This window comes from Drosophila biarmipes, chromosome 3L (genome assembly GCF_025231255.1).
Source record: "Drosophila biarmipes strain raj3 chromosome 3L, RU_DBia_V1.1, whole genome shotgun sequence".
Classification (NCBI taxonomy): Eukaryota; Metazoa; Arthropoda; class Insecta; order Diptera; family Drosophilidae; genus Drosophila; species Drosophila biarmipes.
This window is the reverse complement of record NC_066613.1, coordinates 16726627-16795824: the sequence shown is the minus strand read 5'-3', so window position 1 is coordinate 16795824 and position 69198 is coordinate 16726627. Positions and strand designations below refer to the sequence as shown.

General features: G+C 40.3%; 8 protein-coding genes and 3 non-coding genes across 11 annotated transcripts; 4 read left to right on the top strand and 7 right to left on the bottom strand.

Annotated features, from left to right (window-relative positions):
- Positions 1–18331: 18331 nt before the first annotated feature.
- Positions 18332–18413, top strand: Trnas-aga (transfer RNA serine (anticodon AGA)). The gene has a single exon. It is a non-coding gene; the product is annotated as a tRNA-Ser (tRNA).
- A 3195-nt stretch (positions 18414–21608) lies between these two features.
- Positions 21609–24432, bottom strand: LOC122817740 (putative phospholipase B-like lamina ancestor). The gene is made up of 3 exons (XM_044094927.2): positions 24173–24432; positions 23626–23742; positions 21609–23564 (listed from the first exon to the last, which is right to left on the bottom strand). The coding sequence occupies exons 1-3, from the start codon at positions 24430–24432 to the stop codon at positions 21947–21949; spliced, it is 1995 nt and encodes a 664-aa protein (XP_043950862.1). The 3' UTR covers positions 21609–21946.
- A 111-nt stretch (positions 24433–24543) lies between these two features.
- LOC108035408 (uncharacterized) lies at positions 24544–34082 on the bottom strand. Its single transcript, XM_017111028.3, has 3 exons — positions 33393–34082; positions 25922–25977; positions 24544–24855 (listed from the first exon to the last, which is right to left on the bottom strand). The coding sequence occupies exon 3, from the start codon at positions 24712–24714 to the stop codon at positions 24544–24546; it is 171 nt and encodes a 56-aa protein (XP_016966517.2). The 5' UTR covers positions 24715–24855; positions 25922–25977; positions 33393–34082.
- A 1334-nt stretch (positions 34083–35416) lies between these two features.
- Trnav-uac (transfer RNA valine (anticodon UAC)) lies at positions 35417–35489 on the top strand. The gene has a single exon. It is a non-coding gene; the product is annotated as a tRNA-Val (tRNA).
- A 377-nt stretch (positions 35490–35866) lies between these two features.
- Trnav-uac (transfer RNA valine (anticodon UAC)) lies at positions 35867–35939 on the bottom strand. The gene has a single exon. It is a non-coding gene; the product is annotated as a tRNA-Val (tRNA).
- A 194-nt stretch (positions 35940–36133) lies between these two features.
- Positions 36134–38706, bottom strand: LOC108035525 (kinesin-like protein KIF3A). Its single transcript, XM_017111194.3, has one exon. The coding sequence runs from the start codon at positions 38527–38529 to the stop codon at positions 36496–36498; it is 2034 nt and encodes a 677-aa protein (XP_016966683.1). The 5' UTR covers positions 38530–38706; the 3' UTR covers positions 36134–36495.
- Positions 38707–39351: 645 nt separating this feature from the next.
- LOC108035381 (cytochrome c1, heme protein, mitochondrial) lies at positions 39352–42033 on the top strand. The gene is made up of 6 exons (XM_017110987.3): positions 39352–39557; positions 39847–39894; positions 40031–40179; positions 40564–40696; positions 40762–41055; positions 41393–42033. Exons 1-6 carry the CDS (start codon positions 39486–39488, stop codon positions 41618–41620), a joined length of 924 nt encoding a protein of 307 aa, XP_016966476.1. The 5' UTR covers positions 39352–39485; the 3' UTR covers positions 41621–42033.
- A 495-nt stretch (positions 42034–42528) lies between these two features.
- Positions 42529–45785, bottom strand: LOC108035382 (ubiquitin-conjugating enzyme E2 variant 1). Its single transcript, XM_017110988.3, has 4 exons — positions 45657–45785; positions 44321–44463; positions 43428–43553; positions 42529–43356 (listed from the first exon to the last, which is right to left on the bottom strand). The coding sequence occupies exons 1-4, from the start codon at positions 45679–45681 to the stop codon at positions 43216–43218; spliced, it is 435 nt and encodes a 144-aa protein (XP_016966477.1). The 5' UTR covers positions 45682–45785; the 3' UTR covers positions 42529–43215.
- Positions 45786–46109: 324 nt separating this feature from the next.
- On the top strand, positions 46110–47017 carry LOC108034519 (probable Golgi SNAP receptor complex member 2). The gene is made up of 2 exons (XM_017109442.3): positions 46110–46375; positions 46441–47017. The coding sequence occupies exons 1-2, from the start codon at positions 46239–46241 to the stop codon at positions 46952–46954; spliced, it is 651 nt and encodes a 216-aa protein (XP_016964931.1). The 5' UTR covers positions 46110–46238; the 3' UTR covers positions 46955–47017.
- On the bottom strand, positions 46980–47787 carry LOC108034520 (probable prefoldin subunit 4). The gene is made up of 2 exons (XM_017109443.3): positions 47623–47787; positions 46980–47400 (listed from the first exon to the last, which is right to left on the bottom strand). Exons 1-2 carry the CDS (start codon positions 47665–47667, stop codon positions 47029–47031), a joined length of 417 nt encoding a protein of 138 aa, XP_016964932.1. The 5' UTR covers positions 47668–47787; the 3' UTR covers positions 46980–47028.
- An 11060-nt stretch (positions 47788–58847) lies between these two features.
- LOC108034400 (uncharacterized) lies at positions 58848–62853 on the bottom strand. Its single transcript, XM_017109282.1, has 8 exons — positions 62335–62853; positions 61710–61987; positions 61041–61197; positions 59782–60774; positions 59487–59724; positions 59271–59433; positions 59037–59139; positions 58848–58976 (listed from the first exon to the last, which is right to left on the bottom strand). Exons 1-8 carry the CDS (start codon positions 62851–62853, stop codon positions 58848–58850), a joined length of 2580 nt encoding a protein of 859 aa, XP_016964771.1.
- Between the last annotated feature and the right edge of the window lie 6345 nt (positions 62854–69198).

Genomic DNA, 69198 nt, shown 5'->3' with positions numbered 1-69198 from the left:
ATATTAATAAATCGTAAATGAAAGTTATGAAAATGTTGATAAATTCCATAATTTTACATGGCAAATTCCTGACATAATTTATGTTAAAAGGGCCAAAAGCGGAGATAGCAAGCGAGAGAGAGATGACAGCACATTAGCCCAGGCAAAAAAGACATCGTTTTGACCAGTTGGAGTTATCTGGCCCCTGCATTTGGCTGCTGTAATTAATCACAATTTGCGGATACACAAATTGTCGCAGTAAAAGTCACATTTCTTCCACCAGACAAAAAATATAAAAAAACCGAGCGGGGCAATGAGACAACAAATAAAGCCCAGCCACCGAAAATGGGGCCAGAATAAAGTCAAGCTAAAAGAAATCAAATAGAAAAGAGAAAATAGAAAATGGAAAGGCATGGAGAGGGGAGGTCTTTCCCAGAAAAAAACGGGCTGCACTTCCGCTGCAGAGTTTCCGGTTTTGGCCCTGGCTGCTGCTTGAAACTTCTTCGTGGTGGCGCAGTCAAATAAATTGCGCTCTCAAATGGAAATGCAACCCAGACTCAACTATTTGTCTCACTAAAAATGGCGAGACCATTTGCCAGCCCCATCCTATAGCACGGATCCAACATCCTCCATCATGGCCTCGTCATGTCCGAAGGGCAGTGAGAAATCTCAAAAGGATGTCGTTGGCATTGTTTGCCTTTGACTGCGCACTTTCTGGTGCCATCCTTCGTCTTAACAAAAGTCAATGGCAATTAAGCAGCCGTCGCGTCTTCCAGCTGACGCAGTGCGATCCGAAAGGGCGGCGGTAGCCAAATCCGAAGCCAAACCCACATTGATGGCCAAAAGTTTGTCGCTAAGATGGCGCTGGCAACAAAGATTGCACAAGAAACCAGGCCAAATTACACTGAGTGGGCCCATCAGACGTATGAGTAATGTTTGCAAATGGCCGAAAATGCCAGGCCAATTTAGTGCCAAAAGTATGCTTTAAAATATTTTAAATCAATGAGTGGGCCCACCAGACGTATGAGTAATATATTTGAGCTTTAAAAAGTATTTCAATTGCGGGCACAACCTTTACGAAAAGAAGCGCAGGTTAGCATAAGAATGACGTGGGCTTGGCAGAAATGTGAGTAAAGTTTGATAATGACTGAAAACGCTAGGTCACTTTGCAGTCAAAAGTGTGCTTTTTAATATTTTTAATATCAATGAGTGGGCTTCCCGGAAGTATGTGTATTTTTTGGAACTCTAGAAATCCCGAAATGTGAATTATTTCTGGTGTGGGCTAACCAGGCGTATGGGTAATATTTAAAACTGGCGGAAAATGCCATCCGAAAAGTATGCTTTAAAATATTTTGCAAGCAAATTTTGTGGGCTAACGTGACGGATGAGTAATTTTTTGGTGTTTTAAAAAGTACTTTACCAACTTTAGGGCCTAACAATTGCTAAGGTATCTGGCGTAGATAAATTAGTTGATTATTTTTTAAGTAAATATTTTAAAGAATTCTTGAAAGCGAAACAACATTGGTTGGTCGTTAATAAAAATATATTATAAAATTAAGAAATTCTTGCTTAAGCTCACAATATTTATTTGTGACTCTCATCTTAATTAATTCATTCATACATTTAAGCTCGTACACCCAATAAACATTTAATTGTTCATAGATACAGAAACTCCTTAGCCTCACATCCCCCATTTAACACTCGCACAATCCCTATTCCCTTTCGAGCAACTTTGGCCAATCCTGTCCAGACTCCCTCGCAACAACCCCATTTCAATTTTAAATGACAAAGTTATGGAATGCCCCGGCCCAAGATCCTAATAAGAGAGTTTTGGAGCAACAGACAGCTAAATGTTTCCCTTGAAACCGGATGTGTGCACAAAGTGTGCTAGTGTGTGTACATTGCGGTTGCATTTTAAACAATGAATATTGCACATGTGTGTGTTGCTGGGCTTCCTTTAACCTTTTTATGACTGACCCAGCCAAAAACCGCTGGGAAAAAAGGGGGCGAAAGTCCGACCATTGCACGAAAAATTAGAATTGCTAATGTTTGCGGTAAAAATGTTGCTTCCCTGTGTGTGTCAGTCTGGTGAGGGTGTGTGCGTGTGTGCGATGGCCAGCGTATGTGTGTGTCGCGATGTTTGTGTTGGTCAGTTTAGTTTTGACTCGGCTTGCAGAAGCATGAAATTAATTTAAATTTTGCGCACTTGGCTAATTTCTTCTGGCATAAAAGGGGAAAAAAGGAAAGTAACCCCACCACTATCCAAAAAAAAAAAACCGGAGCACTCTTTCCATTTGGAACGTATGGCCGGTGAAAAGGAGCTGGCCGGGTAAAAACGGCGACTCTTTCCGAGATAATAGTTTTAATAGTCCCTTGAGCGGCCTTAAAAATGTATGCGCCGCGTTATGAGCAAAGAAACGCTGCGATAACTGAAAACTGGAAGCCCCGAGGGGGGTTCTTTTTTTTTGTTTTCAGAGGGTGGCCGCGTGACCTCTCTCTGGACCTTTGGACGCCCCATCTCCACACCGCTGGAAAATCCCGGCCTTTATGCTTCGTTTGTATGCAAAATCGTTTTACATTTTCGCTTCATTTCATCCCACCTCGCGCTATTTCGTTACGGCCAGTTTCTTTGGGGGATTGGATTGCGGTCCTTGGTGAGTGAGAGTGGCTCCATTGAGTGTAATCTATGATTAGCCGGCAACATAACGAAAGGTAAGCGCAAGTCTCCCAGGGTTCCAAGTTCCTATTGATATTTTATGTTAATTTTAGCTAGAAATGTGGCCCACATTTTTCGGATTTTATAATGCTGATATTATGGTTTGGCCTTTTGTAAAATAACATGCTAGGGAATTCAATGAAACGAAATGGTTTTTGTGAATTCTTTTGGTGAAATGCAAAGTAAAGGAATAACATTGGTGGGACACATTTTTTACCGGAATATAAATAAATTGACATTTTATTATTTGGATTTATTAAGATTGGTATAAAAGTAATTTTTAGCTTTTTCATAAACAATACTTTTCAACAACAGTTGTCTTTTAATAAACAACAATAAAAAGCACAAGCATATGCAAGCAATTATGGTTTCGAAAAACCCTCAGGCCTCCCTCCTATGAAAATCGAACACCGAAGAGAAAACATTTGACAGGGAAATCCCCTGCCTTTCCCCGCACCTTTTGTGCGCTCCCCAAATCGGCCAAGTCAAACAACACTTCCAATTAATCAAAACCCATAACATCGCACAGTGCCTGCAATTCGTATGCAAACATGCATTTCATATGGGGATACATTCTGGGTCCCAAACTAACCCGATTGCATGGGGGCCCTATGGTTGTCGAAGGGTTTTTTGGGGAGGGACGACGGCCTGGCGATGGCAGCGCATTAAGTATGCGTTTTAATTAACTTTTGATGGCTGGACTCCGAGTTTTCGTCCTGGGGAACACACAGCAGGCGGCAGATGGCGCCACAGTGCAACAGGACAGCCCGGAAAAACTTTTTTGATGGCAACAAGAAACAAAAAATCTTTGCTCTGCGTGTGTGTTATTAAATATTAATGCTGTTTTGAGAGGCCAAAAGCCGGCAAAAGAGTTGCACGCTCTTTCTCTCGGTTGCCAAAAAATACTTTGCAGATTTAGCGGCTGGCCAAGTGGATCCTGAAACCAGTACGCAGGTCCCAGAGAAAGGGGATTTTTTGGAGATACGGGTTTCTCTCTGAAAGAGATATTTGGGGAAGGTTCGCCGGCGACTGCGCTGTGGCAAAAGCCGGGGGAGTTCTCCAAAGGCTCAACAACTGACTTGGGTATACACACTCGAGAAGTCGTGGGTGCAGGGCGTCCACAGAAAGGGCAAAGGGAACAGTCTGGGTGGAGTTACTATATTGTGTGTGGGTGGCTCTGCTGCTGCCGCCGCTGCTGCTGCATTCCAAAACAGCTGTTGCCGCCACTTGCTCTCTTTCTCTGTGACGTCAAGTGCCGCTGCCTTAATTAGCCAAGACACCATCATCATCAGCGACATCATCGTATCACTATCAGGTTCTTGAATATCAACCACTGTTGATGACCGCTTGCTGGGCGGTAATTATCGTTATTTAAGCAGCCCATTAATAAGCCAGCCACAATATTTGTCTATTCATTGGCCAAAATCGAGGCATCCAAAAGTCGAATTCTCGGCCAGTCAAACTACATATGTATGAATATATGTTCCCTGTTTAAGATCGTACATAAGTGTAGGCGGCACGCCATTAGTTGGCTTTCAATTAAATGCGCTTGCCCTCGCATAAATCACGCATACGCCACGTGGAGCAGGAGCAGCGATTCGATTGGATCGGATTGAATTGCCTTGGTGGGGACTTGAGTGGTGGCGCCTCTGGGGGGTGGTGGAGTGCAGCGGATGAGTGGAAAGTCGGTGGTGCTCTATTAATTTTAGCACTGTCACTTGCCACGGCTGCTCTTGTATTAATGGACCTCAAAAGCAATTTGAGATGAACTATTACAAATGCCTGGGAAGGAATGGAGGAGCGGGAATAGGATAATGGTGCATGGCTTCTTGGAACTGCCTAAAACTACTTTTAAGTTAAGCTTAAGAACTTAATAATAATATTTTTGGTAGCTAAATATATGATTTAAACCAATTAAAATGGGTTTTTGTTTTCATAAACCTAGATTTTTTTTAAACATTCATCTAAACTTCAGCCAAGAGGCAGCACCCCGTAAACACTGCCAAAATGGAGCCATCTTCCTTCGTTTGACACATTTGAGCAAACAAAATTAAATCAAAACAGCCTCCTCGACACTCAGCCGCCCCGTGGTCCACAAAAGCGATGCAAAAACCCGGAGCAAAACGACATCAAATATGCCAGCTTCAAATGGGCAGAAGAAACTGCAGTCGTATCTCTGAATATATCTGTGTGTAGTATACATCTGGTTTCTATAGCAGATTGCATCTGGAGAGCGGGGCGGATGGATGGATGTCGACTGGGACTGGGACTGGGACAGGCGGACGGATGGATGAATGGATGCGAATGATTTATGCACAAACTCTAATTAAACTGTTGACGCAGGCAAATGAAACATGCGGTGATGTGTTATTAACACCAAAAGCACTTAAAATGTTTAAATAGCAATTTTCCCAGAGAGCAGCTCAGGCATCCGCCCCAGACCGATTTATGCCCCCGTAATTACAATAACCACATGCGAGCGAATGAGATTGGGTTGGATGACATGTCAAATAGACGAGGTCGTGCATTATCTAAGGCGGCAAAGTGCGATTCAGGCCTGGGTCTTAAGCTGTGCTTAATTGAACGATTTTAATTTGCCGATAATGGCGAGGGAAAATTTTAAATAATTTCCAATTCTCGGACGGGCTGGCAGGCGTAAAAGTCGGTTGTAAAGAGGAGTAAACTTTGCGTATTACGTATACGTCGTGCTGTAATGAAACCCTCCCTTTACTCGGCCTTCAGTCTCATTCAGTCCTTCATTTAAGCCACCCATTTCTCTTGCCCATCCCCATCGTCATCATCCTTCCATTTGTCCATCCATCCATCCATCCATCCATCCTCCTTGGCTGCTCTGATTATATTGAATGGAGCGCAAATTGCGAACAGGCTGAAGTCGGCAAAGCCATTGCAGCCGTATAACTTATTCATGAAAAACGAAATGAAATTAATTGCAAATATGAAAACTTTATTAAGCGAATTTATAGCTGCACAGTACAGAGCCGAGAACAGAGAAGATATCAGACTTGACTTTAACCAAACTGAATTGGTTCGCCGGTCCAGGTTTTTGGTAGGGAGTGGCGAGAATTCCCCATAAAAACCCAGCCAAGACATAAAACGGAGCGTAACTTCCGCTTTATGATTAAAACTAATCATTTTGGTAAGCCCGAAACTTCCTGAAAAGGGGTTGGACACTGACTGACATCGTGCAAATACAAAAAATACAATATGTATTAGTAATTTTCATGACTGTGGAGATTATGCTTTCAAGCAAAGAGAAAGAATGTTCTGGTTTGGGGAAAATAAGATGCAAATTAGTATGCTGTCTTTACTTTAAGGTAATCTAAAGGAAAAGAAAAAAATAATGATTTTAAAAATAATAAACTAAGTATGCTTATAGACTTAATAGAAAATTAAAAGCGTTAAACACATCAAATCATTTAAACTTTTTTAAAAGCTGATACACTTTCACTAATGTCCAATAATATTTGCTTCAAAGTCCTTAAAAAACAAGCGTACAAAAAATCGTAACATAAAAAATAATAATAATATTCTTGAAGAATACGTCCTGACGTAACAATATTAAAGGCTATATATACCAATTTAAGGTCCATTCAACTCCCATTTTAATGGATTCCAACAATGTTTAGTTTCCCAAAGTAGTAATTTGCACTTAGTTGACAAATTTTACACAATTTCTTGGCAATTAAGCCAAAAATAATCAGTGGAGGCGCATCAACATCTTATCCCTCGGTAAGTTTGCACTGCAAGAAAATGATGCATAAGATTCTGCGATTCTGTGGTGGCATTTGTCGTTGGCCCAATTCCCAAAAAGCCACCAAGTGAGATGGCCAAGTTGCTAGTTGACTTCTGTTGACCTTAATTACACCCCAGATGCATGCGACATAAAGCAGCAGCAGCAAAAGCACCAAGAGCAGAGCGAGTGTTGTTTTGTAGAAATCGGGGACATCAAGGGACATCGGGGTCAGTCAGACAGACAGACGGACGGACGGACAGTCCGTTCGCGCTATGACATGCGAAAAATGCAGTTAATTAGCTACGAAGGACCCTGTCACCCCAATTGCTGCCAAATAGAGCGAAAGGGGAGAAATGGATCCAGCAAGCAATCCGCAATAGCATTCGAGCAACATCAGTACAAAACGGAAAATTTATGTGCTCTCAATTCAATTGCAGTTTTCGTCATCGATGGAGGCGATGCGCCACCTCCCTGCTGGCTCGTTTGAAATATGCCAAAAACACTCGCACACACAATGGCGGCCATAAAAATTCACTCAATGGCAATTAAGCCAGCCTATCGCCAAACAAAACCGTACCAAATCAACCGGAGTCCGAGCCAAGCCAGCGGCCAGGAAAAGCCCCCAAAAAACCCCGAAAGACCCCGAAAGACCCCGAAAAACCCCAAAAACTCAAAACTGAAAACCGTTGATGACAACGTCGACATCGCGGCATTATGACTTTTGGCCTTAAGCCAGGGATATCGAACGACGGTAACCGAAACCGAGGCTAACCAGCAAAAATCAGCCAAGCAGTCAGTTTAGTTTGGTTGAGTTCTTTCTATTTTTTACAGGGCAGGCGGTGCAGCAAATGTGGCATAATGAAGCAAACCAGTTGCAATAAGAGGGCCAAAAAACATAACCGAAAATGGCCAAGGCAAGGGTATGGCATTCCGCAAATGATATTCCAAAATATAAAATCAATCAATAGGTCTTTGGGTAACAACATTTCCTTATGGATAAGCTAATTTATAACACTAGGTATTTAAAATCACTTTAAAATATGTTTGAAAGTATGCAATAAAAATATAACTTTATATAGTAAATTGAATTGAAATTTTATAGCAGACTTTTAAGCTTAATACTTTTTGGTTCATGGTTACTTTTCAAATTAATTTTGTAAAATTTATGGGTGATTTAGAAAACAAGCACAACACAAAACTAAAGGTTTCTAAAGGTATTCTGTAAAAAGAAGTAGGAATTTTGTTTCTAAAATATTCTGTTGCATACTTTTAGATGCGTTAGTAAATGTTTTGAAAGCGCCAAAGATTTAAGATTTTACAATTACCTTCAACCTAACTCCATCGGTTTCCAATTCGAAATACCTTTTAGGAACATCCTTCGAACTGAACCCCACCAAATATTGCAGCTTGCCGTTGCTGTAAGCCAAAAGACATTCAAGGTAAGCTGAGGGCAGGCTGACTAGCTGGCCGGCTTTCAGCTTTCGGGATCGCAGGATGTCAGGATGTTGGGCTGGCAGGCAGCTGCTTTGCACTGGCCAATTGGCCGTGGTCACGCCAAATGGCCAACTGGCCAACTGGAGGTGCTGCCCACACAAACGCAGACCAGACCCAGAGGAGAACGCTTTTTGAGGCTACATAGCCACATGGTCAGCGTTTGGCTCGAAACGATAAAATATCGCAAATCTATGAAGTGGCCTGCCCTCCTAAGCGCTCATCTTTTGGGGTACTTGTGAAAATGAAATTGAAAAAAATTGCATTGACGCCATAAATCAAATGGTTATGTGTCAAAGCATCATCATAGTGTGTGGCTGCTTAGTTCGTTTAAAGGGAGTGGGTTTCCAAAGTCGTAGCTGTGGGAGTGTCTGGCAGTCTGTGAGAGGGGGTTTTTAAATTGCTGATTTATCGAAGAGATGGCCAAGAGGCAAAAGGTATTCAACTCTAATTTGAAAAGTCAAAGGATTCGTCCTGAATGGCAGTTGCCTGAGTTGTAAAGGGCATACGATTTAATTCAACTGCAGTTTATAAAGCACAAAAGCGCCTTAGCCATACATTGAATTTATTGGTTTTGTATTTTGCTATTTAATTTTCGTATTCGTAATATTCTATCGCTTCAAAAGCTCTTTAAATTTGTCAAAGAAAATCTTCTAAGTGATATTGTATAGTAACATTTTTAAAGTGTGTACGTAAAATTGTTTGGGAGAAAGATAATACAGCTCTAAAACTACAATGAAATACTTAAAATAGTCCAGCAGCAGTCAACAATTTCCACTCCACTTAAAATCAGGCATTCAGAACAGTGAGATTCCAGATCTAGAGTCGGATTTCTGCCACTGAATTTATCAATTTACTACTCTGATTTGCGTATAAATTTTGCATAAATAGTATTTGCACATTTTCATAATTGATAATGGCCAGCGATTTACATTTGCTGCAAGTGAATTAAGCCAAACGAGCTGGACACACATGGAAAGTGTTTAAATATGCAAAGAGCAAAAAGTTTTTCCCCAGAGCAGCCAACTTGTTGCACTTGTGGAACAGGGAAAGAGCGAGTGAAAAATTTGTTATGTGCATATATGAAAATTGTTCCATCAACAGTAAACTGTTTGAAAAGAAAGGAGAGGTAAAAAAGGCAAATTCACTGCTGGCTGGAATAAATGCAAATGAAATGGCCAATAATAAAAAATGCACATTATCGCCATGTCAGCAAAGAAATTGAATTGAACTTTTCGCCCTCTCCCTCTGCTCTGAAGGACCATTAAAATTGTTAAGGAAGGAAAAACATTTATTAGCTGCATTAAGAGACACAAGGCAACTACTTATGGGCACTCAGGACAAGTTTTAACTAAAACTCGAACAATGCGCCCGTTAAGTGACCTCTTTATGCCCCGTAACTGTAAACGTAATCTCAGCCAATTGTGATAACAACAATCAGCTACAGCCAGCAAGCCAAGTGGACCATAAAAAAGTAACCAGCAGCGCGGCTGAGAGGCTCTTAAAAGGCAGTCGGCAGTGGGGAAAACAGCGAGACGGGCGGAAAAGAATGGAAAATTTCAAATGAAGCGCATTGCATTTATCCAGTTCTCTCGACGAGATGCTTAAAGGATTACAATTGCACCGGACGGGACACAGAACGAGAGCTGAAGATGAGCTGACTTACGCACAAAGGCGGAGAGCAAGGAAAACTTTGCCCCGGGCCCTGGGAAAACTCTTCTCCGAACACGTCGAGTCCAGGCACTGGGGAAAATGTCGGATCAAACATTTGAAAACCATCGAAATATGTTTTAAAAACTGTCAATTCAATTTATCAATCTTCATCATATTTTTCTTATAAAAAAGAGTTTGAAATACTAATTTCAATCTATATAAAATAATATACATATGTATCATTAAAATTTATAATTTTAATACCATTTTCAAGTTAGAAAATAAAAATGTTAGGTCACCTACTCTTTGTTGCAATAATGTCATTTATTTTTTTGTAATGTATAACTATTTTAAAATTTTATACACATTTTATTAGAGAAATACAAAAAATGATTGATACGAACTTGATTTTTGACTGTGCACACTAAAAGCAAAAGGCCAAGAAACAGCTTAAACTGCTTGCAATGGAGCTCAGTGAAAGCCAAAATAGAAATTAAATTAGGGAAAGAAATGCATTTGCAGCTTCAATTAGGTATGGCCGGCCATGTCCTCTCATATTTCCCAGCGAGCATCGCAACTAATCAAAAAGTGACAGGACGACAACACACAGCCAAAGTCCGACCATGGAAACCATGGACCGACGACAAGTGACAACCACATGGCGTGGAGCGTGGACCAGGGCCAGAAACCCCCAGCTGCCACACCCCCCGCCAGTTGGCCTAAACCGCCGTCACTAATTTGCTAACATTTAACAGCAACGGCAGCTACATCGGCCCAGCAACAGCGACGGGAACGTGGAACAACAATTGCCGGAGCCGGGCGAAAGGCATCTAAATTGCAGTCGGCTCAAATTGTAATGCAGCTGATGAATTACCAGCTTCCGGGCCCCGAAAACCGGCCGGATCGGGGCGCAGGGGGCGTGGCAAATTGGCTATGGAATGAGCAGCAAATATGCAACAATTATGGATGCGATATGAGCTGGCGAAATGTTGTAATTAGCCAAAGGTTGCAATGCACATCCCAGAGTTATAACGTATACGCACTGTTCGCCTGCTAGCTGGTTTTAATAAACGTGCAACAATGATTGACAAACGGACACAGTAGTTAGAGGTTGTTAACTAATTATACACTGATAAAAATTAAGAATAGTAAAGTATAAATCTAAACTGTAAAATTTCGCATAGAGTGCTTAATTAACAACTATTTTAAGCAAGAATGAAAACATTAAATAACATCTTAGCCATATTCCTATTAAACATTAGAACAACCACAACCAAATTCTTATTTAAAACTCAGTTTATTTTATCAAAATCTCAATGATCATAGTTTAATTCTGCATATTTTTAATGCATTTTTGCTTTAAGACAAATAGTGAAATCCACCCAATCCAATGGGAAATTACGAAATATTCCATCCATTACTCTGACAATACCCATAGATGCCAACTCTAATTAACCACAATCCCATCCAGTCCAGCTGTAACCCCAGCTTACACGGCCAACATTTCACATCAACTACTCATTTTGCGCACTTTCAAATTGCATCTCGTCTCCGCAACGAATGAATCGGATGCTGTCCATCGCACCGAGCAAATGCTTTATAAATTTGCATAATTTTATTTTACATGCATTGAATTCAATGCAGGTGGGGGCGACAGCGGCAGCATCAACAAAAATCAGCATCTGGAACAAAGATAAAATTTCGAATTCGGGGCGACCTTCGGTTTTTGGCCATGTCAGGGACTTTTGGCCCACAACGTGCTACGTTTTGTTAAGCAGCCTTTTCACCAAGCATGGAAATTGTATTTCTAAAATAAATGCAAATTGATCAACATTCCGGCCAAGTTCAACGGTTCAATTAAAGCGGAAAATCGCATTTGACGGAGAGGTAAACGCAAAAACCTGTCACAATGGGTTAATGGCAAGGGCGAACATTTAGGATAATAGATTTATGGAAGTGTGCAAGTGAATTATGAGGCTCAATTCAACGCGACAGCAACAATTCGGCCAGGGAACCTTAAAGAAAACACTTGCACACAAAAGTCAACAGCATAAACAAGGCTCGAAAATGTGGGGAATACTGGCACAAGGGGGTTAAATCTCAAGCGCACTTAGCACTCTCGAAGGAAGAGTCGGAAAACGGAGCAGGGAAGTAGCTAAGGGATCTCGAGAGGGGGTTATGGCACCCTAAAGGATCGCAATTACAAATTAAGCACACAAAACAAAGAAAAAGAAAAACCAACTTTAATAAGTTTTTTATTTCTATTTATTTATTTTGCAGGCAATAATTAATATATTTCTAATTTTTATAATTTTATTGAAGCTACTTCCATTTAAAAATAGGATAATAATATATTTAAAAAAATTAAAATTCCAGATTTCTGAATTGATTTAAGGACCAGCTATCTCCTTGAAACATTTTTGACTACGCCCATGGGCCTCAGAAAGTTCAGGGGGAGGAGCTGCGTTAAATGCACTTACTTCAAAGCGCCAAAAGCAACAAAAGAGCCAACGAGTTGGGCCAAAAAGTGTGGCCAAGTCACACACACTTAGTTAGGCGCACACACACTAGCACACACAGTTACACACAGTCACACTAACTTACACACACTTAGGGGCAACAAGGGAAACCACTTAAAAGTAAAGGCAAAAGCCATCCATGTAAATTTCTTTAACTTTTCTCCTTTTTCCATTTCAGTGTTTGTTTTTTTACTTTTTGCATTTCATTCTGCCATCATATTTATTTAACATATTTCGCACTGACTGAGTGTGTGTGTGTGTGGCACGCCCCTAAATTAAATGCCGCCCCGTGTCCTTGTGTACATTTCATGCAATTGGATTACATGGCACTGCTTTCCATTTCTCCTTATGCCCTCCTTGTAGACTTCTGGCCCTTTGTACCATTGCATTATTTCATTTTGTGAGAAAAGGAAATGTTTTCCACTGGGTTTTCTCCTCGTTAGAGTGCGAAATTCGTAGTAACTTTGCCTGCACGAGGATTTTGACATTATGGGAGGTTTTTCGGCTGGTTTTAAGTAGATTGGATAGAGCTAATTATAACTTAAAAAGCAAATATGTAACATATATCAAATATGATTTGATATCAAAGTATCATAAAATAGCATAATTTATTGAGTTTAATTTATTTCTATTTAATTTCTAACAAATAATTCAATTTTTTATGACTAATTAATTACGTTTATTATACAAAACGTAAGAGCCATTTATTGCATTTGCTGAGCCAACCGTAGCGCATTATTTATTTAGTTTAATTATAAATTACTGTTGAGTGCAGAAAATGTGGAAACGTCAACTCGGCAAAATGTATGCTTGAGTGAACCTGAACCCATCGACTTTTCCAGGTGAGGGGAAAAATGCCCACTAATAATCGAACAGAACGACCAAACATTGAAGTGGGCTCTTTGTTCTTCGTTTTTTGTTTCGTCTCTGGCAAATTTTGCTCCTTGTTCGCATTCTTCATTCAAAAATGTAATTAAAAGCGAGCAGAATGAAACTTCTCCCTCTATCTCGTTAAATAAAAACTTTATTAGATAATTTATGACATTTTGCGCCGCGGGCCAGAGGAGGAGGTGCTGTTGGGTGGACCTAGTCAAGATGCTGGGACATCCTTCGCATCCTTATCTGCTCTCAAAAAAAAAGAAAAAAATTCAATTAAATGCTCAAGTGCCAGGCACACGCACACAGGCGCACTGATGTCACCGCAAACACATTCATTGTGCCTGTGTGGGTGCGCTTCCTTTTTGGCACCAAGGACATGGCCCATCCGCCTGAAAAACCATCCACCACCCATAATGCTGCTTAAGGTTAAGGAATTTAATTACCTTGCGGTTCGCTCGCATAACTTGCGCAAGGAAGAGACCGAGCTGAAAAGTAGCAGAAAATTCTGGCCTATTTTCATTGCATTATCCGCACAGACACATTGACACCTGGCCCTCACTTTTCCCCCTCACCCCGCCCCTCCTCCACTCATCCTTTCTTGTAAAAATTTACATTTTCTGTGGGCCAGAAATATTTATTTCTTTGCTAGACGAATGAAACGAACCAACTTTGGACGTCAAATAAATCTTGGCACATTTTTGTGTTGCATTCTTTTGGATATTCATTTTACAGACTATTGACGAGCAGTCTGGGAAATCTCTACTGCAAATATTATTTTATTCATATAAACTATTCACCAATATGTTCTGCTCAAATAGTGATATAGTGTAAAAAATAATGCATGTTGAAAATATAAAATTTGCTTAAACTTACGATTTTTTCTTAATAGAAAAGTATATAATATGCCTTAGATATAAAATTAGTATCGAATATGAAACATTTTTAATAGTTCACAATATTTTTAATCAACATTTATTAAAAACATTTTATTAAATATTTTATGGTGTTTAATTTAAATATGAAGTTATGAATTCAATAAAGAGAAAACTATTTTTATGGTATTATAATTTTTTTATAAAGTTACTATGATCTCCCAACATATTTGAATCCCTAAAAACTATATTCTATTTTGCCTGCGATCCAGCAATTTAATTTTATTATAGCTATCTGCTCAAATCGACGCCCATTGACAGCAAATAAGCCCAGAGAATAAGACATTGGAACGCATTAGCCCATAGCTTTTGAGTTGGAAAATCTTTCGCTTTTCCCTTTTTGGCAGTCGCTCAAAAGGATGTTTGCAAATGTAACCAAGAAAAGGCGACCGCCAAGCCATTTTCACTGTAAGTTTTCCTGTGGCCTCTTCCCCGACATTTTCCGCCCCCCCTTTACTGGCAAATTGGTTGATAACAATTGGGAGCAGAAGCTTCGGGAGAAAACGGGAAAAGCCACCGAGTCAAGTCAGCCAAATAAACCATTCAAAATCAAACTAAGCTAGTTTTAAGTGGGGGAAGGGCACGTGCCAAAAGTGCCAAAGTCGTTTGCCTGAAGATGCTGCTCGAAAAGCACAGCACACAGTTAGCGCTAAAAGAATTTCCCACCAACTATTGCATGTCAAACATTTGCATCCTGCAGGATGACGATCCCCAGAACGTATGAGAGAATGTTCAAACTTTGTTTCGTTAGTTTCGATGTGGTATAAATCCTTGAGCTTTGAACTTTTTCTGCACTGTGCAAAATTACACCCACACACACACAAAAAAAGTTGTTAATAACAATTCGGAAAAAGCTAAAGTTTAGAGCTGCAAAAAAATTATGAGAAAGGTGGCGTGGGGTTTTTGGGAAAACAAAATTTGAGTTTGTTGTGAAAAATGGGCTACAAGCTGAGCTCATTTATCACAATGATGAAGTTGCCAAAAAAGTGCGGGAGTTGGCCGCAAGGAGGAGGTCATGTCAAGGCGAACAGCATTCGATATTCATGCTCTTGCTTTAATCATAAACCGAGACACAGGCACTTCAAAAATGTTAAATAAGTCGCCCAGTCAATGTTTTGTTCACCCCCGGGTCGACCCCCGCCCCCCTTTGAACTCTGAACCCTTCATCCCGTTCAATTTGATTGCAGTTCTCAACTTCAGCTTCGTTGATGACTTTGTTTTTGTCAACGTCATGACTGTCATGCAGAACGTGTTCCAGTTCATGCTCCTCCACTCCACTACACTCCACTCATATTGTGTAACAGATTTCCCCTCTTTGAGGCGATATTTATTGTTTTCCAGCTCGTAATACTTCGAGTGGAGCGGAAGTGCTCGGTTAAGATTGCCCCCAGCTGCTTATTGGCATTAAAGCCGCTCTGTTTGAGTTATGGCTTTGATGTGTGACTAAAGGTGCTTGGCTGCACACTAAGTAAAAGCCTATAATGGCCTTCTTGCACAGCGAAAATATAACTTATAATATAAGCAAGCACATTAAAAATAATCGAAGTCTTAATATTATATTGTACTACATAAATAGATATGAAGTGTAAAATAAAAAAGTAATCTTTTGAAATAACAAGATGTAATAACCTTTTAAAATAATTAAATTTTTGAGCAATGGATTAAAATTTAATATTTTATCTTACTATATAATAAGGTTTAAAATAAAAAGATTTTTGTTTATTGAGGAAAGTGGAATTATTTATCTGTGCAGGATATCCAACATTCAGCATAATCTAAGCGTACAAATTGACATGCTGATATGCCACAGATAAAGCCTTTTTTGATATGACAGAATACAAAAATGATAAACAATTTCGGTGATATATTTCTCTGCTTCGAACGCCACACAAGTTATGGCCTCAAAGTGATACACAAATATGCGTATATAAAATAATCTCTGACCTCATTTTATGAAACCAAGGAATCAAAACCCAATTTATCAGGCATCGTCTATTTTTGCATTGGCGGATATGCAAATAAGTGAAAAACAATCCATTAATCGGGGGCAATTAGAGTCTGCGGCAAATGTCACTTTGATGTCCCCTGACCCCGGAGCCCGGTGGTGATATTAATCCGCATCCGGATTGCGGCAGTCGACAAGAAACACAGAGGACACACAAAAAACCGCTCCACATTTCAATTTGATGACCCGATGACCTCGCTCAGGCAGTGGGCGTGGCTGTATGTGGTCATTGTTTGCCACATCGAAGGGTTAAAGGCCTTAAAGGCAACTGTCAAGGCCTTATCACTGGGAAGGGGAGGGAAAGACCACAGCGTTTTAAAGGACACAGCATCCCTTTGTGGCTTCTAAGCCTTACAAATTTAATATTAAGATGTTTAACCCAAAAAAGCGCCACAGATGTGTGGTAGCAGTGCACAAAAAATCCACAAAAAATGGTCACAAATAAATTAGCAAATAAATAACAAGTTGCTGGGGACAGCCTTTTGTGGCGCTGGTCTGAGGACTTCTGGAGATTTTTGGAAGGCACTGGTGAACTCTGACCCTCCAGGTATGTTTTGTTGTCTGGTGCGTGATAAGCACTCGAGAATGTCCCTGCCGGGCAAGCAATTTTAGCAATGGAAGGACTCTCCTCACACAGATACACACTCACACCCGGACAATTTGTCAGTGTCCTGCGGAACACACATATCGCCGAAAACTAATTTCATCAAATGCGACTTGCTGGCCTCAATAAATTGAATGCTGATGGGAAGCAAATCTGGCCAAAATGTGAGTCAAATGGCTTACCTGAACATTGAATAAGAGGGTTTTGTTTGTTTGGAAATTCCATTTGGGATTAATTGAATATATTTTTATCAAAACAATATGATACTGTATGTGTTGTTTAAAAAATATAATCCATAAATTATATTTCACATAAATGATTATGCCTTTCCCATTCGACAGATATGATATTAAGTGATATGATTTAAATGGTTAAATTTATTTTGTATCTGCAGCTCCTAGGTTCCTGGTTAAATTTATTTTGTATCTGCAGCTCCTAGGTGCCTTCATCTTTGATGATTGATTTTATGGGAACTGATTTTAAACCTTTTAATTTTATGAATTATATGCTTTTACCAACTCTGGTCAATCTTTTTTTCTGTTGACCATCTGTGACCAATCCACGCTGCTCGAAAGTAGGATACATCCACAAATGTTTCCACTTCCACGCATACATAATTAAATCAAATATACACACGCCCACGCAGGTAGAAATACTGGCGGCACATATGTTACGCATACGCAGCGTTGAGCACTTAAAAATGCTGGTCACTGTGTGCTACGCAATTGCGTGGCTAAACCATAAATCACACTGCCTGCACAACGCCAACACCTGCCAACCCGAACGGGGGTGGTTTAAAGCGATTGGAATCGGTAGAAATGGCATATAGAATTTAGCCATCGGCACCGGGGGCCCTTGAGCAAATGCACTAATTTCCACCTTTGCCATGCATATTGATATATCAACTGAAAACTATCTGCGGGGAGGACAGTGTTTGTTGTTGTTTGCCCATAGCAGCGTCATTAGCATCAAAGTAAATTTACGTTTATAAATTAGCCCAAGGGCGAAACGAACTGAATGGCGGCCATAATTCAGCCAAATCATGTGAGCAGAGGCAGAGATGCTGAGACGATAGGTGAGATGGAGGTGGAGAGTGCAGGCGGGGAGTACAGGAAAAACCCAATGTATGCAAAATACTTCACCGTAATTCCTTTACCCACGATGCACTAAAAAAATGATGTTCAGACGCAAGTTATAGTTTCTTGTTGTAACCAAAAGTTTTAAGGCACACACTCAATCGTGATAGTTTATTACTTTTTATGTGTTATATACACAAAATATGTTTTATAAATCAATCAAAAAATTTCATGCTCAACTGAAAAAGATTTAAAAAATCTGTAGATATATGTATACAAACAGGGTGAGATTGAACTGTTTCTTAAAATGTTGTTTGCAATCTTTATAAAGATTATAAGAACTTAAATTCATTTTTTACAAAGAAAAATATAAATTAAATTCATTGAAATGGAAAAAAAATAAATGGATTATGCTATATTTAGTAGACAATCTTTTATTAGATCAACAGAACTCAAAGAAATCATTGGAAAACAAACTATCCAATGAAGTTACTAATACTTATAACCAATCCCACTGCTTAGCCTTCTTTTATTTTTGGAACTGGAGTGGAAAAGATAAGAAATGTGTATAAATAGTCAACGTAACTAATCAACAATAGTGAAAAGATACGTATGTATCTCTTCTGTATAAATTAAATCTATAAGATTGTATTCGCTCTATTTTTATAAGCATGGTGGCAGGCCAAAACTTTTCAGCACCCATTCGCAGCGCCCACCCATCGAGCAGTCGTGGCCGAGCGGTTAAGGCGTCTGACTAGAAATCAGATTCCCTCTGGGAGCGTAGGTTCGAATCCTACCGGCTGCGATGAGTATGAAATTTTTTTTTTGTGGTAACAATAATTTATGCCCAAGTTTTATTATATAAAATAAGCATCTATAAGTGTGCTGAGAACTCTGAGAAAGCAATAGATTTAATTATGCTCAAAATGTAATTAAATTAGTAAAATGTGAACTCTATTTCTATTTTGAAAATTTAATTGAAACTTTAATATTGACTTCCGGTTTCTTATTATAAAATTGTTGCTGAGTGTAGCTGGCTAGCTTATTCGCTGGCACAACTTATGCAAATTGCGACTCTTTGGCTTGGTCTTTGTCAAGCTAAGAAGTTGCATACCAGCGACTTGCTAGAGCTCATTGTTTCCCCCTTAGATGGACTACATAATATATATGTATATAGGGAAATTGCATGTTTCACTGCAATGAAAACAAATCGCAAAATTACCATAATCAAAGCATAAAAGAGATTTCAGCTTTACTATTTTACTCACCCGCACAGCTTCCTCTTCCCAGCCTGTTGCCGGCTCTGAGTTTCCGACCAAAACAAAAGAAACGAACCTCTTTCCCTCTTTGGTACTTTCGTTTTGTTTTTTTGAAAGTTGCCGACCAAGTTTGCTCAACGAAATATTTTAAAGTAATTGGCCTCGTTTGTTGGCTGCCCGGGATGCGAGCTGCGAGAGCAAATTGAATTTCGAAACAGATCTATTTGAGTTTGGTAATTGGTGCGGGGCTCTCCTTCGAATTGTTTTTGACAAGTTTTAGCTTGTACTTTATTTTGGTCCTTCGTACTCGCACTCCGATCAATAGAAGAGCAGATGGGATGTGGCGCCGAAAAGAAGTGTCACAAATAAACGCTAAAAATATATAGCATTTGTTCTACGAGTCACTAAGTTAGAATGGGAATATATTGGGTGATATAATTCCGATTTCCAAGTGTAATACCTCTATGAGTCTGTGTTTGAATTCTCTAACAGTCTGCATTTAAATATTTATTTTATGGGAGGGTCAACATTTTGACCCATTTTCATGTTGGATTTTTTTTTGCATTTCCAATGGGGTTAGTATGGGGACTCAAAATTGCACTTCTTGAACTCATAACTCGGGTAATATAATTCCGATTTCCAAGTGTGATGCCTCTATGAGTTTGTGCTTGAATTCTCTAACAGTCTGCATTTAAATATTTATTTTATGGGAGGGTCAACATTTTGACCCATTTTCATGTTGGATTTTTTTTGCATTTCCAATGGGGTTAGTATGGGGACTCAAAATTGCACTTCTTGAATTCATAACTCGGGTAATATAATTCCGATTTCCAAGTGTGATACCTCTATGAGTTTGTGCTTGAATTCTCTAACAGTCTGCATTTAAATATTTATTTTATAGAAGGGTCATAATTTTGACCCATTTTCATGTTGGATTTTTTTTGCATTTCCTATGGGTTTTAGTATGGGGACTCAAAATTGCACTTCTAGATCTCATTACTTGTGTAATATAATTCCGATTTCCAAGTGTGATACCTCTATGAGTTTGTACTTGAATTCTCTAACAGTCTGCATTTAAATATTTATTTTATGGGAGGGTCAAAATTTTGACCCATTTTCATGTTGGATTTTTTTTGCATTTCCTATGGGTTTTAGTATGGGGACTCAAAATTGCACTTCTAGATCTCATTACTTGTGTAATATAATTCCGATTTCCAAGTGTGATACCTCTATGAGTTTGTACTTGAATTCTCTAACAGTCTGCATTTAAATATTTATTTTATGGGAGGGTCAAAATTTTGACCCATTTTCATGTTCGATTTTTTTTGTATTTTTAATGGGTTTTAGTATGGGGACTCAAAATTGCACTTCTTGAACTCATAACTCGGGTAATATAATTCCGATTTCCAAGTGTGATACCTCTATGAGTTTGTGCTTGAATTCTCTAATATTGTGCATTTAAATATTTGTTTTATGGGAGGGTCAAAATTTTAACCCATTTTCATATTGGATTTTTTTTGCATTTCCAATGGGTTTCAGTATGGGGACCCAAAACTGCACTTCTAGATCTCATAACTTGTGTAATATAATTCCGATTTCCAAGTGTGATGCCTCTATGAGTTTGTGCTTGAATTCTCTAGTAGTCTGCATTTAAATATTTATTTCATGGGAGTGTCAAAATTTTGACCCATTTTCATGTTCGATTTTTTTTGTATTTTTAATGGGTTTTAGTATGGGGACTCAAAATTGCACTTCTTGAACTCATAACTCGGGTAATATAATTCCGATTTCCAAGTGTGGTGCCTCTATGAGTTTGTGCTTGAATTCTCTAGTAGTCTGCATTTAAATATTTATTTCATGGGAGTGTCAAAATTTTGACCCATTTTCATGTTGGATTTTTTTTGTATTTCCTATGGGTTTTAGTATGGGGACTCAAAATTGCACTTCTAGATCTCATTACTTGTGTAATATAATTCCGATTTCCAAGTGTGATACCTCTATGAGTTTGTACTTGAATTCTCTAACAGTCTGCATTTAAATATTTATTTTATGGGAGGGTCAAAATTTTGACCCATTTTCATGTTCGATTTTTTTTGTATTTTTAATGGGTTTTAGTATGGGGACTCAAAATTGCACTTCTTGAACTCATAACTCGGGTAATATAATTCCGATTTCCAAGTGTGATGCCTCTATGAGTTTGTGCTTGAATTCTCTAACAGTCTGCATTTAAATATTTATTTTATGGGAGGGTCAAAATTTTGACCCATTTTCATGTTCGATTTTTTTTGTATTTTTAATGGGTTTTAGTATGGGGACCCAAAACTGCACTTCTAGATCTCATTACTTGTGTAATATAATTCCGATTTCCAAGTGTGATACCTCTATGAGTTTGTTTTTTTTTAGAGTGGGAACCCTAAGCTGCACTTCTAAATTCTATAACTTCTTTTATCGGAATCCTATTACCTGGGATACCTCAACGAATTTATCTTTGTGTTCTGTAATAGTTTCAATTACAATGCTTCGTTTATGTAGAGTTCAAAATTTTAGTCTATTTTCATGTTTTGTCAGATATTTTGTATCTCATTATTATTTTATTAAAATTTCAAATAAATAATAGAATACTATTCCAAAAAGCTCCCTAAAAGTTTTTACTTTACATTTTTCTTAAAAGGTTTTTGACTTTGCTAAACACAAGCTTTTATAAAATCGTGAACAAATTGAAAGTGTATTTTGAAACACCATTGTGTAGTTTTGTTTGTTTTCTTTATTTCTCTTTTATAAAGTTACTAAAGTACAAAAATTTGCTGCTAAAAAATAGGTTTACAATTTGGTTGCTAATTTACAAGAGGCCTACGGAAAATAAAATGTTGAACTGGAAGACAACAATTGATTGGACACATAAGTACAATACATACTAAAAGACTATGGACGTAAGATATGGAACCAACTAGGAACACACAAATGTTACGAGACAAGACGAGACACTATCTACTGAATCTAGGACAATTATTGCTCTCCAGTTTTCAAATCAAGGGAGGTGGGTTCACAAATTCGATTGGGTTCCCCCCGCTCCGTCGATCTACCACGCCCACTTGGGGGAGACCTTGTCAAAGTTCCACTCATCCGGATGTCCCTCGTGGCCGCCGCCCTCCTCCACGGGACTCATTTTGGACCACTTGAAGGGTCCACTGCCAATCTTTCGCATGGCAATGGCCCTCATATCGTTCCGCACCGGTCGCCGTTCCGTAATGAGTTCCATTTCCGCTAGGCGACTATCTGCGTCCTCGATGCTCACGCTGAGTCGTTCATCTCCCATGGAGGAGGCGTGTGGAGCACCACCAGTGCCATCACCATTCTGCCCCGTCTCATCCTCCAGAGCCCTGGGCTGGACGTGTTGGAATCGCAGGAAGACTGGACCCGCAAAGGCATGGAAATCGGTAATTCCCAGACGGGCATTGTAGGAGAACAATTTCAGATCTATGTTGCCATAGGCAATCGACTCCTGGCTGCCCAGCAGATCCCCGCGGAAGCCATGGGCACGCAGATACTTGTCCACCGCCGCCAAACTAGTCAGCTCCTCCTCATCGGCCACCGACAGCTGTTGATCCTCGCTGTAGTTCACGCCGCTCAGCTCCAGGACCTTCTTGAAGTACGGCACTCCGTTGGCCAGCCACGATGAGTTGCCGGCCACCAGGAACTCCTGGGTCACATCCTTCTGGGTCATCAGTCCAGGCAGCTGCTCCGAGATCCACACCATGTCCTTCAGCTGATCGTGACGCTGTTGGATGGCCGTTCTATCCTTCTCGTTCACCGTCACCGCAGCATCGTCATGCTTGTCATCGCCCTCGAGGACATTGTACAGATTGTCCTGCACCTTCATCTTGTTCAGATCCACGGTGATCCACTGCTTGGCTCCGGTGAATGGGTGCCTGGTCATGGCACTGGCCCAGGTCTGTCGACTCTGGGATATCCGATTGGCAGCCATGACACGAGCCACCAGGGGCACCATCTTCTTGGGATCCACAGCCTTCCACAGTTGTAGGTTCTCGTTCTTGATGCCAACACCTCCCACAATGGCATGTAGATGACGACCCTTGATGGTGTAGAAATCATCGGTGGATCCCAGGATGCCAGGATAGCCCGTGAAGGTAATATCCACTCCGGGCACCGTGTTGCTCCTTAGCTTGGGCGAGAAGTGGTAGTGGAACTTGTAGCGCTTCTGGATCCTCAACATCGACGAGTAGCTTCCTGCCGTACTGTGACCGAAGAGCAGTTGAAGCGCCTGTGGCGACTCCTCCTGCTGGACAATCTTCGTCAGCATGGAGGCACTCGGCAGGAAGAAGTTCTTGGGCTGATCCGTAACCGACTCCTCCGAGTGTTCCGTATTATTGGGCAGCACATAGTTCTCGTAGTAGATCTTCAGATCCTGGATATCGGCGGCGGCGTTCATAAGCAGGAAATCGGAAAATGGTATCTCCTCCTCCAAATCGGAACGAGCCCGTGATGCTCCGCGCTTGTAGCCCGTCTCCAGTCCCTCCAACTGAGTGATGAACAAATGCAATTGATGCCAGTAGTGATCGTTTTCAGCCTTATCAGTCTGCCTCTTCAAGCGATGGTAGTTGTCGGTCAAGAGGTTCCGCAGCCAACCGCAGAACTTCTGGGTGCTCTCATCCCGCTCGCAGGAAGAGGAAATTGTGCTATAAGTTGGGAAAATCTCATTAAAATCGTGTGGGTTGTATACACCATATACAAGCGTACTTGGACCACTGATTGTAGATGTTCCTCCAGGTCAGCGAACCTTCGAGCATTCCAGCTGCATAGGCCTGCACCCAATCCGGGTAGGTTCGTTGCGTCTCCACCTCAATTTGGGCCCATCTGGAAAATGTTATCAATTAGAAACTGTATTTATTTTAAGTGTAAATTGATGTAACGCTCAGATATGAGTGCAGAATTTTAGAAATCCAAGTAAAGTGGAATTTTCTTTAAGCTTTTAAAAACATTTCTTTCATAAATAGCCGATTTCTCAATATCACGTTAAGGTTTTATTTTGTTATTTGTCAGATAAAGCTAGCATAATCTTCGATTGTTTGGGAAAACCAAGTTGTTTTTGCAATATAAATTACTTAATCAATACAAATTAAGAAAAGCTTTCTTTATTTTAACCGACAAAAATAGCTGGAACATAACCAAGTGGAGGGTTTCAAATCAGAACTTGAAAACATTATGAAATTCAGAAATCAGTTTACTTAACGAATATTTTGTAGAAAGCAGAAACAAGTTTTTAAAGTAAAAATAGACCCCTTACCCATTCTCATAAACCGAGTCCTTGTAGCAAATCCTGCCCACACCCGTGGGAATGTTGACCAGGTCGTTCTGCTGCTTCCAGTTTTCAATCTGGAAGCCGACCTGCTTGGTCCACAGAGCGGTGGCACAGTAGGTGCCATCGTACTCCGGCCGCTCCATGTACCCGATGAAGAAGGCTCCGATGACCAAGAGACCAGCACCGATGAGGATGTAGGTCCCTATCCGCGTTTTTTGCCACGATGCACCAACGACTTTCAACATTGTGCCGGCCGTCCTGAAGCTGCTACGATCCAAGCAAATAAGATGCTTTCCAAAAACGATCCAAGAATCACTAGTATTCCAATGTTCAGACTCTACTCGATTTAAGAGGGATTAACCCAAATAATTGTGGTCGGCACGAGCGGCGTAGGAGTGTCCAAGGCGGTGGGCAATCAGGTGGCCAGTGTGCAGGTGGTTCTCTGGCTGGGTGGTGAAGGTGCTGGAGGAGCAGGAGGTGCTGATCTCGGTGGCCACGCTGTCGAGCGCCTTGGCCGAGTGGTTCATGGGTGGTGCGCTGCTTTCAAGCAGAGATTCCAACGGTTTCCAGGTGGCTATATATCCGTAACTATTGACTTTAAGTGGTTTCGGTGGTTGGCGGTGGGTTTGTGGATTTCGGCTATGTCTTTTGAGGTTCAAGTTGTATCCCTAAAAAATATAGATACCCAATAGATGTATTAGAAACAGGCAAAACATGATCGTAAATCAATGCATATGACGTCTTGATGGAATGTTTATTTAGGCCATATAACAGCCATCCATCAGTGTAAATATTTACCCAATAACTAACGAAAATAAACATTTTCATAGATTTCTGTTTTCATTGCCTTTATTACTGCATGCTCATTAAATATTATAACCTATACCGGCATCCTCCAATCATTCGCCCTTGAACCATTTCCCATATTTACACACTTTCCCCCAAGATCCCAAAGTCCAAATGTTTACTTCACACTTTCGCTACATTCGGCAAAGGAAATTTCTTTTTTGCAAATCCCGAGAGTGGTAAACACATTTAAGCATTTGTAAAACTTATAAATTTCTTTTATGGCCCAAGTAGTACCCGGGTAGCCCAATTGCTTTATGGCTAGAACAGCAGCTGCGGAATTGGTTAGAGTGTGCTAAAAAAGATAAGCAGGTGCTCACCTGTTCTACAGGTCTGCTACAATAAAAATCTACATACTTAAATAATCCTCAAGATCGTAATGGAATGTGGAGGGTAGAACCAGCGGAAAACTTTCAATCAGTTTATTTAGCTTGTCCTGAGGCTTGTCCTTAGTTAATTAATAAACAACATTATGATTACAGAAACCAAATTGCCTTAGCATCTATAAATAATACGATTTCAAAGCCAATGCCAGCACATTGAAGATCTTTCACAATCCCTAATGTAAATTGGAAATTCTATTCGGAAATTCCAAGTTAAACCTGTACTAGTCGGGGGTAAACAATACTATTGTGTACATTTGGCACGTGGGAAAAAAATTCGAAATCGTATCAAAAGTATCCAAAATTGTGTTTTCTTTGCAAAATTTTTGAACAAATCTGCTTGGTATTAACATCAATCAGTCAGCAGGCTCATACAATTAAACATTCATATCGAATGCGTAGTTCTAGATTGTTTTCGCTGATTGTGATTAAAGGCATCTTATAATTCTATGGGTTTTTCGATTTAAACAAGATATATTCACGCGATTGAATTTATAATCATTACCTTTTGTTTCCCGGGTCCAGGAAGCTGCAATATCACAAGTCAACCCATTTGAAGAACTGCAAGAAATGGAATTAAATGTTTTGTTTAGTTCAGTGTTCGATTATATAAAATTAAAAGGCGCCTTTAACCTAAACATTTTCGCAGACAGTCGGTCAACGTTTTATTAATTCGTTTCTTTGTTTATTTATTCAATTGGTCGCACGTCTCATGATTTGTCTGATTTCTGCCGACTTATGGTAAGAAGTCTGGAGTGTCTTTGTTTGCTCTGGATTCGATGGGACAACGCTGAGCAGGCGCACGCGCTTATTATTGCTGGCTTATTTGTCATAAAATGTTGATGATTGCAATTACTGGATATACGATGTGATATATGATCGCTAAGTGACTGGTGGTCTCTTTTAAAGTAGCACAAGATCGTAATTGAGTTCTTAGAAATCCTAAGGGGGTTCACAATGACCTATCTATCAATAGCTTTTTCTTACTATAGGTGCCTATTGTCACAACCCTTAATCGCCTCAATTGCGATTAATAATCCTAAGACATACTGAGCACTTAATTGATATGTCATACGTTGGAGAGCTCTAATGAAGTCTGGGAGTTATGGCAAACAGTCATTAATATTAATGCTTGAAAATAGTGTCTTTTCCAAGTATTGAAATCGTAAAATTTCCACAGTCATTTAACTGAAATGCCAGTTTAACAACTAAGCTGCTTTGTAAAAACCATTTTATTAACCTGGTAACTGAAAGCAAATTAAAAAAAACATTTTTTAACTGAAGCAGTTCAACGCTCAATTAACTCTTAGTCACCTGTTTAGAAAGCTTTTAGTGAGGTAACAATTTCGGTTCTGTGACTAATCGATGGGCGTGAAGCTACAATCAATGATCTCAAGGCCCAGTGTAAACAATTGAATTGCAAATTATAAAAAAAAGTCAAACGTAGCATCGGAAATCTGTTCTTTTCACTCGACGCCATTTCATTTTGCTGTGAAAATAAACAGCCATCAAGATAAAGTGAAAAGAGTCAGCCTCAAGACATCAATCGTAGAATTAACTGAAATAAGTTTATACCCATCAACATATTAAAGGTAATCCATAACAAAAATTAATTGACTTGCCCTCATTGAAGGCTGCAGCCCTCAACGGGCATGTCAATATCTGTATATGTTATAAAGACAGATACAAAACTGACAAGTTCGGGGTAAACTTGAACTGACGCAAGGAATTAGCAGGAAAGCTAAAAACAAACTGGGGATCTAAAATAGCGCGGGTAGCATTAAAACGGGGAACGGTTGTCAGATCCCACTGACGTCTTTGCAGCTCATTTAGCCAACTTAACTCGATTAACGCCATTATCATTATCGCCGTGCAAACACAGTTGTTTTGTTTTTTAGATACATACTATATATGCGTATCCATACAAATCCCCCGTATGCGCTACTGAGCTAGATATAGTGACAATGTTTTCATAGCCCTGGCAAAATTATCATATGCATTTACAACCGTTTGTCAGTTGATCAATCACACTTTAGTCAGGGGTAAATAATTTACACAGGCCGGACCCAAATCGGGCTTAGCTTTTGCTGTCGCCAAGTGGAAAAATATTGATAAGATTGTCAGCATATTTATTAGTTCAATATTTAGATATGCATGTCTAGCTTTTGGCAGATTAAGAACGTAAGTTCAATCAGCTGAATTCTATATAGTTCAGTCAGATAAGATATCACACAAGTCTAGCCACAGCGAAATTTTTCCGTACTATAAAGGAAATTTACTAAGAAAAACATATATTTAAGAGCTGATGAAGATATTCTTCAATAATGAGAGTGCTAATTTCATTGGACCATAAAAAATATTACACTTTGCCAATAATAAAAACCCACATAGTTTTGAGAATTTATGAACTGGATAAACACATGAAATCGACCCACATAATCTTAATTTATTATTTGGTAAAAACCCGAATTTTTCCATAACTCATTAAAATAAGTCTTCCATATATCTTGAAGGGTACACAGTATAGCCAATTATTTTCTTGATGAATAATGATTTTCCATTGAAAACGGAAAGTTTCGATGGCTGGCCATAATTTCTATTGTTCATTCATTCAAAATATACAGACTAAGTAAACACTTGAAGGCAGTTTTGTTCTGTCTGCAAAACCTAAGTTATTCCACAAGAAATTCATAATCTTTCGTAGAATTGCGAACGCCACATGTGGCATTAGGTAGAATGAGGGGATCTCAAAACGTGCCACGTGATTTGTCCAGGAAATAATTTCAATATAGAGCGTATTGCTTACAAAGTTTATTCACTCCCCGCGGATGGTGGGAATCACTCAATGAATGCCCGCGAATCGTCAACTCTGCATAATTATTTCGGACGGGTGTACGCTTTTCATGGCATTCGGTTGAGGTGACGCGAAAACTGCTAACTTGGCCGATGCCACGCGTCGCCATCCAGTTGACAACGCCGCCGATTTTTATAAGCCCCATGTCCGAGTCGAAGGTCTGGAGTGAGGAGCGTGTAAACTGACGCCCGGGCAACTAAGTTGGCAGTCAGCAAGGAAAATGCGCCTGTTTTGTAATGCCAGACAGCGCCGCACTGCGGAAGGCATACACTGCACGCAGAATTATGCGAGATTAGTTTAGAAAAAGATACCAAAACTTATTTGAAATAGTTTTAAAATGGTCATCATGAAAATGGCTTGTAAATCAGGAATAGTTCACCAATGTCATTTTATTTTCTTTATCAAATAGTCATCTTAAGCTGGGATTTTGAAGAGTTCACAATTTACCATGGATTTTAAAATAATATAGGATCTTAATTTTTTTTTTACGCCTAACTTACATCCCTATCAATGTGTTTACAAAAAATATATTAATTTTTCTGCTTAAAAAAATCTATTAAATCTAACGTTTTCCGCTTTTCTAAACCCTTTCCCTGTAGTGCAGATACTTTATCTTTTGTGGGGACTGCACATTTTCGGATTGGAGCCCTTGTCGAGTGTTTAGACTACTGACAGACAGACAAAACTCGAAGCGCCGCGTCGCGACGTCTGCGACTGGGGGATCTGGAGATCCGGACAGAATTTCTATTATCCACACGTGGACGGGACAAGTTATTTAATATGAGTACGAGGGAATTTATTGGGAGCGTCTGGGCGAGTGTTAAGACCCAAAAGGCGTAGTACCCCCATTAGACGCCGCCGAGTTCACTCATCCCAGCTGATCCGATCCAAAACGTTCCAATCGAATGATAATCGAGATGCTAACCACTCACACAGCTAATCGCAAGTGAGTTGTGAATGATACGATCGGTCTGCTGATTTATTCAGATTAAATAAGGCAACAAGTGTGCATATATATTTGTTTAGGGGCTGGTGCGGGAAATTCTTATTTAGTATATGCTAATAAGTGGGAAATGAGTTCGGCATAGAATAGAATGTTCATAATTTGCAAACGATTTGAATGCATGAATAAGAGCCCTATCAGAGTCCCCGTGATTTTCTTTGCACTGCGAGTTCCCAGGCAAATAAGCAAATGATATAACTTCCTGTAGGTATTACGCCCTTTTGTAAGGTTTGACTTTACGTAAGATCCTCATTATTTGGCTGTTCAATTTTGTATACTTGTTACGGGAGTTTTGTTGGATTTGTTTTGTTGTTCAAATTATAAAATATTTTCTTTTGTTGAATTTTCCTCTTTCTGTGTTATTGTTCAAATGTCAATGGCACAACAAGCCAAGAATTAAATTTAATTTTGAGAGCTTTTGGGAACTAAACAGTTCAGTTACTCTGATGCAACAGAAACCGGTTATTTCAAAGAATCCCGCCGATGATAAGTTCGTTTACCCCTTTCGATAAGTCACTTACCAAAATCTATTTTGCCTTTAAATTAACTGCAATTATCTGGAAATACGAGGGGACTGCGACTTAATATGTGTTAAAATTGTTTATATGCCGCGTAAACCGGAAAAATCTGCACCGAATAAGTATCTTGAAGATACAGCGGAATCTCCTTTGCGTCAATCTGTTGGCCCGATCGCCCTGTTTCTGTTGGGATCGTGCGAATGCCTTGACGTTGCCACCGAAACTGGCGCTGCTTTTTCGACACTCGGCTTTTTGTCTTTCGGCTCTCGGGTTTTTCTAGCCCCTCGGCGAAGGCGGGAAAACCGTGCGAAATTTTCATACCCGCTAGCCGAAAAGTTCACGGGTATGTGGTATATTTTGCGATGGTGTGCATTTTGTATCCTATTTGATAAGTTGGAAAATTTACCGCCATCATCTTAAGTAAATAGTTTAGTAAGATATCATTGTGATACAAAATGTGGATATATGACAATATTTTTTCACATATTGGTCTTAATATTGAATGGAAAATACAGTAAATACACATAAAGAAATATATGTTTTTTTTTCTCAGCGTCTTCAGCTGTTTTATTTTAATATTGAACATATATTTGATGATGACAAGAATTCCGCAATATGGATGCAGAGTAAAACCCATAAAAAAAATTAGGAAATTCTGCGAACTGGGTATTTGTTAGTTGGGAAAATACGTTTTCGAGCGGTGTTCGTCTTTCAGCATTCAAAAGTTCTATTGAACTTGGCCGCCATTTTAGAGGAAGGGGTTCGTTTTGGCTATTCTTCGGACTGACAGGTGTTATATGCGCTTTACAAACAGCCATTCGGTTATCTCAGCCGAAGAAGTGCAGCAATCGGGGGTCGCAGAACGTGAGGTCTTGGGGTTAACTCGGCCAGGTCTCTGTTGGTCAGATTTGTTTATGGCCTTTATGGCTGATTTATTTGCGCATCGTGCACTTGTCCATGCAAACTGCTAACTGACAGGCAATCGTGTTTCCGCTTGGCTACAGTTTTACAATTGAAATTGGCATTTAATTGAGCCGCCTTTCAGTGCGCAGTTGAAAATGGCTTTCCCATGAAAATTGTGGGGCACTCTGCCTTCTCTCTTTCACTGGCTGCCTGTGTCCCTCTCTGAACTTTCTAGTGCATTTCACTTTCTTCGCTCAGCAAATTGATAAGAGTCAGCTTTTTGGGGTCAATCAAAAACTCTTGGGGGCCTGCTCTCAATTGAAATGAATTGAAATGGCGACAAGTTTGCTCAACATGAAACAAAAAACACACAGGCATTTACATAACTAGAGGGTAAATCGAATGGCGGGGATAACCTTGATTAATCTCTATCTCTTCGTATTTGTCTACACAATTTCACTGACAATTGTCGGTCAATATCAAAGCTCTTGGCGATCGGTTTATAAGAAATAAAGGAAGACTTAGAAGAGTCTAAAGAGCCTGCTTATTCTTCCCCCTATTCAGACTGATTCATCTCCCTGCTTTCCTGTTCTTCTTCTTTTACTGTCTGCATTCCATGGGGAACTCATATATGTACAGTGCAACTTCTATAAATCTTTTTAGGAATCTAATGAAATATTTTACTAAGATCACCAAGATTACGAAGAACACAAAATAAAACTCAAGATCAAAATGTTGTAACAATAAATCCCAAACAAAAAATAAATTCCTAACTATTTTTAATAATATTTTAAAAAATTTAAATATATTTCAAAAATAATGTTTTCTAAAAAAAGATATTTATTAAAGAAAATAACTCTTAGAGTAAAACGCCCATAAAAAACTTATCTGAAGATAATTTTTCTGCCCCCAGATCTTCTTATTTGCCTTCCCAGTTAGAGTTAGGGAATCCCTACTGTACTCCAAGCCTGTAAGGACAAGAACCTCAAGGATTTTGACCTCATTTGTCTGGGGCTGTGGGAATATGAGAACGTGAGCGGGGCAACTTCTCGGAACGACCTGCCCCTCTTGTTGCCTTAATAGTTTTTATTGCCTTTATTTGTTTGCTCAAGAAGAACAGACTTCGAGGAACATTCATTGAAAAGAGCCGCGCATGCTCAGTGGAACAGAGGCAAAACTTGTTGCTAGGCAGCAAAAATTGCCCCTGCCGTTGCGGGGATCGTTTTTTCTTCTTTTGAGGTAATTTGAGAAGTTTTATCTTGGTCTCTTTTTTGTGGAGTTTGTATTCTAGGCCATTGGCTTTTGAGGTTGAACTCTTACTTTTGTTTAAGCGAGCACAAGCGTACTTGCTCGCAAGGTTTTCATTTTGCGGAGGTTTACTTTGCAATGAACTTTTCAATAAACTCTGCCTGGCGGCCAAACTGAACTGCTCAGGGGTGAAGCTTGAACTAAACTGCCACAGATTTTGATATGTTTGGAGTCCTCGCATCTGATCTCGTGCAAAAATTGTTATCTGCGGGAGATAATGTGGATGTTTCGGCGGAAAAGGCACTAAAACGGTCGGACAATCTAGGTAAATACGTCAAGTACAAGATATTTTTGGATGCCCTATGTCTTACTTTTTATATGACATGTTTATTTGGCAAACTTCCACTAGAAGTTCAGCAAATACATCGTGTGGAGTACTGTTTACCGGGTCTTCACCCATGTCAACGATCTGCTCGACACTCATGTGATCTGCTACGACTCCGTTACGATTCAGATACTGAATGTATATATATATCTCAGAGTTGTTATTTAACGGATGACTCAACTTCAGAGTGAAGTCTGGCCGATAGCCGATAGCGAAGTCATTCACGGAACGTAATCAGTGGACTCGGAGAGACGACATGTGCTAAATATGGGCGAACCCATTGGTATTTCCCCCGTGAACTTAGATAAGAGTATTGGGCACAGGCGCATTAAAATCATTTCATAGGTTGATAAAAAAAAAACAGCCTTGGATTACTAAAGTTCCCCTAGAAATCTTGTTTCGCCAAATTCAAGGAGTACTTTCATGTAGTGAAACATTTAAATCAATGGCTAAAAAATAGTTAAAATTGTACTAAAAATGACACAAATTCTTTGAAATCGGCTGTTTAATGACGCCGTTTAATTTAATTTTAGAATTCTTAGAGGAAAATGTTGGAAATCATAAAAATGTGAAAGCATTTAACATTCCCCACAGAGCTTTGAAATATATTTATGATGTCTCAAACTATCTATTTATAACATAAATAGAGTAAAAAAAAGATATTTTAATTTTGAACTAATTTGGACCCTACAAGCCTATACAGATATTCCTTTTGAAGGATTCCATTCCCATGAAATGACACATTTGCGACAAAGACAACCCTGGTGGTTGAACAGAAGTCACTCAAAGGACAGCCACCCCTATTGCGCCTCATCTTTCGTTCCCCGGTCCCCAGATAGTCCCTGCCCATTGATTGGAAAAAACACCCAGTCAATCGCAATGTGTTGACCCTATTCTTGTCGGTAAACAGATATTGCGACGCGTTCCTGATTTTCGCCAGGGCATCTCGAGGTCAATAGCGATACAATGGCACTGTTTTGCCTAACAGTTAACACTTAACGCCCGAGTTCAGCAGTCTTCTGCCGATTCGGTTTCGGAATGGGATCGAGAGCGAGGACAACTCACCGGAAAATTGAAATGGCTCGTGACTCAGGCGAATTCCGCGCTGACAAGTGAGAGAAATTCGCTGGGGTTTCGAGATGATTGGGGGGCACTATTCGTTGGATCGCCGCTAAATTCAGCCACTGCGAAATATTGCTTTAACACGATTTTGCTATATAGTCACACAACGCTCTCGTGTTAATTATCCATGAAGGGCTACATTGGAAACGCACGGGGTAAGGTGTGTGTAACTTTTTCCGGATTTCACTCTCCGTTCGATGGGCTTATTGGCGGCTCTTGAGAACTACACACGCACGTTGGCTTCGATTAGGAAAGTCGCCTCACTTCAGATCATTGAAATGCCCGGGTCTATTGTTGCTATGCGGCTTGTTTGAAATATCAGCGGCAAGTAACTAATTATACAGCGTGGTCGACTATATGTAATGGGGCTGCTTTGAGTGGTTTATGGGAGAGTCTCTAGGAACGCGAGAACGTGGCGTTCTGAAAACTTTTCACTTTATTTAAACGGAGCGTCGGCCGATACTCTTTATTTCTCGAATGCGGTGCGTATTTTTAGCGTCGGCAATTGCACATCCAAGTGAGACTGAACAGATAGCAACGAAGTAAAAACTCGAGTTCAACACGAAACACAGATCGCAGGGAATAAAAGCAATTTTCCTTCCGTTTCGACGATGCGCAGCGGAGAGACTGATATTGTGGGCCTGAGGCCGCTGAGTTTTACGATCGCTCCGAATGGCTGGGGGTTTTCACTCGACTCGAAGAGGGCGGCTATCGGTTCGGTCTGTCCGCAGAAAGTACGAGTGCAACCACTCAACTAAACTAGGCTACAAAAATGGTTACTGTTCAATAAAAAAGAAGGATAGTTTTAATTAATAAATAAAAATCTGTAATAAATTTCGTGAGATAAAGTTTACTTTTATATTTATTTTCAGTTTTTTATTATAAAAAGTGCTGTTTTGATTATTACATGTGCGGGTTTTTTAGACAGCGAAAGGTAAGATTTGTAAATTTCTAAAGTCTAAAGTATTTCGGAGTTATTAAAGAAAGATCAAACTTATTGTTTTCATTACAAACCCTGCGAAATTTAAAAAACGAAAACAGCATTTTCAAATTTTATAGGACAAGTAAAGTTATGATAATAAGAACAGAAAGATCTTTATTATATTTAAAAAATTATCCATTAATATATTACTTGTTAAGTTAGAAATCAATTTTATAAAAATTTAAAGCACTAAATAAAATTTTAATTTTTTTCTTTTATTTACTTATTTTTTTCTAAAGTATTTGCAACAAATAATTTTTTCTATTTTCCCTGTAGCCCAGTGTTTGAGTGTTTTTCCCACTCATTTGGCAGCCGGTGTGTGAATAATCTCACCTTGCTCTCCCTGAATTTTACTCGGATCTCTGGGACCTGGCAACGGAATTCTCTTTTTTAACTTGGCAAATTGATTTCATGTGCATATGTAAATTGAACAGTTATTCGTGACGTCCACCGGCGATACCGCTGTGGGTTTTCGAGTGGAACTCCGCCCCCCAAAAGGCAGATCGCAACAAAGTGGGCAAACAAAACGTGCGGCGATAAGACCCTAGTGATACGACGGAAATGCCTCAGCCTGATTAATTTGGTACCCTAAAATGCGACAGGCGCGGAAATTGGCACAAAGTCGTGGAGAACTAGTAGGGAAGAGTACAGTTTGGGCTCGTTATCGCAGGTTTACCTGAACAAACAGTCGCATCCCCTGCAGGTGGAGTGAGTAATCCAGATCGAAATAACACCTGAACGGAAGGCAGTTCAACGAAACAATTGGCTGACAGTGGCAGCCAAGTAAAATAAAGAAGAAAGGATTTTAAATTTAAGAAAATATTATTTATCGGCCGATTGCGAAGCTTATATGCTTATAAAGTATTCCCTGTTTTCTCGTTCTTGGGTTTATTTTCAATCTTGATTACATTTTCGATTTCGGTTAGACTTAGGAACCTTTCTGAGGGTTGTTTTGAATCGAGACTTTGCCGCTCGATTTTCAGCTGGTTCCATAGTGTAGCGGTTATCACGTCTGCTTTACACGCAGAAGGTCTCCGGTTCGATCCCGGATGGAACCAGGAGGAAAGTAAATTTTTTGAAATAATTTTTTTAATATTAAAAAATTTTTTGTTAGCTTTACTTTTTGTTTTAAAACTCCTAAAATGGTTTACAGACGATCCAAGTGCTTGTTTAAGGTAATTTAAGAAAACGTAAAGGAACAACAATTATATTAAATTAAACATGTTTCACAATTTCTTTTTTGAAAATTTTTTAAAATATAAAACTAAGTTTTTTAAAATAGTATTAAATATTTATTTTAGGTGCAGTAAAAGTGAATAATAGTAGTTTTTGGTGTTTTGCTTACCATAAAAAAAATGTAGTTGTGTCTTAAAACCTTTTTAGAAATTAAAAAAAAGATTTTTTGGAAAAAAAAGACAAAAAATTGATTTCCTCCTGGTTCCATCCGGGATCGAACCGGAGACCTTCTGCGTGTAAAGCAGACGTGATAACCGCTACACTATGGAACCAGCTGTCTGAAGGCCGTCCAATTTTCAGTTTTGTTCAGAGAGGCGATGAATAACTATAGCAAGCTTTTCAGCTGCTCCATAAACTCCTTACTAAATCAATTGCTGTTTGTAAGTTTCAGCAAGCAATAAAATAAATCTAGCACCCCTTAATTAAATCTTTAAGGTTTTTCCATTTCAATAAAAACACTGCCATACTATCTGTGAGTATCATATATTTATTTAAAAGCCAAGAGCACATCAATAATACCTCATGTTTGTGCCTATTCGAGTAAAATCTTGTTTCTACTTAGTGATAAGCATTATAAAATAAATACAATTTAAAAATTAAAATTACAAACACAGTTGTAAATGTATTGCACCGTTGTTCAACCTAAAAAGTATGTCCTAAACAATAAATCAACAAAAACTAAGGTCTAACAAAAAGAAAATTCGCTGAGCAAATAAACTTGAGGCTGTAGAAAATCAGGATTAGCAGGAGAAGAAACCAAAACTGGACGCGCAGACCGCTGAGAAAATGCATTTGGTCTAGCAGTCGATTGCCCTTCCAAAACTCGCTTCAATATCGCCTGGCGGTTGTTGGTCTGGGAACGCCCGAGGTCCTTGGCCTGGCGGATTTGGAGCGCAGGGGATTGGACACTCCGTCGGTGTTGTAACTGAGATAGACATGAGAGAGATCCAGGAATTCGGGCTCCTTGCCACTGGTCTTATGGGCCGAGATGTGCTTCCTCATGTTGTTTCCCGTGTAGGCCACACATTTCAATTGCCACTCGCCGATGTCCTCGTTCCAGTGGGTATACTGATTTATCATCGATTGGTACTCCTTGGGCACATAGGAATTCAAGACCAACTCGCACAGGGCAAGTTCCCTGGACAGGCTCCTGATGTTCTCGTAGATGCCCTCCTTTTCGCGCTGGTGCTCCTGCTGCTGGTCAGCCAGCTCCGACTTTACACCCATCAGCATCTGCATTACACGATGGATCTTTTTGGTAATGCCAGTGCTGGCATCTTGGAGCGTGGAATACCTCTCCTCAATGTCAATCCTCTCTGTGGCCTTTTGCTGCAGGGTTTGCTTGAGTGCCTCCTCTGATTTCTCATGCTTCTCCAGCTCGGCGATGGATTGCTCCAGCAGCATCTCTTGAGTTTGGGCCTTCTCGAGGAGATTCTCGCCGCCCACAAGGATTTTTCCCTCTAGGGATACAAGTTTGTTACGAAGCGTTTCCTGCTCCGTCTTGGCATGCTCGATTTCCTTCTGATGCTCGTTCTTACGCTGAGCCAGTTCCTCCTTCTCCGCATCGGTTTTCTCCCGCTTCTTCTTTGGCTTCTTCTCCACGGCTTGGACGGTAGAAGACTCCATTTCGATCTCCAGGGGTGCCTCCAGTTCATCGTCAGCTGTATCCTCCTCTTCCTCAGAGCTAGGCGGCTCCTCCTCCAAGCTGCTGCCCTCCTCCAATTGCTTGCGCAGACGAGCAATCTCCTCCTGGAAGTGACGCAGCAAGGCATCCTTGGGTTCCTCATTGATGTGCATGCGATTCTGGATATTCTTAGCACGACTAGCATAGCGCAGAGTGGATATAGTTTCCATGTAGTTGCTATCCGCTGGACTGATGGTGGCGCACATCACGGTCTTGGAGTTACCTCCCAGCGAATCCTGCAACAGTCGCGTTAGTTTGGAGTTCCTGTATGGTATATGGGTGCTTTTCCCATCCACCAGAGCACTGATCACGTTTCCCAGCACCGAAAGCGAAAGATTGATCTTGGTGGCTTCTTTGAGGCGCTGTCCACTGGCTTGGGTCTTGGACTGCCTCTCGGAACCGGCAAGATCCACCAGCTGCAGCTTACCCATCCTCACATGCTGGACACCGCCTTCGCCCAGTTCACTCCGCTCCACAGTTATAGAGAAGATGGCATGGGATCTGGAGCTCTCCTCGTTCATTTTGGTGGCTCCCACAGCACGATTTTTATTACCCAATCGCATGATGTTCTCCAGATCATCGGCGTTGTGCACCACATAGCCGCTGAGGTCCTTGACAAAGACCCCTATATCGGGTCTCTCCTTGACCTCCAGACTCTTGCCCACATCCTTGCCCAGCAGATCCCGCACCTCCTCGTTATATATCTCCATGTAGCTGACACGCACCAGGAACTTCTGATTCTCCTTGGCCTTTGCGATGTGCCCAAAGATATGCGCAAACGCATTGGGAATTATGCCCTTTGTTTGTGGCGACTCCGGATTGCCGGACATGGTGTACGTTTTCCCGGTGCCCGTTTGTCCATAGGCCAGAATGGTGCCATTATAGCCCTCCAGTACCTTGTCCACAATCGGACGAGCGGTGTCCACATAGAGGTCCATTTGATTGGAGCCCCCGTCGAAGACATTATCGAAATAGTAGGTTTTCGGTGGTTCATTGGCCGTGGCATTGGGCTTTATCACCGTAATGGCCCGGTTGATCTTATCCACGGAAATCGCACTTAGCGCTCCGGCGGACAACTCACTTTTGTCCATGGGTCGGGTTCGCACCACCACACGCACATTCTCGATTTCGTCATCGAGCTGCGCCGTTGTCCCATTGTTTCCCTCGTCCTGCGGCATTATGATGTTGATCCTGGATTCGCCGGGTTATTTCCTTGTCCCGTGACTTCTGTTAACCACTTTTTGCGACGAACGCACTTAGTGGAAATCGATATAGGGGGTTTTTCCTCGCATTTGTTTATGCGTTGCTAGGTTTTTTTTTGCGAATGATTAAACGACGGGTAGTCAGCTGTTATCGATAAGTGGGGGAGTGCGAAAAACTGACGAGAGGGTTGCCAGATCAGCGAAAAAGGTGTTTATTGTCCTTAAATACTAAAAGGAAAATACCAAAGAACTGGGTTCAGAAATAATTTACCTGAGTTATAAAACAGTGCTTTAAAAATAAAAAATGTATAATATATGCATACATTTTATAATACTTTTTTCAAGAAACACAGAAATTGAATTTTTAAAGGCTCCAAAAGCGCAAATCTAATCTAATCTATTGCCCCCTAAAGTGCTACTACATTTTCTGAAGTTTTGCACAGCTGTTTTAAAATTTATTCTTATATCATCAAGTGGTTGGCAGAAATGCAGTAAATAACTGAAATCCAACAGGTGGTTCCAGTTGAATTTTTGATAAAGGTTTTAGATCGGTATAAAAAACAATTTCTTGGATAAATAAATAAATAAAATATAAATATGTTATAGATAACATAGAAATAATCAAATTAATAAAAAGAAAGTAATCAAATAAAATTACAATTTAAGAGCAATTAAAAATATGAATACATTTTAAAAAACAAAATATAAAATATTTTGTAAATAAATATGATGGTAAAAATACCAACTATCGCCGGATGAGCGAGTTCCCCCAAAGAGCGGGCGAGTAAACATCTGCCCACCACCTCCGCGAGAGAGTTCCGAGGAAGAGGAAGACGTTGTGCCAGTGGAACTAAAAGATTCGATTGGCGATTGGCTGCCCGCAGAGTTTCCTTACACGACCAGACGACGCAGAAATTACAACTCCGGCCACCATGGCAGCGACATTGCGAAGACTCCATGGCTTGAGAATGCTGAAATCCGCGCCAGCACTCAACCTGCAGCAGGTAAAAATCGGGAGCTACGAAGCCAAATTTTCCACAGTGCCGTCACTCAGCCCCTCGAAGAGGTCGTGTCGAATGGAGAAAAACATCAAATAATACGAATCCCTGGGATAAATTGCCAGGCCAAGTGGTCCGAGGCAAGCGGTACAGTGTATAACATCAGGGATCCCCAATCTTGTGGGTTCCGCACTGCAGAGATACGAACCGAACACCCCAATTATGTAACTCCGTGCAAAAATTCGTACTCTCCTTGGCCGACCGAGAGACTAAATCGCATCTTCTCTCCTTGCAGGCGAAGAACCTGTCCTCCGCCGGCAGCTGGGCCAGTGGCAACAAGAAGGTAAGTTTGCGAGTCAGGAATCCCAGATATTCCCCACTTGGCATTTCATAATACCCGAGCGGACCTAACCTCAAAACGCGTTTGCTTCTCGGTGACTGTGTGCGGGTGTGCGTGTGTGTTCGTGTGCGGCGAACAGCTGATCGGAGCCGTGGGAGCGATTACCGGCGGAGTGGGAGCCCTCATCTACGCCTTGGAGCAATCCGTGCAGGCCTCCGGCGGAGAGGTGCACGCCCACGCACAGGGCTGGAACCACAAGGGCCTCTTCGACGCCCTGGACCACCAGAGGTAAAGTATAGTGGGTGGACATCCTTGTTTATACTACCCTAAAGTCTGGAACTATGGATTTTTAGCTTCCGGGTTCCCTATAAATCCCTTTCCTAACCAAATTTTGATAGATTTCCTTTTGGAACATTTCTTTCAAAACAATAATAGTCTATTAAAAAACCCTGTTTTTCGATCTTAACATACCTATACTTAACATTCTTCCTAAATCGTTTTCAACTTTTACTGATAATAATTGATATAATAGTTGACAAAATCATAATGTATGCGTTCCTAAAAATATTTCTAGAATAAAGAATAATTCTTTAACTTGCTATAGCTACCCACTCCTACCCTTTATATCAGCTTTCTAATCAACTGATTAACTTAAATCGATTCTTCTTCTAGCGTGCGCCGTGGCTACGAGGTGTACAAGCAGGTGTGCTCCGCCTGCCACTCGATGCAATACATTGCCTACCGCAATCTGGTTGGTGTCAGCCACACCGAAGCCGAGGCCAAGGCTGAAGCCGAGCAGATCACGGTGAGTCTCTCATGGAATTCCGTAGTCTATAAATTAATCAATGGATTTTGTTATCCCCGCCGCAGGTCAGGGACGGTCCCGATGACACCGGTAACTACTACGATCGCCCCGGCAAGCTGTCGGACTACTTCCCGTCGCCCTATCCCAACGAGGAGGCGGCCCGTGCTGCCAACAACGGTGCCTATCCTCCGGATCTGAGCTACATCGTGTCGGCCCGCAAGGGCGGAGAGGATTACATCTTCTCCCTGCTGACTGGCTACCACGATGCTCCTGCCGGAGTGGTGCTGCGCGAGGGCCAGTACTTCAACCCGTACTTCCCGGGTGGTGCCATTTCCATGGCCCAGGTGTTGTACAACGAGGTGGGTAGTCTATCTTAAGAATAAACCTCTTTTTTTGCAATACTCGAAGAGATTTTTTGATTTTAAAAAATTTGCAAAGTAATCTGAATAGTAATCTAAAGTAATCTTTAATATCTTCTTATAATATTGAAAATTACTTTTTATTCTTAAAATTCAAAGTTTTTAAGGATTTTTTTTTAATCTTTCAAGATTCTTAAATTTATTTTTAAAAACTTGAATATTTTGTCATTTCTTTACTATTGTATCATAGAAAAAAAGCTTTAAAATGTAAAATCGAGGAAATATCTTTGAAGAGGAAAAAACAGAGTATAATATTAATGGTTGCCCCTCTTTTCAGGTCATTGAGTACGAGGACGGCACACCGCCAACGCAGAGCCAGCTGGCCAAGGACGTGGCCACTTTCCTGAAGTGGACCTCCGAGCCGGAGCACGATGACCGCAAGCAGCTGCTGATCAAGGTGATCGGCATCCTCGGCTTCCTGACCGTCATCTCGTATTACATTAAGCGACACAAGTGGTCGTCGCTCAAGTCGCGAAAGATCGTGTTCGTGCCCAAGGAGAAGTAGAATGTTTGAATTTGATTTTGATGGTGTGAAGAATTGCAGTGTTACCGCGGCTTTACCGACTAATAAAGATAAATCAATTTTAAGCAAACCCAAACACACACAAAAGATCAGCAACCACCAAGTCAATGTTCTCTCTCCACGAAGAAATAAACATAAAACCTATGCAATTTGCCAGAGCCAACCAATAGCGATCCAAATAAAACTAGCTAAATCCTGGTAATGCCCATACCAAACGAAGATCAGATCGGAAAACTCTATAAGAGGGGGACTAAAGCTAAAGAAACTACCAGAGCCTAGCAAAGTAAACGATGGAAAATACATATAACATTGATTGTGTATAGCAAGGATAATTCAATTATGTATTTAAAAAATAAACAATTGACAAATAAACGGAAGAGATTGTTGGAAAATCATTCCCAGAATAGGGGTATTCATAGGGCTTGGGAAAAATATATTAAAAACAATTTCTGAGTTTCGATTTATCACCATTTTTGAGATGAGGGTTTCTTTACCTACTGCTAATAATCCATCCAAAGATCTTCAATTAGCTCATATCCCATCGAGAAATAAATGTGGAAGACCTTTCGTCATTTAAGCGAACTTTTCAATAGTTATACACCATAAATAACGAAAAATACTTTCCACTTCACCCATTTTGTTGGATTAATTGTTTTATTTAGAAGCTTAAATTAAAGTATTATTTTAATCATCGTTCATCATTCTGTCCGCTCGATTTCCTCATCGGCTTAGTGTGTGTGTTTCTATATATATCTATAATTTCCACTTTTCAATGATTATAAATCGCGTCCCTCGTCCCAAGCGATTCGGGAGGAAGATATTGAAAATAATATAGAACAACTAAAGATCGCTTCAATAAAAAACTTTCGTACTGGCGCCGTCTACAAAAATTCTGTTCGACATGTTGTTTTATTTAAATTAATATATATTTTGCTTTATGTATATAATTAATAAATTTTTAGTTTAGGCAAAAAACAATAATTACGCTTCTCCTTTCAAAGAACTCGGCTCTCATGCTGTGATCTTATTTAATCTTTATCATTTTCATGCTTTGCTTTTCTGTTCGATTAGTTTACGGATTTTGTTTGCTGAGTTTTAAATTATAATCTGATTTTTCGCGTCTCTCTTATAGGCATTTACTCGTTTCACGCGCTGCTGTTTTATTTCTTATTTAAGAAGTTTTCGTTTTGTTGTTGGGACTGAAGTAGAAGTAAGGTGACCAAACACGATGACATAGTTCATGACGGAAGGGACGACGACGACCTGTTCATAGTGACGCTTCTATCGCATTCTTCGCTGCTGTTCCCTTTACTTATAGTATAGCTTGCATTTGGTTGTTGTTGTTGCCACAATAACCGCACTCGATCTTTATTACGTTCATTATAATCATTCGCTGCCGCCGAAAGCAACCCGAAGGAGCAGCCGCCACACAATCTTTGCCACACATGTGGCGACCTTGGTCTTGGACTTGGACTGATGGGGTTTTCCTGCTACTACTGGGTGTGGATGCTGCTCCCGCTGGAGTTGCAATCGTTGCTGCTGCAGCTGCTGCTGGTGTTGCTAACGGATGTTGTCGACTAAAAACAGCTTCCTTCTGGCGGCTGTGCCAGCTTCAGGTTCTCTTTCATGGTCATGATCCTACGGATTTCCTGCAGCATCGTTTTTATAGTGTACTCGCGACTCCACCTGGCCAGCATCTGCACTGATCTATGATCAACCTGTGCGAATTTCCAAAAAATCATTAGCATTCGCTGATTATCCATCACGCCATCGAAATGTTTCTACTCACCACGCCATTGTTCTGATTAATGCAGTTAATGTTTACTTTAGTTAAAAACCTGAGCGTTGGTGGCTCATCCGGATAGCGTTCGCCGCACTCGATCTTTAGTGAATACATTCGATTCTCGAATGGCGTCTGAAAAGCACAAGAATTTGCAATTAACATTTAATAAGTCTCGAATGGTTCACGCTAAATACTGTGTGCCGTTTACATCCAGAGTGTCGATGAGTCAGGGCGCCCATGCCCCAGAGCTTTCTATTTTTCTACTGCCACTGCAACTAAATCCGTGTTGGGGTTCTGCTCGAAGAACCTACCACCCAAACTCCTCAATGATTCATGCGGCGGCGCGCGCAACACTCCTAGACTATACAAAATTAAATGCAAATCTAGTGTTTCCTTTGGTTTTCTTGGAAGTAATTCAAATGGGGGAAATTCGTAGTGAGCCACCAGAAAGAAATGGTTTTCTTTCTAACATTTCTTTTAATAATACACAAATCTTGGCTAACTTCTTTACGTTTATAACATTAATGTAACATAAAATAACTAGCTGACTTTTAATAAATCTTATAACCTCCTCTTTTCCGATGATTTTTATGATGTTGTTGATTAATACAATTGGCTTTTGTATCTCCTCCAACCACAAAAGGCCACTCATTAGCAGAGGCAATAACTTCTCCGGCTCACTCACAATGATTTGCATTAGCCAGTTGCTAATCAAATGCAAATACTAACAACTTTCCATCTCTCTAGAGAAATAAGAACTCTCTAAAGATACCATTCATCGCTTTACGCAATGCGAGCGACAGTGTCAATAATCCCAGCAAAATAACTCTTATCTAGTGACGTAGCGGGGAAAGTGCTGTAATAGACCGTATAAAAGTGGGACCCCAATGGAAACTTACTCTAGGCGGACCGATGATCATGCCGATCCAGTAGGTGAGCGTCATGTCGTCGTCGTTCTCCAATCCCCACGATATGGTGCCATCGCCCACGCCCTTCTGGCCCTGATCCAGCTCCTCCAGGAGGCGGAAATTTCGTGGCACCACTGCAATGTGAAAAGGCAAAAAGGTGAGAACTCGATGACATAATGGATTTTCACTGGAAAATTTAAAGGTTTAAATACGGTCATTAGTTTACGGATGCACAGTTAAAAAAACCTTATCGAATTATTTCTTACTATCAAAATATTCGTGAATGTAGCACTGAATTGATGTGAAAAATTACATTTTTCACAAGTAAAAATATTTTTGAATTATTTTTTGAAGGCGTAATTTAACTATTCAAAGGTTTAAAAAGAGGATTTATTTTCATATAGAAGCTATCCCATTTCTGATCACTTTTATTTCCATTATTATATTGATACTTTTCAGAGACCTTAAATATTTTGATTTAAGTGATTTTGATTGTTGCTGCGGTGAGTAACTTAAGTTAATCACAAAATTCTGATATTAATATTGGGTTGTTTTTGATTAGACTGTGTGGAATATTTTCTCAGTGTGGGGTCATATGGGTGCGTGTTGTTGTTGTTTGCGTACTGCGTCTTGTGTTGTTTTTGTTTTTTCGCCCGTGTGACTTTGCACGCATTTTCGTGCAGAGAACACAAAAAAAAAGTGCGAAGAGAGGAGCAGATATTAAAAGCGAGGGGCGCGGGGGGAGGGTGTGTCGGCGGGGGCGGAGGGAAAGCATAATTTCTGCATTTGCAAAAACAATTCGAGAAAATGTAATTTGCAGCTAATTTAATTAGAAAAGCAAGACAGCTTGCAAAACGCACGCAAAACGCAAGTGTGCAAAAAAATAAAGTAAGGAAAAAACTCAAAGCAAGGGGCAAGAAGAAGAGCGTGCCAGAGCGAGCGAGACGGCAGGAGCGGGAGAGAGGGGTGGAGCAGGGAGGCGATATTTCGGAAAATGTCAAGTCACGAATCGAAATTGCAACGGAGTTTTCCCCCAGCGGGAAAAGCGGCCAAGGAAAAGCGCCGGAGCGGCGTGGCCCGCCTGCGAAAATATATCCATTCGCCCGTTTCGCTTTTATCGGCTTTCGTCTTTCGCCCTTGCTTTCGTCTTCTTTTTCCCCGTTTTTCACACACACACACATTGCGGCGAGCTTTGCGGGTCCGTTGCGGCGGAAAAATCGCCGCCGGGCAGTGGGAAAGGCGGAAAACGGATGGCCCACGGATCCAGGCACGCTCGGATCCCCTTTTTTTTCTGCCCAATCCCCAATTTATCAATTTTATTTCTTACCAACGCCGGTACTTGTATTCGCCATTGTGGTTGATGCTAAATGTAAAATACCGAAAAAAGTGTGCTAACGCCTGGTGCGCAGTGTGACCGGCGCTCTGTCCTTTTCTGCGTTTCGGTCGCTTTCCAGCACTAAACTAACAGTACTCTGTTAGTTGAGAGCGTTGGTCAACACAAAATCTGTTAAATTTAAGATACCAATAATATTAAATTTAACTTTCAATGCAGATAATTGCTTTATTATTCTGCTGGAAATGTTACAATTTAATACAACATTTTTAGGGAGAGTTTAGGACGTTTATTATTAAATTGTAATGTCACAAAGTATTTTAGACAGTAAATAACTTAAGTAAGGATAAATTACAACTGACCTATTTTACTTTTAATAACTTGTTAAATACCAAATGCAGTATGGTCCCACAAAAAATACCAGACAGCTGTTCTGCTATCAGCACTGTTAACTAACATGACACTCTGTCCAATGTTAACGCGTCAGCTTTTTAAACAAACCTATTTCGCCTGATTAAACATTAATTGGCGAATACACCGGCTGACAATTAACGCGGAATCGGTAGGGGATCCAATATGGAGAGCCTATACCACCAGACCAACAATGCGGTAAAGGATATCGAGCGGGACTTCCAGCGGCTGAGTCAGCTGAGTGCCCAGGAATCCCTTGACGTGGAAAATGGGATACAAGTGAAGATTACCCAGGCGAATTCGTGGGTTAAACAAGATATTATAACCGAATATGTAGTATTATTATTTGTTAACCTCTTTCATACAGCAACTGCGATCGGTTGGACGTGCTGCTGTTCAAGGTGCCACCTTCCCAGAGGCAGAGTTCCAAGCTCCGCGTTGACCAATTGAAATACGACTTGAGACACCTGCAGACATCCCTGCAAACCGCCCGGGAACGAAGACAGCGCCGGATGCAAGAGATCTCGGAGAGGGAACAGCTCCTGAATCACAGATTCACGGCCAACAGTTCGCAACCGGAGGAAACACGCCTGCAACTGGACTACGAACTGCAACATCATTCCCAGCTGGGCAACGCCCATCGGGGAGTGGACGACATGATAGCCTCCGGGAGCGGCATTCTCGAGAGCCTTATCTCCCAGAGGATGACCCTGGGTGGCGCCCACAAGAGGATCCAGGCCATAGGCAGCACACTGGGTCTGTCCAATCACACCATGAAACTCATTGAACGCCGGCTGGTCGAAGACCGTCGAATATTCATTGGAGGAGTAGTGGTCACCCTGCTTGTCATCGCCCTGATCATCTACTTCCTAGTGCTCTAAGATCAAGACAGTTTGTTTAGGCGAGTTTAAATTAAATGTAACTCTATTTTGTAAAGTGTTAAATGCACAATGAATTAGTCGTCGCTTTCCAGAGAGATGTTGCTACCGAAACGCTGGTACAGATGGGCCTTCAGCTCGTCCATTTCCGCCTTGATCACCTTGGCCTTGGCCTCCACGCCAGCGATCTCCTTGAGCACCTGATCCTTGGTCTCCTTCAACAGCTCTTGGGTTTTCTCCAGCTTGTGCGAGAGGAAGACCTCGCCCACGAGGAATGGTATGTCCTCGTCCTCGTCGAACAGCTCGATCTCCTCCAGGGCCTCCTCCACGCACTTCAGCTCGTTGCGCTTCATCTCCAGCTCGGCTTTGAAGTCGTCCATGCGAGCATTGTGCTTGGCGAAGCGGTTTATCCGCTGCTGGTCCTCGAAGGATATGTGCACATCGTCGTGCTGAAAGAGGGCGGATTAAATTAGAATCAAGTAAGATCGAAATATGTTTAAACGATTTCGGGCAGCAGAAGACCTAAGCTTTGCAGGTTGACAAACATTTAATCCACTTGAATAGCTTTCTGCCGGAGAGTATTATTTTTAAGGGGCCACCGGGACCATCGCAAAGTGAGGTTACTTTTCATCCCATCATCAGCTGTCCATTGATGATTCACGAATACTCACGTTCTGGAACACCTTGTTCGTGCCGCTGGCTACTTTTGCTGCCATTTTAGATTGATTTTCAATAAATTTAATAAATAATTAAGGCTGTTTTACAAACAGTTGCTCGTTTCGGTGCTTGGCAAAAATGTATGATTTATAAACATTTCAGTGCTGACAAACGGCAGCAGAGGCGTTAGGGTATTTTAGCCAGTGGTGCTGTTATAGCCATTTCATTAGGAGTTTAGCTACTTTGAAAGAACTATATTTAAATATTATATAATTCTGTTTTTGGTTGGTTTTAATAGAGTTTTGAACAATTAGTTTATATAAAAAATGGTAGTCAAATGAGTTTATGAAAATTTTGTGTTGATAAATGTGGTGTGTGTGATAAATGTCACTACTTTTAGCAGTATGTTAGCTCAGGGCTGTAAGTTAACAGTGTAAAACTAGTGTAAAATACTTATAAGGTGTAAAACACTTAAATTCAAATTTTAACCGTTTGTTAAATGACTTAAAAGTTTTATTTATTTTGTACATTTTAAAGTACTAAGTTAGTAATAATAAAACTAAAGTAGAAAACAAGTATAATCCAATACTTTTTAGCTTGTGTAAAAATATATATGCATTTTTAATCTGTAAAATCCGAAAAATGTTAAATAAGATAAACACAGGTTCGAAGCAATTTGCATGTCTCAAATGAAAAGCTAACGAAAAATAAATTGTTTATGTGATTTCGCACACATCATGCCCCCATTTATTTGCCAGGAATTAAGCGCACCACACAGCTAATTAGTCAAAGTTATTATTGCTTCCTCTTGGCCATTCGATTTAATCACTAATTGTTTGCACATGTCACAAATTAAGCAAAAACTAATAAATTATTTCAGTTAATCACCGTAATTAAATGGGATTTCTTCACCCGATGCAATTAAATTTCCGCTGTCAGCTTAGGAATTTCCCATTTTCCTCCTTCCCCAGTGAATTTCACGATTTTATACGCATTAAGCGGAGTATTTCAGTTGGCGAATGCACTTTCATTTCCCCTTCGGAATATTATCAAAATATGCAAATGCAATTAGACGGAACTTAACACTATCCATTAAGGGAGTGAGAAAGTGCAGGATGTTTGCCAAGGAGGAGAGTGTTAATATCCTGGAGATGACTTGGCTTTTCCTTTCGCTTTTCCGCTGACAATCCCTGTGGGCATTGTCATCTTACAAATTGGAATCACTTCGGTTTTCGGCAAATATTTGCAGTACGAAAAGTGGTAGGTTCTGAATACTATATATATAAAGTGGCTCTCGGGCGCAGTCTGTGCAAATGCCTAATTTATTGAATTTGCATCGCATCAATGGCAGCCGAGCTTGGGAAAAACTTTATTTGCTGCAACAAGTCGTTCGCTGGCTTTCATTTAGGTATCAATATTGTATATTGAAAATTTCATCAGTTTATTAGTTTAGCTGGGCAAACGGATTAGGCTTCGAAACGGTTGCCTTTAAATCATAAATTTATTGATTTTGCACGAAGTCTGTTGCGGGATGCAATTTGTGTAAATTTAAATTTGTTTATTTGTGAAAAAGGCAACTGGAAATTTTTTATTGTGGAAATTAAAAGCAGAGGAAATAAATAGAAAATGCGTTCTTGGTGCTGTTAGTTTCTTAGAATAATCTGTTTTTATAAATGTAAAATGTAAGTTTTTTAATAATTCCAAATATTTTATAATTAAAATAACAATTTTTTGCTAATGAAATATTATTTTGGCATATTTTATTCATTTTCTAAAAAGTGGAATTTTTATTTTATATTGCAATTTAATTTTCTTTCAAGCTACTCAATTTGTATTCACTGGGATAAATTAAACCAATAATTGACTTGAAAACTGTAGGTGTGCATCATTTTTCCCGCCTCCCCTGGAATTACTTCCCATTGACCCACTTTCGGGTCATCAAATGATGCCCACATCGAGTGTCGCTCATATGGGCTAGGTCCTTGCTAAAAGGACTCTCCTCTGCCCTCCTCCCCTGCTTGGGCCATTCTTGTCCAGTGCGTGAGTCCTGAATCACGAGGGAAATCCAAAGACATGGTGTCAATCAGTTTTCCACTAAACCAGGCAGAAATCGGTCGCCTCCTGCGGGCTCTCTCCTCGGCCTTTCCCATTTTGAAGTCCTCTGGATTTTCCCCACTTTCCCGATCATCAATGGGCGACCCGCAGTTGAGGAGTCCCGACCCCTCCAAAAAGGCAGTTAAACTTTGCTTAGCTCGAGTATCGATGTATTCGGGTGCTCGTTCTTCAGCTGGTATGTACGTTTGCCCAACTATTTCATTGTTTGTCCATTTTGCAGGATGTATGTCCTTTGATTTCGATTTCATTGCACACAGGTGCGCACAGGTTCGGTAAATGCTGTTTGATCAAGGCAACTATTTGTAGTTCCCTGAAGTCTTTACATACGGCAAAAAGTTTTAACAAAAATGGAGAATATGTAAAAATGTTGTGTATAGGTGGTTTTTAATATTTTTGACTACTAATATTTTAAACTAAGGATACAAATTTTTAAATGTTTTTATCTGATTTAAATGATGATTTAAAACCAAATATATATAAAAATCTTTTTTAATGATACCCAATATTCATTTATAGGGAATAAAGACAAGTCTACCCAAAGATTTTTTAACGTTACGCTGAAAGTTTTCCAAATTTATTGTTTCCAGTACATACACTTCTCTGTGAGTTTTGTATTTCATCTTTCTGTTGAAATATGCCAACTCTTGTTATTTTCACTTGCTATTTGTGGTTTTTCCAACTTTGGCTCGCCTTTATCTCTCCGGAGTTTTGTTTAATGGAAAATTCGGCTTTAATAAGCATGCTTTAAGTTGTTTCGATCGAATGAGCCACCCTCAGAAAATTAAGTTAACATCCCTGCGTTCTCATTTCGCATTCCGTTTTCGTTTCCCTTTATTTTTCAGGATTCGATTGCAATTTTGTTATTAAAAGCCGCCTCTGTGTGGAGGCTCAGCTCCGGCTTTAATGCGTTAATTTATCAAGTCGGGAGTCGGTTGCTACAGACCCGCTCTATAAGGATACTTATAGCTCAGCGCGAGAGTCACGTTCCCTTATGAGAGGCTTCAAAAGGATTTATGGCCTCACTTGAGTTTACCCCCACAATTTCAGTTTTGTTTTCGGATCCACGACAGGTGCCATAAGTAGGACGAAAATGAATAATAATGGCAGCTACTCATATATGATTAACCCGGTGACTGATAGGTCAAGTGGAGTCGCCGACTTTTGTAGCTCATTCGGCTAATAGGCTTTTAATGAGCGAGTGGTGGCAATATGAGTCCATTTTGGGCCCAGTAAAATCATTAAAAGAGGCCTAAAACGGACACCTTTTATAACTCTAATAGTAGTGGTGGGAAATCTACAAAATAGGAAATTAATTAATATATCTTTAATTAAACTTATTATTAGGAAAATTATTGTTTTCTATCTTTGTTAATTATTCTTTTTTGCTGTACACAAAAAAAGGGTTAGGATTTTATACGGTTGTATAAAAAAATAAAATTAATGTTAAGTTATACATTGATTCAAGAGTACAAAATATAAGAGGTTTCTTTTACTGACCCTTGTCTGTATTAAGAAGTTTAGAATTATAATTTCTTGTACTACTTTTTATCCAATTAGTTTTAATACTTTGAAATATATTAATTTAATGCACATCTTATCTACGACAAATCGCTTTTGCTTTTCACCGACTATTTTTAAACGTTCTATAATGTTTTTGACTTTATATAATAAGATGTAAAATACTTTTTAATATTCCTAAACTGTATTTATTTATTATTTAAAATTTCTGGTCTTCTTCCCTACTGAATTTTAACTTAATTACCAACGGTTATGTTTTTAATGCCCCAACATTAGGTGCTCAACCGACCAAAAACCGAATGTTCCTGCTAGTCCACGCAAAAGGAGCTTCCTTTAAAGCAGAAAAGGGGCAAACCTGCTGAGGTCTCATAAATAAAACATGGAGCTTCTCACTCTCTCCAGCATTTTGGGTTGTTCAATTCATAAATAATGAGTGAGCTCTAGGTGAACTCTTCGCCCTGCCTTTGAAATGCAAATAAAAGGTATTTTCCTGGCTGAACTTCGGCAACCACATGGCGTATGCGCAATCCTTGTTTTCCATCTACAATTTTGGATGTTTTATTTGGGTTTTATTTTTTGCGAATATATCTGAAATTCAATTGAATTCTTACAGGAATTGTCCAGAAATATGCTATTGTTTGGACCGAATGCATGTACATTTTTCTTGCCCCAGGGCAAATGGGAATTGTCAAAATTGTAACGAGCTCTTCGCTGTTTACCCGATTTTCAACCCGTTTCGCTGACATCCACTGCATTGAAATGTCATAAAAATTGAAACACGTTCCTCGCTGTGTTCGCCGCTGCTCCATGGCCAGGGAATCACCATCCTCCTGCCAGCTTTCGGCTGACTTTGAATGGCATTTCTGATGGCGACACTGGCCTGCAGTGTTTCTGCCTTTGGCCTTCTGCTTTGCATACAAATAACGCTAATCTTTGGCTGGCCAAGCCCATTTCCCCGCCCATTTCGGAACCCATAGGTACATGGCCCCACCTATATCCCCAGCCCATCTAACAAACCCATCTCGCAGTTTGTGTGTCTGCCTCTGACGACGTCCCGACTTGGTCCATTTCGCTGATGGTGCAATTTTGCACTTTACACGTGGCCTGCATCCCATTCCTTACGTGGGCGGTGGCACACGTCTGGCTGCGCTGGATATTATGAAAATTTATTGTTTTACGTGCGAGTAATTTTGGGCAATTTTGAAAGACTGCACCAAAGCTGGGTGGGTCTAAATCAATGCGCAAAAATGTAGCCATTGAGGGGTGAATGGGTAGAAAGTAAGTAATCCTCTAACAGCTTCACAAAAACTATGAACGGAATATTGAACATATTCTTTTAAGGGTCTTTTGTTTAATGAAATACAATTTAACAAAATAAAAAAAGAAGTAAATTGGAGTATTTCATATACAATTTTTTTTTTTTAATTATTTGTTAAATGTTTTCCTATTATAGTATTTTATTTTGTTTAAATATGAAAGTATTTCATTTATAATATTCAAAGTTAATACGACTCATTTTTATTAGACTTATATTAATATTTAATTATATATTTAAGGAAAACTACTACATTTTGATATGAAAAGAGTGAAGTATGTTTTTTATACAATTTACAAAGCTGTCAATCCTTAGATATAAATATGCACAAGTAAAAAGTTCATTTACATTACTTACTTCCTAGTGTTTATTCCCTGCAGCCATCCTTAGTTTCCAGATCAAATCAATTCGCATCTCTGCCCATTTATTTCGGGAAATCTATCCCAACAAGCATTTAATCTGCCATCGAATTTGCATTCAGTTTTTGGTTTATTGTTGACTTAACATGGACCATTTGTCCGGCATGTGACAATGGATGTGCGAGTATTCCCTGTCTGTGGCTGTATTTATTAGTTAAACCCACAGGCCGAAGTACAGAACGCTTTTGTTCCACAAATGACAATGCAAATAACAAGGGAAGACGAGTGGCAGCATGGGCAGAGATTCAGATTCTTGTTTTTTATGCAGCAATTACCATGGGGGCGTATACGTGTTAAGCGTAGGCAAAAGATAAATATTGGCCAAGGGACAATATTTGCTCCACAGCCTTGTTTTTCATCCCCCTTCCTCGAACTATTTATATCTCCAATGAGAGCAGACAAAAACTTGGCCATAAGCACAACATAATCGTGGAATTATCATTACGGATTTGCAGCTTTTGTTTCTCCATTTCGAATTTCGTATTCCCATTGGTGGTCAAGTGGTCGTCAGCTTAAGTTGCGTCTTGTATCTTGTTGCCTCGGACTGTTTGTCCCACGAGTCGCATTGCGAGTTGGCCAAAGTTTCTGGCCGGATTTGAATATTCTATAACTTAATGTAGGCATGAGCCTTTTTATTGCACATTTATGAAATGGCATTTCCGTGCCTTTCTTTCGGGCACTTGGACAGTCGAGATTTGTTTGAACACTAGTCAATGTTGCTCAAAAGTTTGTTTTTACCTAACAAATATTTATATAACCACTTTATGACAAGTCTTTCTCTAGTTCAAGAAATAAATTCAAAGAAAATGGCATTCTCTATGGGGTTTAATTTTAGTTTTATATGTTTAAGATGTACTATAAAATATCTAGGAACATGGGTAATTTATCGACTTAATCCCTTGTCAGTCAATTCTTTACTAGTTTCCGGTTCAATTTGTGGCAATTTCTGTCTCCTCTGTGATTTACAAGATTCCAAGCCATTCAACAAACCAGGAAATCCCCGATAATTGCACTCAGTGCACAAATTTCTTCCTTTTTTTCGAAGTTCCCAATGAAATTCAAGAGGATTACAATAATTCGCTTGTCGTTGGAGGGGCAGGAAATGGGGAACCCGACCGGAAGTTGAGTGGGGAGTGCCCCCACAATGCCCCACTGAATTAGTGCGCTTTGTGTCATTAGGTCTCGATTCAGTTTGGGTGGGGATTGGTATTTACGGGGTACGAAATGGAGTTGGAACTGGAAGTTGGTGGGCATCAAGCGCAAAATAACCACTTCAGTTGGCCCTTTCTACGCGCTTTTAAATCCCGAACATTTCGGCATCCGCTATTTCTATTTCCCATTTTTTGTAGCTGGCCCTTGCTCCCTTTTGACCCCTCTTAACCCTATTCTGCCTTTGTGGGGCTTATCAAAAGTGCGAGGTCGTCACAGTGACAGCTTCCTTTCCGCCTGATACTTTATTCGCAAAGGCCGGAAAATATACTGCTTCCGGGTTTTTTAAAGCCTTAAAATGTTGTGCCACAGGCTGTTCAAAAAATATAAGCTCCGGAAGAATTGTGTTGGAAAATTACAGCTGAATTAGTGAGGTAGAAAGGAAAGCACTTTGTGATTTTTGCCTTATAATCAAATATGCAAGTAATTTAAATAACAAAAGATTTTAAGTGCAACAAAATTGTTCTATTAAACCCTATTTATTTAACCCAACATAAACAAACAGCACATATATTTAAGTTTTTTTTAAACAATTTAAATTTATAAACTTTCCAATTGATGTATTACCAAAGTCATTTTGAACCCCTTGAATTTTCGTACACATTTTCCTAGCAATTGAATACGTTTTAGTTTACAACTCAATGAATAAGTGTTCTATTTCCTGACAATATAATTTATTTAAATTTTTCGCCCCTCGCAAAATAAAAGGGGAAGTCGACTTGCCTTTCACAAGATTGATGACTTGCAGCGACGCCGCAGGTGTAGGAGGGCTCTATTTGTGCTCGGCATATTTATGATGAATTACCTGAGTCAGCTGGTCTCTACGCTCTCCATTAGACCACTTTCCATCATGTCACGCTCACTTTCCCCAGCTGTCAATAAGCAAATGGCAGCGATAAATCCTCCCCAGTCAATATAATGTTCCATAGATTGCGTACTACAGGTTGTGAAAGAGATCTTGTCGCTACCTCGCAAATTGCTGACATTTTAATTGAAGTTTATGGGGCCTAAGACAGGCCATTGTGGGCCCGTTTAAATGAAATTCAATGGCCATTCAACAGCTGAACACCTGACAAACGCACGCATAGCGAGCGGATATTGTAAATAAATTAAATAATACACCAATCCGGCGGAAAGTTATTCGTTTTCCTTCCTCGGCCATGACAAATCCGCTTCCAAGTCAACGGACACGCCAAGGAAAACTCGGGAAATGCAACGGCACTGAATTGAAGGCAGCTCTAAAACTTGTCCGATTATAAATCAAAACTTTCGATTTTCCCGGGCTTCTTTTCTTTCCGGTTAGCTGCTGCAGCCCCTGCTCCTTGCCAACTTCCGGTGCCATCGACTAGACTGACTTTTGTGGAACAAAAAATATACAAAAAATACAATAAACGGGAAAAGAAAATTTTCTGCAGACTTGCAAACTTTCACTGATGAAAAGAAAGCAACTTGGAAGCGAATAAACGACAATTGATCGATTTTGAACTTTTGAGAAATGTAAATAATGCGTATTAATGCTGTTCCCCACTGTCTATTCACCATTTTTTGGGTCTGAGTTCTGTGCAAAAGTTGTTTTACTAACATTTAAATAGTATTTAAAAGCTTTTACTATGATATATTTACCATCACTTGAACTATATTTTATGCCTCTAATGCATTTGTACATTAGTTTACAATACCCAGACTAACTTTTCACCTTTTGCATTTACCGCCAGAGCTGATAAAAAATAGTTTGGCAACTGGCCAAACCGCCAGCACAGCGAAAAAAGGTTCATAAATTACAGTTCTCTACTGTTATGAGGGTAAAACAACCAAACTAATCGAAAACGACTAAAAATAGAGTGGGACAACAAAATGCCATTAAAGTTTACAACTTGTTTGGGGAATTAGTTGCAACAGAAGTGAATCCCACAAAAAACAATAGCAGAAACATTTAATTACACAAGCACCATGAATGGACTTCAACTATAACCTTTCATGTCCCAGAATAATTTATTATCCATGAACCTTAATGTTAATTAGGCTCGCTTAGTGGTGTAGGATAAATTTGATGGATAAACAATGTTTTAAAAGTGATATTCGACCGTTACTTTCTTTATATATTTCAAGTTTAAATATAAACCTTTTTAAGCAGTATTCTTTCCGCATTTCAAATTCATAGGTCAGGCAAAAAATCCATCCTGTGACACTCGAAATTGGCCACGCGTCTGGCGTTTTCCCACACAACTCTGATTTTTCCTCAAATGTGTGTCACACACATTCTGTCGTTTATGCTCGGAATGATAATGAGAATCCGGAAATACCTCGAATTTCGTACAAATTTGTTTAGTTCATTTGGCACACGAAGAAAGTTAATTAGCAAAGGCAAATATTGAATATGAAATACAAGAGGAGGTAGTTGAAATTCAAGCTAGAAAGAAAATTGTGTGAAAATAACTATTAAATTAAATGATAGATTGCACACTGTATAATCCTCTTAAATTGTGATCGCGCCCTAGAGAACTACAAAGCCTTTCTAAAAAAGTTAAATAAATTCCAAGTGACCCAAATTCGTTGGAAAAGTCTTTCCACCTCATTCGCATTTTTTTGCCTCCAGCGAGCCGTAAAAATTATCCCACAGACTGGAGATAAAAAAGGCAAAGTGAGCTCACTTGATAATCAGGCACTCAATTATCCCCAAGTTTTCACTAATTGCTTGGCTTAAAGTCAAGTAGCGGGCAGACCGTCTTTTAGTTCGCAACCCCTCAGCCCTCGATGCAGCTGTCACTTTTGAAAAGTTGCCTTCGCGGAGGAGTTGAGGGATTCCTGCGGTAGCCGTTGCAATATTTTGGCGCATAATTCCTTCCCTGCGCTGTGTATAAAATTTAATTAAGACGCATAAAGTTTTTCACACTTTGACACAAGCCCCAGAGCATGTGCTCCTCCTTGGCTCCTCCTGTCCAATCTCGCCCGGCGCCGTCTTAAGGGAAACTACTTTAGTTTGGCTTTGAGAGGAAACTTTTGGGTTCTGGCCAAACCCTGAGTTGAAGGAGAGAGGGAGCATAAGTTCCCTGGCGCACGGTGGAAAATAATTAAACAGGAAGGCTTCCAGATTTTTACTTTAAATCGGAAGAGCAAACCATCAAAATATTCGGCTAAAGTATCACAGAAATCACTACATTTTAGAAAAATTTCTTTAAAAAAAAGGTGCCTAAAAGTAGGCAGAAATACATTTACAATTGGGATTAATCAAACATTTTTACTGCATACTTTTAGGCACCATTAAAAGTGATATGAAAACCGCAGTGATTTTAGGAGATTACAATTTTTAAATAAAATAAAATAAATTAAATTTTTATTACTCCTTAAAAATTATCATAACATGTTTCCCAGTGCAGCAGCACGCTGGCAAAGAGGCAAAATTACGCGCCCTGCTGAACGCTTTTGTTAATTATGCCACGGCTTCTGCAGGTCCTCTCAACCCCACTTGGCTGCCACTTTCTTTCTGGCTGTTTATTTTTCTTGGCAACCGCCAAAGTTTTGTTGCACAATTTGCTGCTCAAACAAAGCCAAAACAATTTAATTGTCACAGTCGACGAAGTGAGGCAACCAAATTGCATTTTACGGCGTTGCGTAGATAAATAGCCAAGGAGTATGGATTAAACTGAAACCGAAGGCAAACCCATATGTCTGGGGAAACTTTCTCAATCACTCGTGTTGCTCCGGAAAACCCAAGTAAGCCAAAAACTCACTCAGGTTTTGCCAGCATCATTTCCCCCGCCCATCGAACATTTGGTCTTGTTTTTGCCTCGGTTTGGGTCAAACTACTAATGAGCAAGGACATTAAATGAAAAATGTTGACAACTTTTCGGGCAACATGTTTTCGGCGGCGCTTTGCAGATTCTCACGACTTGTAATTGATTTGCCTCGACTTGATGATGCCACTGTTGTTGTGGCTTTTCAGCCTAGAAAAGTGGGAAACTGAAAACTGTTGGAGGAACAAGTCCTTTTACATTCAGCAAACAAAAACGCAAGGCGATTGGGGGAAAAGCGGAAAAGAAATGCCTAAGAGCGGCACTTTGGCAAAGAGCCAAGATAACACAGACCAGGACGGGAACTTTTGTGTTTTTGTGTGAGCGCTGACAAGAAGCCTCCCGGAAAAAAGCAAAGATACAAAATAAAAATGAAGAAAAATTGGGAAAAAATATGAGAGGTATAGAAGGAAGAAAAACTGTGTTACAACTACTGAAAAACTTGTTATCTTAATGGATATTTTGTAGTTCGTTTGTGGCCGAAATTGACTCACTCGTTCTCCGCCCGCTGCAAGGCATTTTTAAACGGGGTGTATAAAGCAAAAGAAACAATTTCAGCATCTTGAGGAACTCAGGATTAAGCTACTTCCAGATGCTGGAGAAAAAGTGTTTAAGCAGCTACACAATTTGATTACGCAATCACATTACCCTTTCTTCCCCTGACTTGCTGCGCAGCCAAGTTAATTTAATTAAACTTTTACCTTTTGACACATTCGCTTGCGCGAAAATCGAATTCTCCCTTTGTGGCGAGCTAATGAATTGGAAAGCGCGCATTCAAAATCAACTGAAAACTTCCCCGACGTCAATTAATTCCAGTTGAGCTCAAGTGTCAGGGCTTAAACTTTCTGCCCCCTCATTTTATTCAATCACATTCAATTGAGTCTGATTATGAGGCGGTACTGCCATTTCGAGTATAGAATCTCGGTGCCCAGAATCATTAGGGTGATGCCGTAGCTGAAAAGGAGTATTAGAAGGGCCGAGCTCACGGTATCCATGTCAACCTGGAATTAGGGATGTCTGAGATGTTGAAAAGGTTTCGGGGAAAGGTTCCCAGGACTCACATGCAAGTCTGAGGTCTCGATTTTCTTCACGCAAGGCGGTTTTCTCGAGTGCCAGACATTAAAGTGATATGTCAGGATTCCCGTTTCGGTGACGCGCCTTAATCTAAATTAAAGGTGTTTCTTAATTAATTATTTAATAATGAAATTAAATGGGTTTTACAAAGATGTATAAATTTAATTTTAAACTAAATTTGAATTTCTTAAAAATATGATAGTAATAGATAGCCTTCTCACCCATAAGAGATAACCTTCCTCATTGGCGAATTCTTTTGCATAATGCTGACAGTTTTTTGTGGCGGAAACATACTAACTTCAGTGAGATCGCAAATATCCTGTTCGCTGAAGGTTTCAGCAATGATCTTGTAAGCAGCAGCCACATCCACGTGAAAGGCAAAACCTTAAACAAAATAAAAACCTAAATAATGAGGGTTTATAATAGGGGTTACCTACGTTCATGCTTAACCCTAAGTAAACCCGTTTCCGGATCCAACCAATTGCTGGCTGCATTATCCTTGGCATGAGCACCCGTCTCATGGCTGTGGACAATATCGCGATAGGATTTAGCAGGATCTGTAGAAGAAGGATTCGGATCCACTGGCTCATCTTCATCGGCTTCGTTTTCTTTAGTGGTGGGCACACTTGTTATCTTCTTAGCATACAGCTCCATGGATACAGGATCTTTGGTGTGCTAGGGATAATATGTTACAAAGGGTGGGAAATTTGATCTACCTATCTGAATACTAACCAAAAAGTAATCCCTGTTGTAGAGAATATCCTCCATGCCCACACTCAGCGAACTGTGCACCAGGTCACTCAAAGTCTTTATGGTCTTCGGTTTCTCCATCAAAAGAGTGCCCACAATACTGGCCGAATAGAACTGATAGATGCAAAATGAGAAGAGCAAACTGGTGATTACAATACAGCGACCCGAAACGAAGCTGGTGGAGAATCCCAGACCCTGTTGGCAGATAATGCCCACGAAAAAGAGCACGGATTCCAGAAAGAGACCCACTCGCTCCGGGGATTTCTTCTGCTTGGCCTTGCGCTCTTTGATGTACTTATTTAGCTTCTGGTAACAGCGTTGCCAAAGTGTGCCTGCATCAATGGGTGTGGAATCTTCATTGTCCTCCACTTTCTCCGGAACCTTTTCCTCATTAACCACCACTGAAACTGCAGTAATTGGACGCACTGGGGCTTCCACTTGCTCCTGCTGTTGTGGCTGCTGGTAATGATGTCTAGGCGGAGCACCTCCCTTCGGCTTAATCAAAGCCGAACCATCGTGCGGCACTAGTTTCCATTCGATGGTGGTCAGGAACCAGAGAATAAATACTGTCAAAACGCCACAGCCCACAATTAAAACCCACACATCGTTGGTGAAGGGTTGCAGGAATACGATACGATCCTTTTGGGTGCTCCGCGGATGGCGGAAGATGAAACAGGGACGACTCGACCAACTCCGACCGGCCACATCGATCCACTTGTGCCGTTCCAGCCAGTAGAATATCGGAGCACCGCCAATATCCGTCTCGTTGCGAATGAGGGCTCCAATCATCCCGTCGAACCGCCCGTTCTTCACATATCCCCACGAGGTGGTCCTGGAAAGGACGAACGTCCAGTTGAACATGTCGCGCACTGCCATCAGCAGATTGAAGTTGAAGCGGTTCATAGTGTCGATGTGACCCGAAACCGTGTGCGTGAGGTAGTACATCAGGGTGCCCGTCATGTTCTTGTTGGTCACCTGCCATGTGGTTGTATATCAAATCGTTATTGCACTGGAAGAAACTTTAGGTGCAGAATATTAGGCAAATATTATTGTTATTTATTCTATTTTTTTTTTCAAGTGTCCAAAAGTATGCAATGAAAAAATGTTTTGCACTTCTGTGTTTAAAAAATACTTTTGCATACTTTAAGGCACCTTAGTGCTTTTTAGTGCCTCAGCATGATGATGGATACTCTTGCGCCAATCCCAATCGAAAAATTCCACCTTTCCCCCAGGAACCTCACCACAACCATGCATCGCAACCTGGCGTGCTGCATGTCCATCCTGCGACGAACTGTGGACGTGGTCCGAAACCAAGTGTGCAACTGGATACCCTCCGACGGCGTGAAGCTGCCAATTTCGGTCAGATTGACGTGTCCGCCGTAGTTGAGCCCGGGGTTCCTAAGCGAGGGTCCAAAACGGGAGCAAGTTGTTTTGGGAATTAGCAGTAGGGAAGTCGACATTTGGGAAATTATGGCTGATGTGTTGATGGCAACAGGGCATAGGAAGGCACGCTCTTTTCTGGCTTTTAAGGGGAATGAATTGTTTTGGGTCACACGTTGGCGAAATGATAGGTGGTTTTTTGACTGCACAAACTATTTCAAAGAGCCTAAAACTAGAAGGCATTGGAAATTCTGGTGATAAATAAAACATGTTAAGGTTATTTTAAGGAACTATATATCCTTTAGTATCTAAGCCCAGCACACCAGAGGTTGTCTCCTCAATCAATGAGCTTAGCTAAACACTTGTTTATAACATTTATTTTCGCTACCATTAAATCTCAAAATATTAAACGTCGACAAACAATTAAAGAACCAATTTTAAAAACAATATTTTCGTGTAGAGGACCATTCACTTTAATGGAAATTGAAGCTTGAGGTGATGTCGAGATGACAGGGACAGGTATTACTCACCAGACATCGAACAGAGTGTAGTGGGCTGCCTCGGACATTCGCTTGGCCAGGGTGAGTTCGGTGTTCATGTACAGGTTCATGCCCCCCAAGAAGCTCTCGATGGAGGGCAGTTCTTCATCATCAGTCGTTTGCATTTGATGCCCCGGCGAATCCTTCTGCGCCACCTCCTCCTCCTCGTGCTTCACCGATCCCTCGTCTGGCTGCATCCTTCCTTGCCAGGCAAAATCCTCTATCAATAGCCAGTGGAACTTCTCGCTGTAGAGCATCTTGGCGGAAGCCTTTGAAATGATTGTACTTGAGCACTTAATAAGAAGTCTAGAACTTGAAAAGGCATTGGGTGATAACACTCCGAGAAAGTGTTAATTTATGATACAAAATTTAATGTTTTTTGTTATTAGGATTGTAGTTTAATTGGACGTGACTTTTATTCTCAAAAGGCTTGGTAAAAGTAAACTATTTTGCTATTTTTTCCACTCAACCTAAAAAAGTTAAAAATTATTAAAAACTTGGGAACTTCTGGGGTGGATTCTCATCTTAATGAGGTATTAAAAACTTAATATTTTCTCGGAGTGTCCCGTGGCGCACCCTTCCGTTCCTTCTCCGCCTTCCAACTCCCCATCCTTACCAACTCGAGGAATCGCCGACTGAGGACGCCGCATGCCAGATCCACGACCACAATTTGCCTGAGGGCTTCCATCCGCAGGACGCCCTCCAGCCAGTCGGAATTGCTCTGCGACTGGCTGGGCGACTGGCTGAATCCGCCGGTGGGTCCGCTGCCCGGTCGGTTGGGTCGACCACTCGCAGGCGCCGCCTGGGCCAGGACATCCAGCAGGACAATCCGCACAAAGAGCTCGCTCTCGTAGAGACTCTTAATCAGCTGAAAATTCTTCGCCGCGAAGGCGTCCTGAAGTTCTGCTGCTCTCGGGACTTGGGTTGGCGTCTGGAAATGGGGCTTCTGGCACGTGAAGTAGGTTATCCTGGGGATGTGCTTGTAGTCCTGGGCGAACTGCAATATCAGGCTGCTCTGCAGCAGCGAAGTGCGCTGCGGTTCCGCCAACCCATAATCCAACTCCAGCTCGAGCAACTCGCTCTCCTGCAATCCTTCGCAGGATAGGGAAAAGAGTACGAGTAGCCACCAATGCATTGGATTTTCTAACAATAAGTTAACATTCATACGACGCCCTTTATATATATAGGGGGATGCCCTTTTGTTTGTGCATTATTCATGCGGTTGGCTTTGACATTTTGCGGCTGTCAAAATTAAATTGAAATTGGCCCATAAATCGCTCTTTGGAATTTCACTTTTCTTGTCATCTGACACCGGTCACCGTCATTATTCAATTTCGTTCAATTAGATTTCATAATTCATGACCTGCTCCCGGTTGCCCATGAATATGTATCAATGAGTTGGCGGTCGTCGTCCCAAGAGTGTGTGTGTCTCAATCCCACACAAACTCCTTTTGTCCTGTGGGGCCCAACGCTTCCCATGTCATAAACTCGGACAGCTTGTCACCTTAATTAAATTTCAGTGCCAGTTCTAGAGAGAAAGATGGAAATGTTACTTAAACAGGGTAATTAATAAAGGAAAACCAGAAAGGTTCTTGTAAATAACATTTACCAGATAATAATTAGGTTCAACAAAATTATATGTGTATTTAAATAATATTCTATGAAATGGCAGAGCTACAAATTTTTATTTTTGGTGCCTAAAAGTATGCATTGAATAAATTATGACCGTCTTTCTATGTGAATGTGTGTTTTTCTTGGTCGGAAAAATATGGTTGCATACTTTTAGATATCTAAAATAACCTATATCCTATATCATATATATAATATCCCATATACTATATCCCAAAAGTAAAATATAAAATGTTTCATTTATTTTTCTTTGATTGTACTTCTAATTTAATAGTGTTTTTGACTTTCCCTTCATCTTTTAACTTTTGACTAATGCCAACTCCTGTTGTTTTCACCACAGATTTTTCTCTGTTTTTCGTATTCCGTATTTTTTTCTGTTCTGTTTCAGCTTTTCAATTCAAATTTTTTTGTGCGTTCAGGCGAGGAGCCCCAGAACAAAGTCATATTTCCTTATTATCTGTGCCACCGCCGTAATATCCGAAAAAAATGGAATTATTAATGGCACTGTCCATTCGCTGGCTGGTAAGTGGCGCAAATTACATTTTTGTTTATTTTTCCCCGCAACGTGGCCTTGGGCCCCCATTTCTCGGACCTATTTACAGCTGTTAAGGTTGTTCTTTCTGCTTCCTTTGACTCCACATTTTTTTTTTTTTTTTCCTGGCCACAATATATTTTGGGGTATGGCTTTCGGCGTTCGTTGAAATCCTTAATTGCACTTGGGGCAAACGCGTTGGAGCGCATAGCTTTAATGGGCTTCTATACTTTTGAATGCTTCACCTACCTTTGGGTTTTATTTACTTGGTCTTTAAGTGGCTGCAGTGGAAAATGTTGGGAAAAGCCCATCAGGGGAATGCTTAATATTCTACAAGTGCCTTTTGCTAGCGAATTGATTTGTCCTGAGATGCAATTAAATTTGGTTTTCCCAATCTCATAGGACTTAAAGTAAGGGGTAGGATTTATTTCATTTCTCCTCTGGGAGTCCCACTAAAAGTGCAACTAAACTGTCCATAATGAGTGGATAAAGACCACGTTTTGCTGGGCAATAAGAAGCTAGGACGACAACGACAGGGCCGACAATTGCCAAACAAGAAGTTTGGCATGCGGCAAAAGAAACTTTTCATAAAGGACACTTTTCCTCCGACCAGTCTCTCTACCCCTAGTATATATCTTTTTTTTTTGCGTGCCTTGAATATTGGCTAAAGTGTCAACGGCAGTTGCAACTGCGGCTCTGCTTTATGAGCCTTCGCCCCTGCAGGAAGGCCAAGTTTCGTCCTGCAGGACGAGAAACCACAACAAAGGCGAGCCAAAGTGCAAAATGAACAGCACAGCTATCCAGGGGTCGGAGGTCAAAGGGGCAGGGTGGCTGCAAATGGCAGTGGGAAGTGGCCTACCAACGACATTTGCATGCAAATGATGCACTGGCAGGCGATTCGCTTCTCTGGGAGCAGCAGATGAACTTGTTTTGTGCTAATGAGATCAGCATGCAAATCGCCAGCTAAGGACAGGAAATTGCAATGCAAGAAGTGTAAGGATAATGGCTCTGGCCAATGCATCTTATTCCGCATTCACAGCACACTCAATCGGTGAATATTATGACAAGTCGCATTAATCAACAGGCAAAAGCTCTTGCCTTAGTGATGGCTAAGCTGTGAGCTCAAGGAAATCGGAGTTAGCATTTAAATGGTATGTCTAAAAGTGTATTTTATAATATAAAATATTAAACTGTAATATACATTATTTTTTAATTTAGTTCTCAGCTAAAATATTTGTATGGCTAAGTTATACCTCAATGCTTGGTTAAACTTTGTTCGCTGGAACTATTACTTTTGCTGCCTTGAGACAACACTCATTGCCATAAAGTTGACAAATTCCACTGACATTTAAACGACAAAAATATTAATAAGTGTGAGGCGGTAAAAACCTGTCATGGCTGTTATCCTTGAAACACAGCATAGACGAAAAATTGCAGCTGGGCTCTGAGCCCCGGAGATATTCCATTTGGTGCCACTGACTTGACAGACAACTGTGACATTTGTTGTTTTGCATTGCCAAAAGATAAATGCCAAGCGGTTGGAAACCCCATTTAAAGTGATGGGTCTTGAGGAAAATGGAGAAGAGCATTGAAGAAAATTATACAAAACAATTTAATGGTGTTCTATTTTCTACTTTTTGAGGGATTTTAAAGTGTTGATTTTATAAAAAGTACATCGAAGTAAATGAATTTTAATTTAAGTGATCATTTAAACGCACCCTTTTGTGTTCTAGAAATTTAAAAAGTACTAAACTATTTTTTCTAAATGATTTAATATTTATATTAATGTCGAAATTAGATAGAAGCTTTCATTAATTTATCACTTTTAAATCCCATTAAAGCAAATATTTTTCTTCCTTCTGGTGCCACTGCAAAGAGGATAATTTGCCTTTCGTAGCCGTCACTGTAATAAAGGCATTTCTATAATAGCATTAAATAAATCAGGGTCCAATCTGGCCTCTGGGCTCGCTTTTATTCCTACCCGCCTTTGCTTGCGCATTTCTCTGCGCTTTCACCGCCTTTCCCTTGAGGGGAAAACTTCTCGGCGTCAACCAAGAACTGCGAAAGTCGCGTTGAGTGCATTTTGTTGATTTATAATAAAAATAATGTTAAAACCATATTACACCATAATGAAAGAGCGCGACGAGGAGAAAACGAACCGTAAACAAGTTTCGAGTGAAATAATAAAATACGCTTTTTATGCATTTTTCTCCCTGGGCTAACGCCCTGCCAACCTGGCGCGGCACCTTTTTGTATTATGCGTGTTATATAATAGTTTACCTTATCCCCCAGCCTTCATTCCTCTGGCAAGCTGTCGGCGCCCTGCAAACTTGGAAGCGTTAAAAAATTCCCACCATATTTCCCTTTGCGTTTTTATTATGCTTTTGTTGCAAGCCAGAAGTTTTCTATCCGAGGCGACAGGGCTGGCGCCTGCAACACTTAGCCAAGGTAAGTGCACTCAGCCAAATTTAAATTAGTTCGAGATAAGCCGAAATCGAATCATATTATTTTTACACACCTTGTGAATTTTCAAGCGTCACGCCTAAAGTGGGCTACGAAAAAAGCTATTAAATGAACAATTTTATGGTTTCATCATTCTAGACTCCTTTTTCTAATTTTATTTAAGAACAGAACAGAAATCTGTAATCTGAACCAAAATTCGTCAAAAAGTAAGCTATAAAAAAGACAATCTTTTCAAAGTAAAAATTTATCGTAGCATACTTTTAGCCTTTTTAATGGTTGTTAAACCTATACAATTTTTATCTGTGTAGGAGAAAGTGCCAGGGGAGTGGTTTTTGGCCACATCTCAAGCCTGTGCTTGAAATGCTTAACAAAAATAAGCGTGGCCGTAAAAGCAGCCACAAACTTTCGCCAAAACAATTTTGACACCTGAACTCGAACCATTTGCCGTGCTGACAACGGACCCGGCCATGTTAATTTCACGCAGACTATGTGCTCCATAGCTTGCGACAAAAGGCAGGAAAACTTTGGATTCCTTCGGAACCCACGGAAAAAGAGCAAAGTAAGTTCTCAGAAACCGCAGTCGATTTAGGGTTAAATGTGACATATAAGGGGATTAAGTGTGATTTAAAATGCGTTAAATTAATTTAACAGAAAAACCCTTGAAGCAATTTGATGTTTATTCCAAAATTTCTAATAATATGTAAATAGGTTTTTAAACAATATTGATGGTTAGTTAGGAACCTTAATGTACTTTTAAGAGCTTAAAAATGGCATGTATGTCGAAAACCTTAAAGAGTAAACAAGTATCCCTAACCTAAGGTGAGAAAAAGAGGGGCAGGCAAACAAACTCAGGGGCCAGAGCCAAACACGTAGCCCCTTAGTCAGAAACCAACTCACTGCGGATTTGGTAACTTCCTGAGCTTTGCTTTAAGGAAGAACGCCACGCGAGACCAAGTAAACGCGGTTTACCCACATATTTACAGCCTGGCAAACATCCTCCATCCTCTGTGGAGGGCCGGAAAAGTGCTTCAATCAACGGCTCAGACACATATGTTACGCTGGATTGTTATGGAAATCCATAAATAAAGGCGCACAGACACATGTTTACACGCTCATCAATTTTTCCAGGCATATAAAACAAGACCAGGAACAGAAACTCTGGGAGTCTGCATAGGAAAATGCCACAAGATGGGCCTGGCAGTCAAATGCCAGGCGTGAACGTTTGTTAATCTCCAACCTGGCAAAGTGTTGACAATAATTCAAGCCACGTACCTGCAATAAACTGCCGATTTGTCGTCTGCATATATACATCACCTATATATATCTCTCCCATCGGAGTTTTACGACCCGAACTTAGATCAGCTTTTAAAGGAAACGGTTGAAAACTTCGCATTTTGATGAACAAACAAATTAAATGAGCTTTGTCTAAGAGCATTTCCTAATAATACTGAGTTCCTCTTTTCTAGCTCTCTGCCACCTAATTTTCTGGTCCTGTGCGTGACCAGGACTCATTGAAATTTTCCAGACGCGCTTCGCGTTGACATTTGGTTGGATTAAGTTATAAACAAATACAAATGCGGCTGCTAATGAAGTGTTGTTCGAGTTTTTCGGACCGGAGCAATGTCAACAAGTTTATTGTGTGAAGCTGTTTATGAAGCGAAATGTGTTGGTGGTGACGGGGTTGATGATGGTAGGCAAAAGCTGTAGGCAAACACGCAAACCAAATTAAGCCATAAAAACGTGGGCGTGTTTTAATGAAATGTCTGGATGTTTGGGTGAAATCCAACCCGAAAAATGTACAGGAAATCACATTTTTTGCGGGGGCAAAGAAAAGTAAGAAGACATCCTATAGGCAAAATGCTTTTTGCCACTTGTATATATTTCCCAGCGATTTGCATAATTTGTCCGAACAAACAAAACACAATGTATTACAATGGCAGCACACATTGCGTATGCGTAATCTGGCACTCGTTGAGAGGGCAAAACAAGCTTTAGCCTCCGGCTTTTTCCTGTTCCTTCGCACTGCGACATGCAAATCGAGGTGGTTGTAAGGAAAACGATAAACGCCCCGAGGGCAACCCAAAACAAACCGAGAAACAGCAATCCCTGGGTCACAGGAAAAGGCCAAATCCCACTAATACCCCCACACCCCAGGAAAACCCAAGCCCAAACCGAAAACCAAACCAAATGCATAACGTTTGTTGCCAAATCCGTCCTTTATGCTGAAATCAAACAACAATAAAAAGAGGAAAACCTGGGAGAAAGGAAAAGGGAGCCCAAGCCAAAGTCCCCAGAAGAATGGCAAAAGGGAAGCCCATTTTATGGTTATCGCCAAACGTTGGGTTATGTTTTATGGCTGGCAGCTCCGAGCCAGCTAACAAACCAGCTGCAACACTCAGTAAAGATATACGAAATTAAAGTTCCATCGACCGAATTGTGCAATCAGTGGGTTAAGGGGCGGTAAGCGGAACCACTTGTAGACAATATTCAAGACATTTTCAAAAATTGCAAGGATGGGTAACTTGTTTCTTTATGCACTACCCAGGATATTTGTGAAATAAAATTTCCTAAAATAAATATAAAATATATTATAAAAAAAAGTAGATTGCTTAATTATACCTTCCTTATACATGATCCTTATAATTTTAAATCCATTCCTGAAACCCATTATTGATGAATATGATATGAAACCCTCATTCTTTGTTAACTGAAGCGACATTCCTCGTTACCAGATACGTCTTTGTCCATCTCCGTAAAGGTATTTTCCACTCCCAAGGAGAATCCGGAATTCCATCACTTAACTTGAGCTGATTGACCAGGACAATCGCCCGTCGCTACCTTAAAGGCCTTTGACAG

Excerpts from the sequence above, each read along its gene's own strand:
- LOC122817740 (XM_044094927.2), bottom strand. The coding sequence starts at position 24,432 with ATGTTGAAAGTCGTTGGTGCATCGTGGCAAAAAACGCGGATAGGGACC. Across the intron at positions 23,743-24,172 it reads GACTCGGTTTATGAGAATGG|ATGGGCCCAAATTGAGGTGG; the intron begins GTAAGGGGTCTA and ends AACATTTTCCAG. Across the intron at positions 23,565-23,625 it reads ATCTACAATCAGTGGTCCAA|CACAATTTCCTCTTCCTGCG; the intron begins GTACGCTTGTAT and ends CCCAACTTATAG.
- LOC108035408 (XM_017111028.3), bottom strand. The coding sequence starts at position 24,714 with ATGAACCACTCGGCCAAGGCGCTCGACAGCGTGGCCACCGAGATCAGC.
- LOC108035525 (XM_017111194.3), bottom strand. The coding sequence starts at position 38,529 with ATGCCGCAGGACGAGGGAAACAATGGGACAACGGCGCAGCTCGATGAC.
- LOC108035381 (XM_017110987.3), top strand. The coding sequence starts at position 39,486 with ATGGCAGCGACATTGCGAAGACTCCATGGCTTGAGAATGCTGAAATCC. Across the intron at positions 39,895-40,030 it reads GGGCCAGTGGCAACAAGAAG|CTGATCGGAGCCGTGGGAGC; the intron begins GTAAGTTTGCGA and ends TGCGGCGAACAG. Across the intron at positions 41,056-41,392 it reads CCCAGGTGTTGTACAACGAG|GTCATTGAGTACGAGGACGG; the intron begins GTGGGTAGTCTA and ends CCCTCTTTTCAG.
- LOC108035382 (XM_017110988.3), bottom strand. The coding sequence starts at position 45,681 with ATGGCGAATACAAGTACCGGCGTTG. Across the intron at positions 44,464-45,656 it reads GAATACAAGTACCGGCGTTG|TGGTGCCACGAAATTTCCGC; the intron begins GTAAGAAATAAA and ends TTCACATTGCAG. Across the intron at positions 43,554-44,320 it reads TGATCATCGGTCCGCCTAGA|ACGCCATTCGAGAATCGAAT; the intron begins GTAAGTTTCCAT and ends TGTGCTTTTCAG.
- LOC108034519 (XM_017109442.3), top strand. The coding sequence starts at position 46,239 with ATGGAGAGCCTATACCACCAGACCAACAATGCGGTAAAGGATATCGAG. Across the intron at positions 46,376-46,440 it reads AAGATTACCCAGGCGAATTC|CAACTGCGATCGGTTGGACG; the intron begins GTGGGTTAAACA and ends TCTTTCATACAG.
- LOC108034520 (XM_017109443.3), bottom strand. The coding sequence starts at position 47,667 with ATGGCAGCAAAAGTAGCCAGCGGCACGAACAAGGTGTTCCAGAAC. Across the intron at positions 47,401-47,622 it reads CGAACAAGGTGTTCCAGAAC|CACGACGATGTGCACATATC; the intron begins GTGAGTATTCGT and ends GCCCTCTTTCAG.
- LOC108034400 (XM_017109282.1), bottom strand. The coding sequence starts at position 62,853 with ATGCATTGGTGGCTACTCGTACTCTTTTCCCTATCCTGCGAAGGATTG. Across the intron at positions 59,725-59,781 it reads ACAACAGGGATTACTTTTTG|CACACCAAAGATCCTGTATC; the intron begins GTTAGTATTCAG and ends TATTATCCCTAG. Across the intron at positions 58,977-59,036 it reads TCGAGACCTCAGACTTGCAT|GTTGACATGGATACCGTGAG; the intron begins GTGAGTCCTGGG and ends CCCTAATTCCAG.